Source organism: Pelophylax lessonae, assembly GCF_965119305.1.
Source record: "Pelophylax lessonae genome assembly, chromosome: 5".
Lineage (NCBI taxonomy): Eukaryota > Metazoa > Chordata > Amphibia > Anura > Ranidae > Pelophylax > Pelophylax lessonae.
Window position 1 is genome coordinate 58,486,107 of NC_138772.1, and position 72,089 is coordinate 58,558,195.

The following is a 72,089-nucleotide window of genomic DNA, read 5'->3' on the forward strand; positions in this document are numbered from 1 at the left end:
GAGACAGTCAGAGACTGGAGATGCAGTAAACTAACATTAGTACATGTCCATGCTTCCATGGTTGTGCTCCCTATAGTCCCCTTTAAAAAAAGCCTACTGTCTAAAAGGGCTTAGAGGGCCCTACAACAAGTGTCAAAGGGCTGCATGTAAGCCCTGGGCTGCAGATTGGGCACCAGGGTATCAGGGCTATGTGGTCAACCTTTGATCTTACAACAAAAAAACAATAGCGAACTATTACTAATGTCACATCTCCATGTGCTATTTCTGCCAGTTTTGATCATGCAATCTTTCACTTTTAAAAACTGGAGTGTTCACTAGATAATATTTTGTACAGAAAATCACAGAAATTAGTAACTAATTGCACTAATTGCATTCTCTACAGGATCCTGGCATGCCAGAAGTTTAATAATCCCTTTCGCTTGTTCACATAATTCCCTGATTAAAGCTGAACTCCTTGCAAACACTTAAATATACAACTACAATACTGTACATATAAAGGAGCTGTTTTACCTACCAAAGTATTTGTATTTCTATCCATCCAGGTATGAAATTTACACAGCTCTACCACACAGCACAGCCGTATCTTGCAGGGTAGGAGACCTCATTTTATTTCTGCTGCAGTTTTCTAAGATTTATGGGTCTTGTCCCTCCCCCAGCCTGTGACTGGACAGTAAAAGGAAAAGTAGCACATCAATGAGCTCATTTCTTAGTCTGTCTGCTCTCTCTCTCCTATAATTATCATGTTTTTTGTTAGTACATGAACACTGCAGCAAAACTGATTGCTCTGTACAGGGACTGCAAGAGCCTGATACCAGGTCAAATTAATGTACTTTCACTGTTCGCATTTAAAAATACATTTACAAATGTGTTAATGAATATAGAGCTGCATAAATTTGCATTTTTTTATATGAACCTAGAGTTCAGCTTTAAAAATGACCCATTGCCTTTTAAAAAAAAAACCTAAAAGACTAAAAAACGATGTGTTCCAAAGAAGGCAATTAAACGCATGCAATTTTAGTACTATGACCCCATGATCAAAATCAGCGTCTGTAGCTCTAGCCTTTAGGAACTGAGATAAACTGTATATTTTTCCTATGTTGGTACTGAAGCCATTCTAGCAAGAAAAGGATCAGCTAAGCTAGGTTTATATGTATGGAAAAATAAATCTGACAAAGCCAAGGTAAGTGGCTTTTCCTGGAGTCCTGCTTGACTGCTGAAAAGAGTCAGAAGAAAATTTTCTAGTGCCTTTCATTTCATTTTATGTTCCGTTCTTTTTCACCTTTTTCTCTGGTACTTATTCTTATTAGCGATGAGAGGAATAATTTTAGCTTTCGTAGTAAAATTACTGGTATTGCCAAAGCAGAAACTCTCAATTGCACTCATTGAGCTGCTTCGGGGAAATTTGCTTGGAAAGAAAAAACAACTCTTTTTCTTTCTTTTTTTTCACATTAAAATTGTTTTTTTTCTCGTTATTTACAGATTTCTTTTTCTTTTCTTTTTATTTTATGAGGGGGTGGAGGGTTATTTATTTATTTAATGTATTGTTCATTTCCTTTTTTATTTTTTCTTTATTTGTTTTTGTACAAAAAAATTGTACATTATTTGTATACTATTGCTTACATTTTTAATTTCCTTTTTTTTATTAGGAGGTGTTGGTGTGTGTGTGGGAGGGGGTGGCGGGGGTTCAGGAAAGGCAAAGCAGCTTCTGTAATCCTCAGATGCCATTTAAAGCTATTCAAAACCTATTGCACCCTTAGGGTTCTGCTTTTGCAAAGCAGATGACAAAAATGAATAAATAGTGAGCAAAAAAATCAGGATCACACCAATGCATTTTAAATATACAATTTATTTCTTAGAGTTTATTTACACAATAAATGTACAAATATTTTATTCCTTTATAAATTGTAAATTTCAATATGAATTGCAATGAGTGCTTGTTTTAGAATTTAAAATTTCTACAGTGTGAAAATATGAACCAAAATAAAGTTTGCTATATTTCAGAGTATGTTTCAGAGATAATTTTTCATCTTCGTCTTGATGAAGTCCTGTGGTTTGCACTGTATATTTTATAGAAACAACCAGGTTGGGTCCCTTAAGCCAGACTCCAGACAAGAATGTAGGAGCACCGCACCAAAAGTAATGCAAAAGTGGGCATAACTTTTTGATTATCTTATATAGTGTGACGGGAGTCACTTTGGTTGGGGGGCCCATGGAACACAATTTACCTTAGAGAGGTTGGGAAAACCCTGGCCCAGCTCCCTAGGCCCCTCTTATGTTTAAACCACCCTGTGTCTATTAGGGGCACAGTGTGACCAAGAAAATTATGGACAGCTACTTAATGGACACTGAGAATGTGGTTTGAATTACTTCAAACAGGACAGTAATATTTATCCACAATATCCCTCAAGAAATCTATGATACATTAATTCCACCGTATCCGAATGATAGAACATTGTATGAGCTTTGCCATATAGCCTGTTGTAGACCATTACCATGAAGTCTGTGACTCCTGGATAATCAAAACATTGCTTAGATGTGGATTCCATGGTTAATTGTTAATTAGAACACCTATTGTCTCCTGCTGTTGTCTGTTTAACTACTTCTGGACCGGAAAGATTTGACCCCCTTAATGACCAGGCCATTTTTAGGATGATGTGTAATGTACTTTGTTTTAGCCTTGTTGCTGGCCATTCTGGTCACCCAGGCTGGTTTAAGTGCTGAGTTAATTAGCATGTTAATTAAATCACATTAAGCTATTAGTTGCTAGAGGGGAAATTAGAATACTGTTTGTGTTGAGTGTTCCTTAGTTATGTTAATTCTATTTATGTATACAATTTCATCTGCATACGATAATGTAATCAGGCTCGCCTGACCTGGTGGGATATATTTTCTGTGTGAGTTTGTTCAATAAAGAGTTCCAGATCTTATACAAGCTATTCTGGGCTAGTCTTGTATATTGCGGCAATAATAACTGATATCTATGTTCAAGGCTGGGGGAAGCATTATACAGACGGAAGCACACAAGCACACTGTGGGTCTGTTTTGTCACAGGTTGGTAGAGTAACTCTTCCTCTATACCGAAGGGCGGCAACCCATCGATCGTGATCTACCTGTTTATCGTAGCCATCTGACTGGCAGATCTCGACCCGACATGCCACCAGCTCCTGATTGCCCCTGGCAACTCTCAGATCTACAGCATGTAAAGCTGAACAGAGAGAAGTGCTAACAAAGGATCGGGGCTGGACTGGAATGAGAAAGAAATTGTCTGTGCTAAGAAAGCCACATGAGAGTCTGGTGGGGAACATGCTGCAATACAGGTAACTGAAGGCTGGATATGGGTGAAAAGGCAGCAGAGGTTGGTGCCAGTAGGTGGCAGTCTGTAGTGGCAGGTCCTCAAAATGCTGACCCCTGTACTGTTCCCTACAAACTACTGATCTATGTACGCTTTCCTACATACTCCAGTATCAGACTGGGGGGGGGGGGGGGGGTTGCTCTCCAAACAGGAAAAAAAAAAGAAGGAGCTGCACCCCGGTGATCTTTGATCTCTTCCATGATGCTCAAGTAGAGCTCCACTTCTCAAAGGTTGCATATCCCTGCTCTATAGTAATTGTTCTTCTTCTTTTTCATTGCAGGTAAACAATGCATTCTGAGCTGAAGAAACGTGCCATCAATGAGTTCTTGATGAAGGAGGGATGCAGGCTGTCTGATATCCATAAAAATATACAGACTGTTTATAGAGATGACACTTTGACAAAAGTCACCAATGAAAAGACATTGTGCTTCACAACAGCATAATCTCCAGAACCTTTCTGTAGCCTTATGTGGATGTCGGACAGCCTGCACCCCCTCCTTGACCTCAATGACAGCATGCTGCTTCTGCTTGGAATCCATTTTTTACCTGCAATGAAAAAGAACAAGATACTATAGTTACTGTAGAGGAAGTTAAAGGAGTTGTAAAGTTAGAAGGTTTTTTTATCCTAATGAATTCTTTGCATTAAGATAAAAAGCCTTCTGTGTGTAGCAGCCACCCCAGCCCCCCCTAATACATATCTGAGCCCCATCTCTGTCCAATGATGTCCACGAGTCCCTCGGCCTTCCGGGACTCTCCCTCCTCATTGGCTGGGACACAGCTGCCACACCATTTGCTCCAGCAGCTGTCAATCAAAGTCAGTTAGCCAATCAGGAGAGAGAGGGGGTGGGGCTGAACCGAAGCTCCGTGTCTGGATGGGCACACGGAGCTGCAGCTCAGCTCGGGTGTCCCCATAGCAAGCTGCTTGCTGTGGGGGCACTCAACAGGAGGGAGGGGCTAGGAGCAGTGAAGAGGGATCCGAGGAGAAGGGAATCCAGGCTCTGTGCAAAACCAACTGCACAGAGGAGGTAAGTATAACATGTTTGGTATTTAAAAAAAAAAAAAGACTTTACAATCACTTTTAATTGGCCATAAATGGATCAAAATGTGGTAGTTTCACCAGGAACCAGATTAATTTTGATCCGTCTATGGGCAGGCTGGGTTTGCTGAAGTCGATCTATCAATCATCTCCAGTACAATCAGCCTGTTGCTTTTTTCATTCGATCACTGCTGCCTGAATACAATGTGCAGCGGGAGGGATTTCCCCATCAATGCTGACCTTGTTGAAGGGGGAATCAAGCAATGATTGAAGCAAAGAAAATTGCATAATGTATGGCCTACCTTACTCTAACAACATGTGAAATTTGAATGACCTAAGTTAATAAAAAAGTTATTCCCACATCTGCATTACTTTTGGTACAGCTCTTGTATTATTTAAAATAGATTGAATAGCTGGATAGATCAGAAAAGGGTTAAAACTTTGGTTTCAGAACACAAAAAAGTACACTTTTTCTACTCAAAGAAAAAGTAAAATATAAATAACACATATAAATCCTGCATAGTGCTGATGCCAAGTAACTAAGTAAATTGCCAAATTAAGAAATAGTACATACGTAACTCTTTGGGACATTGCAGAGAGAGTGTATTTAGGAGCCAAATACATAGAAAGCGAGGATTTTTTTTTTTTTTTTTATAAAAAGAATATAAAACAGCTACAAGAACAAGGTAAGATAAGAAGGATTACTGCTTTTTGTAACCAGGCAGATGATATTAGAAGAATAAGGTTCATAAAGATCCAGGGGTACACTTAGATGCCAGAAATGTGATTATTACAAATATATCAAGAAAGGTTTTGAAAGAGTTACAGAGCATTTACACCATAAAGCAGACTGCTCAACAGAATGTGTCATCTATTGCCAAGTTGCAAGTGATGCAATGCGTTTTTTTTTTTATAGAAAAAACAATAAAACCCTAAGGCACAGGTGTCAAACACAAGGCCTGCGGGCCGTATGCGGCCCTCCAGGCCATTTCATGTGGCCCTCGCACCTCTCCTGCAGCTGCGGCATCCTCCTTGTCTCTGCCCCAGCCTTGTCTCAGTAGTCGGCAGCAGAGAGGACAGAACTCCTTTGCCAGATCCTGTGCATCTCTGTGCTGCTGCAGAAAGGCTCGTCTTTGCCCGCCTCCCCCCCCCCTATTCTCAGCAGTCTGCAGCAGAGAGGGGAGCAGAACTCCTCCTACAGATCTTGCACCTCTCTGTGCAGCCACAACACCTCCTTGTCTCTGCCTCCCCTGGTCTCAGCATTCAGCAGAATCTGTAAGCTGACTCCAGCCCTCCTCTGGTTCTCCTCCAGACCTTGCACTTTCTTCTTTACAGATCCACCTGCATCTTCTTCCTGGCAGTAGCACAAGGTAAGGGGGTGCATTGTGATGTAGGGAAGGGTGGGTGACTCTTGACTTATGATGGTGGGAGGCTCTTGACATCTCATGTAAGGGTGTAAGGGGGCGTGGGGTGCTCTGGACATCTAATCTTACACATATGGTTGAGGGCAACCATAATGCTGATGCGGCCCCCGATGAAATTGAGTTTGACACCCCTGCCCTAAGGAAAACAAAAAAAATAAATTGAACACCAATATGGCATTATCACGGGTAATATGTGATCTGTGATTGGTCGCCACTTTATTTTGGAACACAGTGGTAAGGCAGAAGATTCTTTCACATAGTTGGTAGATCAATTACATTTAGGCCCTGGGGATGAGGGGTCAAAATAAAATCCTCTTAAGGTTGGAAAGTAAATAGATTTATAAACGAAAAGGGAAAGTATCAGCAGGATTTAATGAAAAAATTAGATTTTGACCTTTTTTTGTGATCAGAGGGTATAACATTCTCCCATGGTGCACACCTAACGTAGGCCAGGGATAAGAAGCTGAATTTTTGAATCACAAAAGTAAGTAATATAGTGTTGTAAAATATTCTAGGCTCCTCTGGGACCAGCTGGTGCCCTATGTGTTCAATGAGAATTATTTAAAAGATGTTAATGTAATTAATGTCATGTATTCAGTTAAACGAGTAAATGTGTTTATATAATAATAGGATAAAAAAAGGTTTGATTGTGAATACTCAAATAGTATATAATATGTCATGGAAAATTGTTTTTGTTTTACATGTCAGTTGCCCTAAAGTGTAGAGTATGTTACCCCAAATATTTTTTTGTATTCTATGTCTGTATTCGTATAATTGTATTTAATAAATCACAGTCTCTATAATTTCCATGTACTTCTTCCACCTGAAGTACCTGGTTGATCTTACCAGTCACCTTTCTTCCTTGTTTAAAACTGACCACACAAAGTACAGAAGCTGATCTGTGTTACGTGGTCAGTTTTCATCTTTTGGTTGGCCATTCAGAGGTACAGGACACTGTGCAGATACATGGCATGACTGTATTGGGAAGTTTGCTCAGCCAACCCAGTCCCCTGGCCAATCACAGCTGTCCTCTGATACACGTCCCCTCCCAATTGCAGCCTGCTTCTTGAAAATACCCCCTGATTAGGCACAGCCTGCCTATTCCTCAGACTGAACAGACTATGGAATACAGGCACACCGTGTGTCTGCACAGTGTCATTTATGGTGCCTGCATAGTTATAACTGCATTAGAAAGTGTCTATAACATTGTATGCTCATAACTACCACATATTGAAGCTCATCTGTTTGATCTGTAGATTAATGATACAGAGTAAATGCAAAAGAAACTATGTTATACCTATGTTATATACAGTATATAAGCAGGATCCTTAGCAGGTATACTGAATGGATAAATATGGCGCAAATTTTCGGCAAAATATTCTCAGCCAGAAAAACTGTTTTTTGTACCTTTGTATTTGAACAATGGATAGATCCTATTAGACACTCAATAGGGGTTCTTTTGAGATGGCGGAGTTGTGATCTCTTTCATCTACCCGTTATGCTTGCCGAAAATTTGTGCCATATTTATCCATTCAGTATACCTGCTAAGGATCCTGCTTATATACTGTATATACAGTTTTTCTGGCTGAGAATATTTAATGATCTATACCAGCCAGACATCCCATGGAATAAGCTGTTTTCATGATTCATAATAAATACCTGGTGGGGCTACCCTTTGGGGGATCCCCTTGAATTGGCGGTCTTCTTATGATAGATCTGTCTCCATACACTCCCTATTGGACGGGCCATAAAGGGTTTGAAATGCTAGATCAGCTGTCTTCTAATTTATAGAATAAGGATTACCATATTACCCAATAACCACCTCCTTTGGTGTCAGTGTCCACTACTAGACCACTGCCATTATTTGCAACCTAAAAGCAATGTCTAGGCCAGTGATGGCGAACCTTGGCACCCCAGATGTTTTGGAACTACATTTCCCATGATGCTCACCTACACTCAGAGTGCATGAGAATCATGGGAAATGTAGTTCCTAAACATCTGGGGTGCCAAGGTTCGCCATTACTGGTCTAGGCTATTCTTCTTTACCTCAAGAACAAGAGGTCCTGAAGAAGCAAATGATTTGAAACTCATCGACCTCTTCAACTATGTTGGGCAAAAACATTATTTGAATAGCATATGTGGTTCACAGGGGTCCGATATTTATGGGACCAATATAATCTGTGATTTTTAAATTTGTAATAAACTTTTTTTAAACTTTTTTATTTATTTATGTGCTTGTCCTCTTTGTACCAGTAAAGACCAATTACAATTTTGGTTTGGTTTTGCACATGGATGTGGTAAGTCAATAGCAGCCTAAAAAGCCTGTCCGAAACACTTTCATTAAGTTTTCTGGGTGTGAGTAGATTTTGAAATTCAAGGAAAGCCTAGTAACTCCTATACAGAGGTCACCTGCCTACAGTCCTCAATGTACCTGACAAAAATAGGAAGCTTATGGGAGATTCAACAGATCAATGTTCACCTAAAACATACCCCTAGACACTATTTATAGTGCAGTGCTGTTTAAAAACATACTAACATGTAGTCAGTGCTGTTCTTTATGGATAAATAGCTTGTGGATTATGCCCTATGTATATTTAATAGTAAGAAAAAAGTTTTAAGATATAATGTATTTACATATTTTGATATCATAGGTATAACAGAAACTTGGCTTGACAAAAGTTATTACTGGAGAATAATTTTGAAAGACTATTGTGTATTTAGAAAGGATCGAAAAGTTAAAGGAAAAAATGATTGTTTATTGTAAAATCATGCCCAAGATACTAGCTAAATACAAAATATCTATAAAAACTGTGACAGATTGGATGTGGAATAGCCAGTAAAGCGTAACTCCACTTTTGTTGAGAAAAAACATTCCCCTCTGGGTGATCTCTGTACATTACAAGGATTAGAACAAACTTTGTTGCAGATTCCTACCTTTTGTTATTCTGAAGAAATCATTGTTTGTTCCTCTGTGCCTCTGTGCTGAGTGGGTCTAATGGGAGTGGTTTTATAATTATCTATCAGCTGTGCACCTGCAGGACACTAATGAGGAAAGTTGCTGGGCCTGCTTCCTTTTAGACGTGTTCCTATTGCTAGTATTTCACCAAAAATAAAATTTTCGTTGCAGAGGATGCCAGAAATCTGACTTGTATCTTAGTGCAGACTTCTGGGAAAATCAGGGAGCCAATCACACAAGCTGGGGGACATTCTGTACAGCATCTGTGTACAGAACACCTCCAGGTAGCCATATTGCATTGCATTTTTAGAAAATGACAGAGCTGCAGATTGAAACGGAAAGGTCATTTTTTAATAACATTCAATTACAATATGATTTGTGTTGCAATTGTATACACTATATTATTTTTTTTTATTTGCTATTTATTTCCCCATGAAATTGGAGTTACCCTTTAATACATACACTGAAAATAACACTTTTTCAGGAGCTTGTTACAAGCCACATTATATACATGCTTTAAATGGTAACTCCATGTTCGTGGGGAAAAAAATAGCAAATAAAAAAAAAACATAATAGCATATACAATTGCAACACAAGTCATATTGTAATTAATTTTATTAAAAATCACCTTTACTTTTCAATCTGCAGCTGTTGTAATTTTCTAAAAATGCAATACAATATGGCCGCCTGGAGGTGTTCTGTACACAGATGCTGTACAGAACGTCCCCCAGAAACATAATTTCCTGCTTGTGTGATTGGCTCCCTGATTTTGCCAGAAGTCTGCATAAGATACAAGTCAGATTTCTGGCATCCCCTGCAACAAAAATGTAATTTTTGGTGATATACTTCCAATAGGAACACATCTAAAGGGATGCAGGCCCAGCAGCTTTCCTCATTAGTGTCACGCAGGTGCACAGCTGATAGATAATTATGAAACCACTCCCATTAGACCCACTCAGCAAAGAGGAACAAACAATGATTTCTTCAGATTAACAAAAGGTAGGAATCTGCAACAAAGTTTGTTATAATCCTTGTAATGTACAGAGATCACCCAGAGGGGAATGTTTTTTTCTCAACAAAAGTGGAGTTACGCTTTAAGCTAAACTCTATGCAAGTGTTAATATACACTGATTAAATGTGTATCTGAGAGTGGATTCATCTGACAAAGGATTTGTATTTCTGTCCATCCAGTTCTGAGATTTAAACAGATTTGCCTCACAGCCCAGCCCTGTCTGGAAAGGATAGGAGACTTGCTTTTTTTTTCTTTCTCTCTACTGTAGTTGACCAATAATTACAGTTCTTGTAATTGCCCTAGCCTGTGACTGGAGGTTAAAGGAGAAGTAACACGTTTACCAGCTCATCACTCTTTTCTCCTCTTATTAGCATATTCCTTGTTAGAATATGAGCTGACTGGCTTTTTGTGCTGCTTCTCCCATTCCCAGTCTGAGTTCTGTTGTACAAAGGGTGGTAGGAGGCTGATACCAAAATAAATCCAGGAATTAACTTTAATGTGTTTTATATCTGCCTAAAGTTCAGTTTTTGAAATAGAGACCTTATTATAGACAATTCACATTATCCAGCAATTATTAAGCACAGGGATGATAGTGGTTGTAGTAAAACATGTTGATTTGAGTTCTACATTACAACTAGAGGTGAAACTCAGCTCTATATGACCATTTCTTATAACAGGAGAATTTATGAAATGTGCAAAATTGGAAATACTAGGCCAATAGTAACCACAATGTGATAAAAACAAAAAAACAAAAGGGTCTGTTATATATAAGCTATTGAGTTAAAAAAGTAGAAAATAAAAGACTATTTAAGAAAAGCAAATGTATCGCGTTCTGCATGTAAACCCAAAAATGCACCTTGTAGTCTTTAAAGGAGTTGTAAAGTCAGAGGGTCTTTTATCTTAATGCATTTTATGCATTAGGACAAAAAAACCTTCTGGGTGCAGCAGCCTCCCCAGCACCCCTAATACTTACCTGAGCCCCATCTCTATCCAGCGATGTCCACAAGTCCCTCGGCTGTCCAGGACTCTCCCTCCTGATTGGCTGAGACACAGCCACTGCACCATTGGCTCCTGTGGCTGTCAATCAAAGTCAGTTAGCCAATCAGGAGTGAGAGAGAGGGACGGGTCCAAACCACAGCTCCGTGTCTGAAAAGACACACAGAGTTCCAGCTTGGCTCGGGTGCCCCCATAGCAACCTGCTTGCTGTGGGGGCACTCGACTGGAGGGTGGGGCTAGAAGCTGCGAAGAGGGACCCGAGAAGTGGAGGATCGGGGCTGCTCTATGCAAAACCGACTGCACAGAGGAGGTAAGTATAACATGTTTATTATTATTATTATTTTTTGTTAAACAAGACTTTACAATCACTTTAAGAGTCGGTTCACACTGGAGCGGCACGACTCTGTACTACTTCGGGGGCGACTTGTGCATTCCCATGCACCATGACTTTGGAGCGACTTGCAGGGACTTCACATAATGGAAGTCTATGCAAGTCGCTCCGAGGTCGCCCCGAAGTAGTACAGGACCCTTTTTCTAAGTCAGAGCGACTTGTGTCGCTCCTATTAGAACGGGTCCTGTAGCAGTCAAAGTCGCTCTAGTGTGAATCGAGACTAAAGAATATGTTGCCCAACATTTCATATTCCTGATATGTGCCTCTGTACCATGTACTTGTATGAGAAAGTATCCCGTTCTCATTGTATTGCTTCCTTTGTGTGAAATCCCTGGTGTTCCTGTGTTCCGTGAGAAAAACCTACCCCTCGTCACTTCCGGTACTCGGCACTGTATGTAATGCAGCGGGTACATTAAAACAGCTGTGCTGAAATACGAGTGATCTCCGCTCCTGTCCCGGTCACTTCCCTGCTCTCGGATAGTAAATATAAAAGCGGCGGCGGCTGTATGAAAACATACATCACGGAGCCGAAAGCAGCTTATATTTACTTGCCGAGAGCAGGGAAGTGACCGGGACAGGAGCGGAGATGACTCGTATTTCAGCACAGCTGTTTTATGTAAGCGCCGCGTCGGTAGGTTTTTTTCACGGTACACCGTGATCGTTTCATACTAGTGCGCATGCGCACTAGTAAGCTCCTCTGTTCTTCCATTAGGTATCCGGGGCTCTGAGCATGCGCACTGCTGCGCTGCTCAGCTGTTTCTGGCCGGAAGTGACGAGGGTAGGTAATTCTCACGGGGTAGGTAATTCTCACGTTACACCTGCAATCCCTCTGCTTTCCTATCAAACACTGACCACACTAGGCATGAGAGCACAGCGTGGTCAGTTCTCTAGCTGTGCTGGGAACTCAGCCTGCTGTCCTCCAATGATCAGACTTGTGCTGACACCCCCCCCCCCCGCACAGTCATTCACTGAGAAGATCAGTGTGCCCGTTCTTCTCCTCCCCCGCCTCTCTAAGATCCTCATGCATCTGAGAACCAAAGGTATGTGATCATTTATAGAAAAGGGGGGGAAAAGATATTTATAATGTTTTTTATATCTATACACAAATGTTTTGCCTTTCATTTCTATATTAAACTAAATGGGTTGGTTTTACAAGATTATCATTTACATATACTTTAAAGCCATGTGATTTTTATTATTATTATTTTTTTTAATCTATAAAAATGTACCTTATTAGCCAAGCGATTCCTGGCCCTTCCTGTAACAGGGTGACAATGCTCATCCGCTGCCTTGCAATGCAGCAGTGGTTTTGTCACACTCTCGCTGTGTGATCACAACTCAACTTATAGGAAAAACAAGGTGGTAAAATCTGGGGCTAATGAGCGTGCCATTAAAGGCTTATCACCCACTGCCTCCGCCGCCACAGACAGAGGCATTCAGCAAGTGGTCATGTGACCGATAAAAAATAAAAGATAACAAATAAAGAGGTATTTTTGATGCACCTCCATAATATACTGACATAGTCCACCAGCCAGACACACAGTACATCATATACATAATTATATAGCGACATGACCATTTTTAAACTTCTTATCTGCTTGAGCTGTGGAGCGTCTTTCCCAGCCCTGCCGTATTTTGGTAATCCGCTTATCAATACACGGGATTATGAGAATGAATTTGAGGATCAGCACGACACACGGGATGACCAGAGAGAGCGTATAGGCAGGGGGCATATACCATCTGAAACTCGGCACATTCAGGAACCTGTTCCAGCCATACACAAATGCATGTCCTGTGCACAGCACCAGGGTGAGGTAGCCCAGCTTAGACTGAAAAGAGAAGTAATCACATTGTTAGGAATCATTATGAAGACCAAAGGGAATGAAAATCTATATTTAAAGAATAAGTAAACCAAAAAAACGAAGAACAAAAATGCAATATATTGCTGCTTACAGTCCTTAGATATGGTGGCTGCATGTGTTTTCTTTGTTTCAGCCTAAAAACATTTTCAGAAAGTACAGTAAATAAATATTGATCTTGCTAGAAATGCAGTGGGCTTTGCACTTCCCGTGAGCTGCACCGAAAAATATCGTAATTCCTGGCGATCTTCTGTAAGCTAACAACTGCCATGCCTCCCAACCCCCATATAATGCAGATGAAGAGATACGAACATGTTTGCATTCCATAGAGGGTTTGTCCTTTGAAACGCGTTAGCTAGCAAGTCTTAGTGACACCAGGGTTGTGTTGATACTAGGGATAGACCGATATGGTTTTTCCAGGGCCGATACCGATACTGATATTTTGGTCACAACGTATCGGTATCAGCCGATATGGGGCGATATTCTGCATATTCAATCACACATCCAATGCAGAGTGACCAGTGCCCCCATCAATGCAGAGTGACCAGTGCCCCAAACAATGCAGAGTGACCAGTGCATGGGGATTAGAGTGCCGCCTGATTACACAAAGAGCAGGGTTCTTCTGCTTAACCGGCACGGGCGCTTTCATACGAAGTCCCGCCTCCTGGACCGGCTCCTATGATAGACGTCACCAGTGGGCTGTCTATCATAGGTAGGAGCCGGTCCAGGAGGCGGGACTCCGTATGACAGCGCCCGCGCAGGGTAAGCAGAAGAACCCTGCTCTTTGTTTAATCAGGCGGCGCTCTAATCCCCATCCTCCCTTCCCCTCCGGAGGCCGCTCTACCCTAAGAAAATATTGGTCATATCGGCAAAGTTTGTGGCCGATACCAATACTTTCAAAAAAGTGAATATCGGCTGCTGATTATCGGCCAAACCGATAATCGGTCGATCCCTAGTTGATATTCCACCATATGAAGGTTACCCTGCTACTCGGGTCTGGTCTACAATGCTGTATTAGCCTTTGACTATTGTTGTGAATATGCACTCATTACTTTGTCCTTTTCTAATAAAGTTGTATCTGGTAATGCACTAAGCCTTTGTGCTTTTTCTTTTCTTGTATGCTTATTTTCAAGATTTCCTGGTCTCAAGAGGGCAGCACTGGAGTAGCACACAAAGATGTGACTAGAAGTAATATTTGGATGCTCTATACCAGCCTTTTTCAACCAGGGTGCCCAGGCACCCTGGGGTGCCTTGAGGCTTCTTCAGGAGTGCCTTGAGGCTTCTTCAGGAATGCCTTGAGGCTTCTTCAGGGGTGCCTTGAGGCTTCTTCAGGAATGCCTTGAGGCTTCTTCAGATGTGCCTTGAGGCTTCTTCAGGGGTTTGTTTACAAGCCAGCAGGTGGATGAAGCCTGGTTTTTAGTCACACAAAGCCGAAGGTTTTCATTATGACCCAGTACGACTCTCTAGACACTGGCATCCTAACAATCAATGGCATCATCAGTTAAAAAAAGAAGGATGTCTGTTGCCTCCACAGCATCCTTGTTTGACCCTCCTGTACCTCTCTCCCTCAGCACTGGGGTGACATTAGCTGACTGATGAAGAGAAATTGAGGGAGAAGAGAAACATTGGAATACTAGTCAGTACAAGTAAGCAAAAATGTATGAATAAATCACCTCTAACGTTGGTTGCCCTAGGTGTGGATGTTGCTGCATTCTGTAAAACTATTAGAATCATTTTTTACATTTTAGAATGGGGTGCCTAGAGACTGTACATAATTTTAAAGGGTGCTTTGAGATTGTCCATATTTGTAAAGGGTGCCTTGACTGAAAAAAGGTTGAGAAACACCTGTTTATATCACAGCTCTTATAGTGCTTAGGAAGCCCTTAGCGTTATGGTGTCATTTGGAGAATATATTTATGTTTGTAGTCTATATCAGGACAGCAGCCTAGGGTGACAACTATGGCTCCCTTTATAGATACTGTTGCCATTTTTTACTTAAGAGATAGGATAACCGGATTATAGCAGATCTTTGATGGAGGACAGACTCACACAGGCACCATGCTTTAGTTTTCTCAGGAACACACACTGCAGTCTCTGCTGCCTCTTTTGTCTGTCTTTTTTTTTTTTTTAGTGAGTGCAACTTTATTTAAACACTTCCTGGTTAACAAACAGACAACATATTCATATGACTGTAGATCAATGGATAAGCTGTATAAGGGCATATAAACAAAATGTCATATATCTTAACACCCCCACTTGCTCTTATACTGCTTATAAAAAAATAGTTTAGTACAGTTACATCATTTTACTCTCTATACTCCAAAAATATAACTCACAAATCTATCAAGCTTAAACTTTGTTATTGGTTTAGTCATAACATCAGCTACCATTTTATCCGTAGAACAATACTCAAGATCTATCTTGCCTTCACTCAGAATAGACCTAAGGAAATGGAATTTAATGTCAATATGTTTGCATCTTTGATGGTAAACTGGGTTCTTTGCGAGAGCTATCGCACTCTGATTGTCTTCAAAAATCTTCACTGGCTCAAACTGACATTCACTGTCCAATTCTCTCAGCAGTTGTGCAAGATATAGACTCTCCTGTGTGGTTGCAGCTAATGCTATATATTCAGCTTCACATGAAGATAGTGCAATTGTTGGTTGTTTCTTTGATTTCCAAGAAATCAGAGGTCCATTTTCAGTCAGGCTAAAACAATATCCTGTTGTGCTTCTCCTATCAATCTGGTCTGAGGCCCAACTGGCATCACTATACGCCTCTAGTTTTAACTTCTCTTTACATTTTCTGTAGCATAGTTCAAAATTGACAGTTCCTTTCAAATATCTCAGTACGTGTTTGGCCGTGATCATGTGTTGTACACTTGGTTGTGAAAAGTGTTGTGACAGTTTGCTTATAGTCCAACTCAAATCCGGTCTTGTACACGTAGCCACATAAATCAAACTGCCTACTATCTCCCGATAGCTTTTTACATCTGCAAGTTCACTTTTGTCGTCGAAATCTAATTTTTGTTCACAAGGAGTAGATCTCGGTTTACAATCTGACATACCAAATCTTTCTATCATTTTCAAAATGTATCTCTTCTGATTCATCTTCACCGTTTCACTAGTCTGTCTAAAATCAATGCCCAAAAAATAGTTCAGTTTTCCAAGATCCTTCATTTTGAATTTTGTCGCAAGTGTTGACTTCACATCATTGAGTAGTTTTTCATTGCTTGCAGCAATGATGAGATCATCCACCCATATTAGTAATATTGCTTGTTCATCTCTGTTCTGTTTGACATAAACACAATGGTCTACAGAATTTTGTATAAATGCATTTGAACATAGATAATCATGTAGCATCTTGTTCCAGTTTCTTCCCGATTGCTTAAGACCATACAGTGACTTTTTTAGTTTGAGAACTAGCTTTTTATTTGTGTCATCTTTGATCTCAAAACCTTCTGGTTGGTCTATATATATATCACAATCAATTGGGGCATGTAAGTAAGCTGTCTTCACATCCATTTGATGCAAGATTAAATCATATTGTGCTGCCATTTGCATCAAAATGCGTAATGAAGTAAAATTCGCAGTTGGAGAAAAAGTTTCCATGTAGTCGGTTCCCTTTACTTGATTATAGCCTTTTGCCACAAATCTGGCTTTGTACGTTTCAGTTCCATCTGCATTGCTTTTTATTGCATACACCCATCTACCCCCCACTGAATGTTTGCCTTCTGGTAGTGTGGTCAATTTGAAGGTATCATTCTCCTTTAGTGACTCCATCTCATCTTTCATTGCATTTAACCAACTTTGTGACTGGGGTGTTTCCATAGCTTCTCTGAAGGTCTGAGGTACATCATGTGCTCTATAGCAGTAATCTATGTTCATTAGTACCTGATCATCACCAACAGATTCTAGTACATAGTCATTTAAATACTGAGGAGTTTTTCTATTTCTTGTAGGGTATCTTGTACCATGGTCTTCATCTTTGTCCTCTACAATCTTCTCTAAAGAATCTGGGGTCTCATTAGTCATTGGACCTGATACAGGAATTACACTCCTTTCCTCATAGAAATCATCATTATTGTCCAACAGCTCAGTCTGAGTTTGTTTCTCGATTACATCCTTTTCAATGAATTTTACTAGTCTGTGCTTGAAGACTTTGCCAGTTTCAGGGTAATACACTAGGTAAGAAGGACTATTTTTGTCATATCCTACAAAAATTCCTTTTGTGCATTTTGGATCCAGCTTTTTCTTATCGTGTTTGTATGCAAAACATTCTGACCCAAAAATCTTCATTCTTGATAAGTCTGGTTTCTTCCCTGTCAGTATGTTGTATGGCGTTTGCTTCAAACGATTGTTAAAACATCTATTTCGAATCATAGCTGCTGTCATCACTGCATATGTCCATAACTCTTTTGGTACTTTGCTCTCTATTAGCATACATCTTGCCATCTCTATCAGTGTTCTCCAGTTTCTTTCAGCTGTTCCATTTTGATGTGGTGAATAAGGTGCTGAAGTCTCATGTCTTATGCTCTTCTTTATGAGTAGTGACTGGAAGTCATTCGATGTGAATTCGGTACCATTGTCTGACCTCATTCTCTTGATGATCCCATAGGGGGCAGTATCAGCGATAAACTTCTCTGTGGCTAGAACTGTGTCACTCTTGTTTTTCAGAAAGTATACAAACACTGCACCAGAATAATCATCAGTGAATCCTATGACGTATTTGAATCCGTCCTTTGCAACTGGCTCTATAGGACCTGTTAAATCTGTGTGTACTAGTTCAAGTGGGTATTTTGCACGGGTGTCAGGCTCCCTGTTTCTACTCTGAGCAAATTTCCCTTGGATACAAATCTCACAATTCAGGTTGGACTTATCAACCTTACCTTGGATCTTCATTCCATCTACTAGATTCTGTAGTTTCAAGATATCATCGTAATTACAATGACCTAGGATTTCATGCCATGTCTGAATATCATAACAACCGTAACAACTGTCATCGCATTCCTTATAGGTGTTCAAATAGTAAAGCCTGTTGTATTTCTTTATAACAAATTTTGTACCATTCTTATGGATCAGAATACTGTCATCTTGTCTGAATTCAACAGACGCCCCATTTCTTGTTGCTGCTTCAACAGAGAAAATGTCTTGTGGATATGTGGGGATAAACAATGCGTTTTGTAGCAATGTCCTCCTTTGTCTTCCCTTACTGTCCATTAGGTACACCTCAGCGTCGCCTCTCTTGAGTGCTACACCGGAAGTTCTTTTCCCATCTGCCAACTCCATGTAGTGTTTCTCTTCCCTAAACGAGGTGTCAAATCTTTTAAATTTCTTGATGTCTGTGATAATATGCGATGTTGCTCCTGTATCTACCATCAGGCTTTTTGTTTTGGGATTGTTTAACTGGTCTTCGCTTATTTTAAAAGCAAATGTTTGTTCTGTATCATCCACTACCTGCTTTACATTGTCTCGTGCCTTTCGTCTGCACAATGTCTCACTGTGAGTGGAGCTCTTGCAATAATTACACCACTTTGTCTTCCTCTTATTCATTTTGTATGGACATGCATTAGCTTTGTGACCTTTCTGATGACAACTGTAGCAGACAATGATGTCTTTCTCCCTTGTTGGTACAACAGGGGTGCTGATTTTCATTACATTATCAGTGCTTGTGCTGCTGTGATATTTTTCAGTGTCCTCAAAAATCCTTAACTGAGTTTTAAAGTCAGTAAACGTCATATCTTCTTTACCTTGTGTTATGTGGATTGCAAATGGTTTGAATGATTCAGGCAGGCCTTTAAGAATCATAGCCACTAATAGTCCATCACTGAGGGTCTCTCCTGCATTTCTAAGTGCTGTAATCGCTGTTTCTGTGCGTATGATATAGTCTGTGACACTTTCACATTCAGACTTCTGAAGAGATGTTAGTTCTGTGTATAAATTTATGATACGTGGCTTACCTTGGCCAGCATAATGATCTCTCAGGATTTTCAGCGCTTTTCTTCCATTATCAGTTGCTTCTCTCATTATAAGAGATAGACTTTTATCATCCAGGAATTGTATTAACTCAGCATAAGCTTCCTCATTCTTATTCCTGTCTTGTACAGGGTCTGTTCCGTCTGGTGGATCCTGCAGGATCGTTTCTTTAAGATTCATCAAGCGCAGATGGCCTAGGAATTTTGTCTCCCACAGCTCATAATTTTTCTCATCTCCATCGAAAAGCAGCCTGTTCCATCGGCTTGTTCCCTCTCTCCTGGGCCCATAACCTGTTGCCATTTTTTACTTAAGAGATAGGATAACCGGATTATAGCAGATCTTTGATGGAGGACAGACTCACACAGGCACCATGCTTTAGTTTTCTCAGGAACACACACTGCAGTCTCTGCTGCCTCTTTTTTCTGTCTTTTTTTTTTTTAGTGAGTGCAACTTTATTTAAACACTTCCTGGTTAACAAACAGACAACATATTCATATGACTGTAGATCAATGGATAAGCTGTATAAGGGCATATAAACAAAATGTCATATATCTTAACAGATACAGTGGGGGTATAAGGTTCCGGACCCAGGGACAGGAAATGTGTTATTTGCAGGATTACAAAGTGAAAATATAGCAAAATAAACTTGAAAAAGAAAACAAATGCAGCCACCACGCCAAATACTAGTAAACTGCAATGTATTACATTTTTGGTTTTGAGTTTAGGTACACTTTAATTAAAGTACATTAAAAAATAAGTTCACCTTTTGTAACATATTGCATGTTACACCTGTATTCAGGGTAAAGGGCCCATAAGGAGTAAAGTTGATCCATAATCACTATAAACCATTATGGATAACCCCCCCCCCCCCCCCAAAAAAAAAAAAAAAATCTGACAACTGAAAAATAGGAGTGGGGAAACCAGATTTGTGCATATTATAAAATCAGGGTAAGTACAATTTGCATTTACTGTAGTAAGGTAGATACACAATTTAATTATTGTTGGTAGCCAGAGGCCTAACTAGAGGCTTCAGGGCCCTGGGGCAAGAAACCAACAAGGGTCCCCGGCTGGGGCCTTTCCTCTGAGCCCGGGGCCCTTCCCACTCATCCTGGGGCTCATTACCCTTGCCGCTGGGCCCTTTATTATCGTCCCACAGCGGGACCCTTTGACATGTTCTGAAGCAGGCCTCCTTCCTGATTTCTTGGCGCCCCCCCTCCCCCATACACACACACACAGTGGTGAAACCCTGAGGTATGGTAACAACTGCAACCTTTTTGACCCTGGTAGTTCCGCCGCTGGTGTCAGTAGTTTTTTATTTTTGTTATTTTATATTTTTATTATTTTTTTAATTTATTAAAAAAAAATTATTTAAAAATATAAAAAAATTCATTTATTTCATTTTTTTTACAATTTTATTTATTTTTTACTATTTTTTTTTAGGAGCCCATTGGCGTGCATTGGTGAAATATTAAGGATCTAAACAGACCTTTGACGTTTTACCTTTGAAACAGAGAAAGCCCTCAATCTCCATCCCTGCAGCCTCAGCTGCACAGAATGAGAGGACAGCCCATTCATTCACAAACGGAAGTAAAGTAAACACAGTTTACTATGCTTCAGTTATTATTGGACAAAGGAGCGATCGGTATCACTCACTATGTTCACCCAGAAAAGGAAGGGGCTAGTAAATGATATATTTACTGGCCCCTTCCCCACTCTCCATCCTGCCCACATCCCCCGCAGCAGCCGGCAGGAGAGGGGAGGGCGGCAGATCTGTGGGGGTGGAGGGAACTAGAAGAGCACACAGGGGCTCAGGGGCAGCAGGAGACAAAGAACCTGGATAGGAGGGGTGGCGGGGGCGGCTAATAGAGATAAAAATGACCTAAATTTTCCTCCTGCAGCCGCTAAATGCCTGCAGAAAAATAGAGGGCATTGGTTATATGCTGCCCCCCCTATCCTCTTATCCAGGTATAGAGCCGAGTGTGATAAGTGAGTTGCATGGGCCCTCTGAAGCATAGGGTTGGGTTGCAATTGCGACCCCTGTAGATACGCCCCAGTTAGTAGCAAATAAATTAAGGTGTGGGGATATAGGGGGTTGGGTTTAAGATGCTGTATATGTTATATAGTTCTCATTGGTTGTTGCCTCGTTTCCACTGAGTGGTACGGTACGGTTCGGTTCAGTACGGTACGGTACACCTTGCGTTTCCACTGCCGATAGTACCCTTTCATGATAGGCGTGGTGTAACAGGAAAGTTGTGATAGACAATTCTCTGTCAACCAATCAAAGTTCTGCAGAGTGTAGCTCCACCCAGTTGGTACGGTACTAATAAGCTTGGTACCCCAACGAAAGGGTCCCAAAAAAGTGGTACGGTACGGTTCGGAATTAGGGTACCATTCACAATGGAAACGGCAAAAATAGCAAACCGTACCGAACCGAACCATACCGTACCGCTCAGTGGAAACGAGAGTTTGTGTCTTGTCCTTGACCTGGTTATTGAATATGGCCAAGTTTAAGAATGAGATTGGCCAATAAATGAGCAGAATTTGCACTTTGTATGATCGATGTGACAGGCCACTGTGCAAGAAGACAGAATGATCTTTATCATACCTGGACAAAGCGGAATTCTCTCCAGTTGACAGAGTTACTAACAGACGGCAATGACGTTATTCCAAGGAGAACGTAGAAGAAAAATCCCAGAATTCCCAGGGCTATGTATAAGTCTGACCTCCAGGCACTGACTGTGGAGAAGGGGCTGGTTTCATTATTCTTCACCTGTTGAAGATGGTTCAAAGTTTAATCTAACTTGAATCAATACAGTACATCATTGAGATTTTGTCTTTTCATTCCTTTTTCCTATAGATTGCATAGATAATAAAATCATTTTTCAAGACAATATAGCCAAGAGTAATCCTTGTGTGTGCCAAAATAAATGATACATATATTACTTTGTTATCTTAAAGTCATTTTTGTGTTTATTAAAGCGGAGTTTTGGGCACAAAATCGACCTAATTGATTTTGTGCCCATCCGCTTGCTCTTCTTCACTTGAAAAGGAATTGGATAGTTAGGGTTATTTTTTTTTTTTTTTTTACTCACCTTGTATTTGTAGAAAGAAATACTCACCTATTTTCCACTTCCTCCCTCTGCGGCCTCGGCCCGCGCCGTCACTTACGGTTTGCAATGAATCCTGGGAGCTGAACATCATCGCTCCCAGGAATCAATGCGACGGCACCGGCTCCGCTCGTCACTTCCGGTGTGGCTCCGCATTCCCTGCTAAACAGCTTCTGGGCATGCCCAGAAGCTGTGTAGGAATGCGGCGCCGCACCGGAAGTGACGAGAGGGGCCGGTGCAGGCGCATTCTGGGAGAAGAGGGCACAGAAGAGGAAGCAGAAGAGGATCAGGTGCTTCAGGTGCCAACAACAGAGATGGCAACGCTGTAGAAGAAATGTTATAAGTGAGTATTTCTTCTTGCAGGTAAGTGTGAACCGGGACAGATCAGAGGCTAGCCATTGTGGAATGTACTAGCCCTGACTGTCCCGGGGGTATGTTCATTGAAAAAATGTTTTTGTGCCCAGAACTCCGCTTTAACCTGTTGCCGACCAGCCCACGTATATATTTACTGCGGCTCCTCTGTGCAGAATCAGGTACCTGTACGTGATTCTGCACTTCTGGGTCTGGGATGCCCACACCTGCCACTGGCGATTGGACACAGAGGGAGCCAATCAGCTGGTCCACCCGGTGATCCTTCACGGAAAGAAGCAGAACGGTGGTCTGCCTATGTAAACAAGGCAGATCGCCGTTCTGTCAGTCGAGAAGGTAGTGCTAAGCAGAAACACAGATCTCTGCCATCCAACTGTACAAGCACCTCCGCCACAGTTAGTAAACACTTCCTAGGCACATATCTAACCCTTTGATTGCCCCTGATGTTAACCCCCTTCTCTGCCAGTGTCATAGCACTGCACTGTACTCTATTAGTGTCACTGGTCCTCAAAAAGTGTCAGTTAGTTTCCGATTTGTCCGCTGCAATGTCGCAGTCCTGCTATAAGTCACTAATCGCCGCCATTACTAATAAAAAAAACAAATAAATGAAAATTCCATAAATATATTTCATTGTTTGAAGACGCTATAACTTTTGCGCAAACCAATCAATCAATATACGCTTAATGGGATTTTTTTTTACCAAAAATATGTATCAGAATACATATTGGGCTAAATTGATGAAGAAATTTCGATTTTTTTTTACATCTTTTTATTGGATGTGTTTTATAGCAGAAAGTAAAAAATTGTTTGTTTTTTTTCAAAATTGTCAGTCTTTAAAAAAAATTTAAAAAACGCAGAGGTGATCAAATACCACCAGAAGAAAGCTCTATTTGTGAAGAAAAAGGACATCAATTCTATTTGGGTACAGCATCGCATGACCGCACAATTGTCAGTTAGATTAACGCAGTGCTGTATCACAAAAAATGGGGGTAAATCTTCTGGAGCTGAGGTGGTTAAAAGTCAGCAGCTACAAAAACTGTAGCTGCTGATTTTTAATAAACAGTCACTCACCTGTCCCAGGATCCAGCAATGTGCTCACCCGAGAGGCTCCTTCCCTCTATCTTCTGTCCCCATCACCTGCATTTCAACTGTGGGCTCCCGGCTGCTCATTGTGAATGGTCCCGCAGTCCTCTGGGACATGTGATGTGTCCCAGATGATTGCAGGGAGGGAGGGGGAGAGGAGCACTTGCTCTTGGATCGCCTAGGTGAACCGAGCAGAAGTAGGAGCGGGTACCTGGCAAAAGTAGGTACCCTATCCCCCGATCCCGATCCCCCCCCCCAAAAAAAAAGTGCCATTTGGGGAAGAGGAGGGGGAAGGAAGCCTTAAAGCGGAACTTTCCCTTTTGGGTGGAACCCCACTTTAAGTGTTGACAAAGTTATTGCTGAAGCAATAGGCCCATAACTAAGAAATAAAATTTGCTCTGAACCATTAGGTAGAAATTAGGATATTTAAGAAGTGCACTAAGCCCTATAAACTTTGAACTGGAAGATCTGGTGTTCTGGTAATGCCCTCTCTATGGTGGTGGATATCACAAAGTGTTTGATACATTGTCCAACAAAGTTTATATATTTGTTTCATTTGAGAATTTATTTAAAGTGGTTGTAAACATCAGATACAACATATGAACAAAGCATATCCCTCTATAATGTGTATTTGTCTCAATCCAGAGCACTTAAGCCCCGTACACACATACCGATTGTTGGCCGTAAATTTTCGGCCAACGTCCGATCGGCCAATTGTCGGCTTGTTAGTATGATGCTTCCGACAACCGACTGCGACTTTTCGGCCGAACAAAATCTGGTGTGCATGCTATAAAATTTTTGTTGGCCGTCAACAGAACGGCCGATTGTTCGTCAGTCAGTACAGATTTCGGCCGACAAAAATAAGATGAGCAAGACTGGGCATGCTCAGAGAAGAAAAAACACACGGAAAGTAAACCAGCACATGACATCACTTCTGAAGTTGGTTGTTGTTGGCCGAAAAAATGTGTGTGCAATCTAGAGCACATTTCAACCAACACAACAACACTGGACAAAAGTCGGCCGATCGGTCGGCCAACAATCGGTGCGTGTGTACGAGGCTTAAGTGTCATTTCTGTCTGCTGCTTCCTTCTTCTGCTATCAGCATGAATCACCTGTGACAAGTTTTCCTGATACTGTCTCGGTTCACATTAGTGCAGCTTCAAAGTTGCCTGACTTTGAAGCCGCGTCGCACATCGCAAATTCATCACGGCTTGAAAACCACTTCTTTATCAGAAGTCAATGCAAGTCACTCTGAAGTCACCTCCAAGTGGTGCAGGAACCTTTTTCCAAGTCGTTCGGTTCCATTGCACTGAATGGGGCGCAGCTTGGAAACCAAGCCTAAAGGTGGATGCACGCTGCTTTTGCAGGCATTTGAGCTTTTATTTCTCTGCCTAAAAGCTTGAAGACACTTTATCTTTTTTTGTGCTCTTTTGCAAATTTTTTTGAGCTAGTTTGAGCTTTTTTGAGCATAAGGGTTTTGTTTTTCACAAAACCCTCCTCAACTAATTTATCCTATTTTTATTGTAAGTTTTCTAGCTTTTTCAAGCTTTTTTGGGCACTTAGGCGTCTTTTCTGCTCGAAAGCTCCTCTCAAAAACACGAGTTTGGTGGGGTTTTTTTTTTTTTTTTTTGCCTGTAAGATCTCATTCACACTGGAGCTAAAAAAAAAAAATAAAATCAGCTTTTACAGGAATTTGAGCCTGTATTTCTCTGCCTAAAAGCTTGAAGAAGCTTGTGCTTTTTTGTGCTCTTTTCCCCCCCTTTTTGTTTGAGCTTCTTCGAGCTTCTTTGAGCTTTTTTGAGCATAAGCTGTTTTTTCACAAACACTCCCCTCAGCTCATTTTATCTTTTTTTTTTTTTGTTAATTTTTGAGCTTCTTTGAGCTTTTTCATGCCTTTTCGCATGTTTTTGGGCACTAAGACATCTTTTCTGCTTAAAAGCTCCCCTCCAAAACTTGAGTTTGGTGGGGTTTTTTTTTCTGCCTGTAAGAGTATATGCCTATAAAATCGTGAAAAAGGGATTGTGTGCATAGACACATTGGTTAACATGGAGGGGAGTTTCCTGGCAGAAGAAATGAGAGTTTAAAAAAAAAATGGTGATGGGGGAGGGAGCTTTCCCCCAATCAGCTCTCATCACACTCCTCACTAATCTAACTTCAGCTGTCCATCCCCTGCTTTTCAGAGCTCAGAGATCCTAAATAAGTATTGTTCATATTCCTATCACACACCTTCCTGGTTTGTAGGCTCGTGTATATTGGGTGCTGAAGCGATCACCAGTTGGCAACTGGATTAGTTACAAGAAAATACATATTCGCCAGCACACCAAGGCTCTTGCAAAAGCAGTCCAAAAACTTTATTGAAGTTACGATCACATCAAAAAATAGTGCAACGTTTCGGAGCCGCACAGGACCCCTTCATCAGGCATGTGATGGCATGCCTGACGAAGGGGTCCTGTGCGGCTCCGAAACGTTGCACTATTTTTTGATGTGATCGTAACTTCAATGAAGTTTTTGGACTGCTTTTGCAAGAGCCTTGGTGTGCTGGCTAATATGTATTTTCTTTTTCAGATCCTAAATAAGTTCTGCACTTTGAACGGAAGTAGGGGAAAGATGGCTGTAGATAAACAGGTACAACTTATGTGGGACGATTTGTTTCATCTCTGTGTATCACCTGAGGCCAGTCACTTCACTGGGTATATGTAAGGGTTTACAAACACTTTATTGTACTTTAATGGTAAATACCATTAAACAGTACTTTAATGGTCCAATAGGCTTTATGGTTTGCAACACATCAGTGACTGAGAAATTACCTAAACCCGAGACATTCAGGCAACTAGTATACTTTGAAGGTCAGCAATTGTAGCCTCCACACTTCTCTTAGTATACATTTCCTTTAACCACTTGCCGACCGGTCACGTTGACCGTACTGCGGCAAAGTGGCTCGTTCCAGTCCAGCGACGTAGACCTACGTCGCTGGACTCCTCCCCTTGTGGGCGGCGCGCGCGCCGCCAGAGGCTTGCTCCCGCTGTATTCAGTCACAGCGGGAGTCGGGCCAGGGGAGGAGTGGCGGTAATCACCGCCGCTCTTCCCCGATTGTCGGGAATCGAGTCTGGAGATCCGCCCGCTTGTGTAAACAGAGCGGGCGGATCTCCTAAGTGACAGACAGGGTCAGATTGCAGGGTTCAGCATAGCTGAACCTGCGATCTGTCCCTGTGTCACTCAGTCACCTCCCCCCACACACGTTAGTAAGCACCAGGCATACATTAACCCCTCCCTCTCCAATAAAATTAACCTCTTCCCTGCCAGTGTAATTTTTACAGTAACGGTGCATATGTATAGCACTGATTACTGTAGTAATATCACTGGTACCCCCAAAAGTGTAAAAAATGTCAGTCAAGGGTCCGATCTGTCCACCGCAATGTCGCAGTCCCGCAAAAAAAAAATCGCAGATCGCCGCCATTACTCGTTAAAAAAAAAAAAAAAATGACAGAAATCTTTCCCTTAGTTAGTAAACGCAATAACTTTTGCGCAAACCAATCAAAATACACTTATTGCGATTTTTTTTTACCAAAAATATGTAGCAGAAAACAAATTGGCCAAAAATTTAAAAAAATGTTCATTTTTACATTTTTTTGGGGGCGAATTTCATATAAAAAAAATGTGAAAAATATTGTTATTTTTTCAAAATTTATGCTTTTTTTTTTTTTTATAGCGCAAAAAGTAAAAATTGCACAGGTGATCAAATACCACCAAAAGAAAGCTCTGTTTGTGGGAAAAAAAGGACGCAAATTTTGTTTGGGTACAGCGTTGCACGACCGCGCAATTGTCAGTTAAAGTCGCACAGTGCCGAATCGCAAAAAGTGGCCTGGACGTAAGACAGCAAAATCCTCCGGTGGTAAAGTGGTTAAACTTCAATCAACCTACCTGTTCTATAGTGTGGGTGGCTATCCTGTTCCTTACGTAATATCGTATTGGAATCACCAGCGTGTAGATGGCATGGAGAAAGGCATAGGACAGGGCAACCAATCCCAGCTGCTTCCTACACAACATCCATTGGTCCAGCCAGTTGGGGAAGCGGCTGTATTTTGTGCCACGATACAGCTGAATGATGGCGGCAAACACTCCTGGAAGGTAGACCAAGGCCAGCAGCATGAGAGAGACAATGGGGAACACCTTGTTCGGAATTGAGATGGCCAATCGGAAGGTGATATCTTTTTCAAGGACAACCTTAGAGTAGACAACGTCATTGACCACGCAGTAAAGAAAAACAAGAACAGTTAGTCCAGCGCATAGGTAGAAGGGTCGTCTCCACATAGGGAAAAGCTGGAGGGGGTAATTCTCTATTTCTGTAGCTGCCACTAATGATCCATTATCTTGTGGTGTCAACCCAATGGCACGGGCAATGTCCATTACCTCCTGTTTGGCTGCGCTGTCATCTGAGCACACAAAGACCTGCAGTCGAAAATTCACATATTAGTATGCAAAGAAGTACTCTGGTATAAATATATTAATTTCTATAGTTTTCAATTGCAGAGTTGTTAATCTCAACATAACCTATAAATGGTGCTTTGGGACCCCTTCTACCTTCTCTGCAAGATGAATTTTTCGGAGAATACAGTCTGGAGAGGCGAACCAGGAAATTGTAATCTGGCTGTCCCTTCAGGATTAGAAGTGTGAAGGATCTCCTTATCAGGATAATAGCATTCATTAGGGAAAAATTCATGAGACTAGACCCCAACTTCCCAACTTTATATGAAAATAAAAAAAGTGTTTTTGTGGAATTCTAATTTAAAGTCCTATTGAAGTTTTTTATTTTTTCTTTATAGTCGATCTCTGATTTTCAACTAATTTTCACCTAAAAATGGCATATGATACATATTTTTCTTAATGGAAATGCGCATTCTGGTCTTTAACTCCAGTGTTCTTTACCAGACATACCCACTGCATTTGTTAAAAGGTAACTCCACTTTAATTGGGAAAAAATTCAGCAAATAAAGGAAGAACAATAAAGCGTATACAACTGCGACACAAATCATATTGTAATTGAATGTTATTAAAAATGACCTTTCCTTTTCAATCTGCAGCTGTTGTCATTTTCTGAAAATGCAATGCAAAATGGCCGTCTGGAGGTGTCCTGTACACAGAATGTATACTGACCACACCCCAGAAACATAATTTCCTGCTTGTGTGATTGGCTCACCAATTTTCCCAGAAGTCTGCACTAAGATACAAGTCCGATTTTTTGGCATCCCCTGCAACAAAAAATTCATTTTTGGTGCGATACTCCCAATAGGAACTCATCTATAGGGATGCAGGCCCAGCAGCTTTCCTCATTAGAGCTCTGCAGCTTCCGCAGCTGATAGATGATTATGAAGCCACTCCCATTAGACCCACTCAGCACAGAGGAACAAACAATGATTTCTTCAGAATAACAAAAGGTAGGAATCTGCAACAAAGTTTGTTAAAATCCCTGCAATGTACAGAGATCACCCAGAGGGGCATGTTTTTTTTTCTCAACAAAAGTGGAGTTGCGCTTTAATTTTCTTTTAATTGAAAGTGGAATTTTCCTTTAATGGCTCTACCTTTAGAGTACAATGCAGCACAGTGATCTTGCAGTGCTGGCGTTCAATTAACAGTAATGCAAGCCTGCCAGAGACACATAGGGGTTGATTTACTAAAGGCCAATAGACTGTGCACTTTACAAGTGCAGTTTAACTCCCCAAAGGCATTTGATCTAGAGTGGGATCCTCAAACTACGGCCCTCCAGCTGTTGCAGAACTACACATCCCATGATGCAATGTAAAACTCTGACATTCACAGACATGACTAGGCATGATGGGAATTGTAGTTCCTGAACAACTGGAGGCCCATAGTTTGAAGACCCCTGCAAGACCTTAGTAAAGCAGGGAAAGACCTGCTGACTTCTGTCATCCAATCATGTGCAAGCCAAAATTTTTTTTTTTTTTTTTTTAATTTCCCCTGCATGTGATTGGGTGTTCATTGCAAAGTGGAACTTTACCTTATTTACTATGATCTGGGGCAAATACCCTTACACTCTGGGGCAAATACCCTTACACTCTGGGGCAAATACCCTTACACTCTGGCTCAAATACCCTTACACTCTGGGGCAATACCCTTACACTCTGGGGCAAATACCCTTACACTCTGGGGCAATACCCTTACACTCTGGGGCAAATACCCTTACACTCTGGGGCAATACCCTTGCAGAGTGGAACTGCATAGTCTATTTGACTTTAGTAAATTAACCCCATGGTGTTCATATGGTGTCCTCATGTTTGCATGGGTCTCCTCTGGGTGTGCTGGTTTACTCTCATGCTCCAAAATTATAGTGGTAGAGTGATTGGCTTATGCCTATACTGGCCCCTATGTGTATTTCTTTACATGACTGTGGTCAGAACATAATAGTAGTGATTGATAAAACTATTTCAACATGCTCTAAGTGTTGCAAATATCTAAATATAAGTGTCAGCTTTCCTGTGATAGTCAATAGTTACCTGTCTGCTGGCATCCAGGGTTCCAGACTGTAGAGACCATGCTGACACCGTGTTAAATGCTTTGACCACTTTAGCCCCTGGTAACATCTGGGCAAGGTATTCGGCATTGGATTGTGGGTACTGGTTTATCTTCAGGTTGTTACTGACATCCACTAAGACTTTTCCATCTAAAACATCTTCAAGCTCCTTGAGAAAGGGACTATAATGATCCCTCTGTATAGCCAAAATGATCAGTGGGCATTTTTCTGCCGCTTCAGCATGACCAAGCACTTCCACCCCCTTGGGGAGCAATTTAGCCCCTGCAGGGTTTCTGCTCCCAAATATCACATTAAAGCCACTCTGTAGCAATTTAAATCCAAGTGATCGGCCAAAGTCCCCAGTTCCAAAAATACAAATGCTCTTCTTTTCAGTTGAATTGAAGTTTAGGGGGGTCAGGTCGGTCATTTTGGTTTTCATTGTCTGAAAAAGAAACACAAATTCAATGTTACAAGTTATCTTTTCTGCTCTGCAAGCATGCAACATGGGGATAAGAACTCCATTCTTGACCAGAGGTTTTTAAGTTTTTGGGTATAGAGCAATTCTGTTTCAAGGGCTTGTTCACACCATAGTGCGGCATGGGAAACCCGTGTTCTGTGCGTTTCCCATACCACATTCAAAATGCACTGGGTGCGGGATCTGCTCCTAATGACACCCCAAATGCAGATTGCAAATGCAGAGAGTTTTTGAAACAGAAATCGCACAGAAGATTTAGGTGTGAACTGGCCCTTAGGCCCAATTTAGTGCTGGTTCACACTATAGCGATGTCAGACATCGTATGTGATTCGCACCGCACTGCTCTCTAAATCACATGTGATGTCTGTGCAAAGCAAATTTAGCCATACAGGTTGTATGGCTGATTTTACATTGCATTCAGACCAAAGTCACGCAGGACCCTTTTTTTGGTCTGCACCAGAATTGTATCGCATGGGTGTTCACACCTATGCGATCTGATTCCTATCCGAATTGACAGTTTGCACTGCGATATGCAAACTAATCTGGGGGTGTCATGAAATTTGTATTGACACTCCCAGCAGTTCGCATATGGCAGTGTGAACTGTATGCGAGTTGGGTGCGATGAGGGAACCCGCAGTGGATTTGCAAGGGCTCCCGCATCGCATCAGTGTGTTGTTTTTGTTGCCCCCTAGCTGCAGGCGCACGACCGACGTATACCTACGTCGGTTTGTGCAGAAGGGGCTGCCTGCCGCAGTATAACTTAACCACTTACCGCATACTGACGTACCCGTACGTCGGCAGACTTTGCGGGATTATACCGGGATGATGCCTCTAGCTAGAGGCACCATCCCTGTACCGTGGTTTAGAGCCGACGGTTGGCTTTCCGTCGGTAACGACAGATGCGGCTCGGGAGCCGCTCGATCGTTACCTGGGTGAGCGGGAGGGGACGTCCCCCCCCCCTCCCGCCGCCTTCCGTGGCTTTGCCGGCTGGATGGAGTCCCGATCAATGCCGGAAATGTCATAGATCGGGTCTCCGATGACGTAACCCGGAGGCGACGTCCATGACGTCACTTCCGGGTTACTGTGCTGCAAAAGGCGGCAAATTTAAAAAACGGCTGTATGCAAAAACGCAGTTTTTGGCATTTTGCATACATGGAAGTGCAGTGGAGGGGTCGAGGGTCTTTTAGACCCTCGATCCCTCCATAAAGTGTACCTGTCACTGCATATTGGTGTCACAAGGGATGTTTACATTGCTTGTGACAGCAATAAAAGTGATCAGATTTTTTTTTAAAAAAAAACCTGTAATAAAGTTAAAAAAAAAGAAAAAATAAATAGGAAAAAAAATAAATAAAAATTTAGCAGCCCCCGTCACCGTTAGCTCGCGCACAAAAAAAACGTATACGCAAGTCGAACCGCGAATGAAATCGCTGTTCAAACCACACATGTGAGGTATTGCCGTAATCGCCAGAGCGTGGGCAATAATTTTAAAAAAAGAGCTACACTCTAACCCTAAACTGGTAACCGTTAAATAAATTTAAAACGTCGCCGATTGAGATCTCTATTGACCGTAGTTTGTCGCCATCCCACGGGGGGGGGGGGGGGGGGGGAGCACAATTTTAAACCGTAACATGTTGGGTATCTGTTTACTCGGTGTAACATCATCTTTCACAGTATACAAAAAAATGGGCTAACTTTACTGTTTAGTATTTTTTAAATGCAGTGAAATGTGATTATGTGATTTTTCAAAAAAACTGCGTTTTAAAGACCGCTGCGCGAATACCGCGTGACAAAAAAATTTGCAATGACCGACATTTTATTCTCAAGAGTCTTTGCTAAAAAAATATATATAATGTTTGGGGGTTCTAAGTAGTTTTCTAGGAAAAAATACTGGTTTTAACTCGTCCGAAATAGGGCTGGGGCTTAAGTGGTTAATAAATAATACTGTAAGAGGAGCTCAGTGAAGTGCGGTTGATATTCCTTCATATGATGATTTCAAACATTAAAAGCAATTGAAGAAGAGTAGAAGACGGTTTTACGTGACACTGGAATGCAGTAATCCAGTTTTCCACCCTACTATGCTCAGCCTAATGCTGGCCATACACAATACGAAAAATCGTTGAGTGCCGGTTCACATTTGTGCAGTGTGGGAACGCTGTGAATATGCAGCGTGATCCCGCATCGCATCCGCACCCCTGGCAGTTCACACTGCCATATGCGATACGCAGGGGGTGTCAATTAAAAGTTACGACACCCCCAGATCAGATCACATATCGCAGTGCGATCTGCAAGTTCGCACAGAATCGGATCGCACTAGTGTAAACCACCATGAGATTAGATTCTGCTGCGGATAAAAAAAAAGGGTCATGTGCGTGTTTATTGCGGATGCGGTGCAAATTCAGCCATACAAAGTGTATGGCTGAAATTTGCACCGCACATGAGATCGCAGGTAATTTAGGAGCAGTGCGCTCTGAATTACATGCGATCTCTGCGATCGCACTAATGTGAACCGGGGCTCAAACTAATTTTTGAAAAGCGAACACTCGGCCGTGAGAGCAAACGATCGTGCCATCATGTAATGACCGATACATTGTTCAATGGAGATAAATGAATCAATTTTTTGTTAGTTTTTCCACATATACCGAAACAGCCTGGACTAAAAACACAATAACCTTTCAATTTATCGCTCGTTCGGCTGAACATTTCCAAACTCGTCCTTTGTTTTTTGGCTCACCAATTACAGATTTGTGCCCATTAACTGGCCAAAAAACAAACGAACTCTCCAAATGACCGAAGTTCAGACGATTTTTCATAAAGTGTATGGTCAACATAAGTCAGTGGCATCAATCATCACATTAAGGCTCCATGTACACGGGACGCTGGAAATGGCCGTTTAGGAGCAGTTGGGCGTTTTTTTCAGAAGCCCCTGAACGCAGCTCCATGTTATCTTATCTGTCCATGTACACATGGTCGTTTACAGTCATTTGCAGGCAGTTGCATTCAGGGACTGTTTTTAGAACGCAATTATTTGCGTTCGAACGTGTGTTTCCTGGCGTTTCAAATGCACAAACGCGTCCGAACGCGTCTGAACGCGTCCGAACGCGTCTGAATGCGATGACCCGCGTTTAGCGTTCGCGTTTTTCCATTTTAAAGGGGAATAATTTTTTTGACCTCTAGGAACGCTTCTAAACGCAAACGCCCGCAAACGCTGCTAAACGCCCGCTAAACGTGGGTACAAACACGACCGAAAGGACGTTTCAAACGTCCTAAAAATTCCAGCATTCAAAGGGACTTTTAACAACGTCCCGTGTACATGGAGCCTAAGGGACCACTTTAAAATCTCAGAAGGTAGAAGAGTGGGGCCAAGATCAATTTAAAAGGAAAAGTTACGATTTATTTAGAACTTCATCTGCCAATATATATTTCTGCTAAAGATTTTGACAAGTGGGTTTTCATCCAAGGTAACCTCTGCTTATGTTTTTGTTGTCATCAACTCATTTTTAATTGCCCATTTTTGTGTCAGGTTTACTTTATCACTATAATTACCTTGTAGGTTAAATGATTGTTTATACTGATAAAATGTCAGAAAAACAATCATGTCTAGAGAATGATTTGTCAACAAGTTGGAAAATCGTTTTGACAGGTATCTCTTTTTATCTGTCATCAGTAATCATCTTTGCACTTAGAACACTATGAAGTTGTTTATGTAGTTAAAAAAAAACCTTAGACAAATTTTCACAGAATCTTCCCGAAATTGCTCTAAGCATCTCCAGTCTGTAAATACCTTCATAACAGCCAGTTCAAACACGGTTCAAGCCAGTGCCCACAACAGTAAATTCAGTCTGTATATGCAGTAAAGCACGCTTGTTATACTCACTGTGGAACCTAAGGGGTTAATCCTGCGAATTGTGTAAAAAAAGGCTATTTGATCCCGTCTTCTCTGATCCTTCCCTTCTTCCACTGTCCCCAAACCATCTCCTGATAATAAAGAGCCTTGGGGGTACTCTGCACATGCTCAGTTTATGGCACTTTTCCACTGCAAGTACCGGCTCGGCTCTACTCGGCCCTGCTTGGCCCTGCTATGCCCGGTTTGCTTTTCCACTGCTGGTACCGCATGGTACGGTGTTGGAACGGTTCGGTACGGTATGGTTTGCTTTTCCACTAAAGTAGTACTAAAGTTAAGTGGGTGGGATAACAACGATTCTCTGACCAATCAGTGGCTAGTAGTGACTGCATGCAAAGGATTGTGGGATATGGTACCGGGTATGGTACCTGTTGGAACCACAATCGAGGTGGTACTGTTTTTGAGAGCCGTACCGTTCGGTTCCATGCAGTGGAAAAGCGCCGCCGTACCGTACCGTACCAAACCGCTCCTACACCATACCATGCGGTACCAGCAGTGGAAAAGCACAAAAGCGAGCCGAACCGTTCGGTTCCATGCAGTGGAAAAGCGCCATAAGTGTGTACTGAAAAAACATTTTTTTTTATTTCTTAGGATGGTGTATGTGATCAGCACAGGGCCAATCAGCACTGTCCAGACAGAGGATCAGGGTCCTGCAGCCTCATAGGACAGTCAGAAGATAATGAAAACTCCTCCTACAAGCTTTACCAGACACTCACAGAAGTCACAAAACTGCTATATTCTGCTGATGAGAAAAGGTATTTAGCAGTTTATATTTACTAAAATAATTGCATTTCTACGTTCTGTATACTGTGGGAGACCAGATATAGAGAATGCAGGCTCTTGGATTTAGTAACAGTAAAAAGAAAGTGAGTTTTTATTGCAGCCTGTGGAAAGGTTTACAGAGTGAGGTTAAACCTTTCCACAGGTTGCTATAAAAATTCACTTTCTTTTTTTAATGTGTTTGAACTGGCTGTATTACTGTAAAGAGAAAAGCAAACTGGAGAATGTCACATACAACACAGTGTACAGAGAGGAGCACACTACTCTATATCACATACAGCATAGTGTATGGAGTGGGGCAGTCCAATGGATGTCATGTAAAGCAGTGGTCCTCAACCCTGGCCTACAGGGCCCACTAACAGGCCAGATTTGCAAGATAACTGAAATACATCCCAGGTGATATCATATGCTGCTCAGTGATTGCAGTACTCTAGTCTGCATCTCCCCAAGGTAATACTTAAAATCTGACCCGTTAGTGGGCCCTGTAGGCCAGGGTTGAGAACCACTGATGTACAGCACTATGAAAGGAGTGGGGCGGATTATGTCATATATAGTACTGTGTAAGAAAACCCCCCGGCTAAAAGGGATAATATAGCGCTTGCTGGTAAATGCAAATAAGAATAAAATACCAATCTAAAAGCATAAAAGCTAAAATATATGCCCTTAAAATGCACAGTAAGACAGTATATATATATATATAAATAAATAACAAAGTATATGGATAAGTGTATTAATAGTGCCAAGTGAAGTCCAAAGTAGTTCAAAAGTGACTGTGTGGTAAAAAGTCCAAAGAAAGTGCCAGGAAAAAGTGCCAGTGCTTGGTGCTGAATCCTCCAATGATCCAGGAGATCCAATCACAAAGGTGACTTTCAAAGGAGAAATAGGATGTAAACTCACCAGATGTGGTGGGTCTCAAATGTCATATGACAAAGAGACCAGTAGTGCTTTATGACCATCCAGGTCAGGGAAAAGGTGACTGCTGGGCTCAGGTTCCCCTAGACCGGGATTCTCCAAGATAAATGGATCGAGTTCCTGAGGTCCTCCAATTTGGATATGGGAGAAGAAAAAAGAGGCTCCGGATGGTGCAGTACCGTTAAAAAGTATTATTTATTAAGGTAAGTAGCAAAACATGGATAAAAATTGCATAAAAAGCTGCTAGCTGTCCACCGGTATCTGCCTGTAGCGTGGAGAGCGGTTTGCTAACAGGCTCCACTTCCGGGTTGACGTCGTGTGTTCCACCTGACGCGCGTTTCGTCAGAGCGTATGACGTCTTCAGAGGTCATATATAGTACTGTGTAAAGGTGGGGAAGCCCTGAGTATGTCACATACATCAGAGTATACTGAGAGGGGCATCTTAGAGTAGATTATATATAGCACAATGTATAGAGTGAGGCAGTCAAGAATATGTTACATAGCATAGGGAACAAACTTTTCAGAGAAAGGGAATACAATAAGAAATGTGGCCACTCACTAAAACTAGAAGAAAATCGTTTTAACCTTAAACTGCGTAAGGGGTTCTTTACTGTCAGAGCGATAAGGATGTGGAATTCTCTTCCACAAGCAGTGGTATCAGCAGGGAGCATCGATAGTTTCCAAAAACTATTAGACGGGCACCTTAAAGACCACAACATACAGGGGTATACAATGAACAGAAAACACACACACACATCATAGGTTGAACTGGATGGACTGGTGTTTTTTTTTCAACTTCACTAACTATGTAACTATGTTACATACAGTAGTGTGTATGGGTGAGGCAGCCACGAGTACGTCACATACAGCACAGCATACAGAGTAGGTACGTCTAGAGTATGCCATGTACGGCATAGTGTAGAGGTGGGATAGCACAGAGTATGTCACATGCAATCAGGGTGGTGAATAACGGGGGAACCACCGGTCCTCCTGTATCGGCCCAGGCAGCAGGGCGAATCATATGCGGGCAGGGAGGGTGATCGGCAGCTGAAAGCTGGTTTCTTCTCCCCTCCCTTCCTTGGGTTTCAGCTGCTGCAGAGAGAGCCATACATTGGAGTGGTAATAGCCCCCCCCAAAATCTGACCTGGGTTCTAGCCACCCCCTAATTTACTAAAAAAAAAAAAAACAATTTATTGTTTTACTTGACCCAGTTGGGAATTTGGAAATTTTCCTAATCTGGCTACACAGTAGAGAACACATGTCCATCCATGTTTGCATTTAACTTTCAAAAGAGAGTTTATTCATGAAGCCAATCATTTTTGAAACGTCTCATCCCAAAATTATTACACAAGTTTGGAATTAGGAATAGGACCTGTTAGGCACCAAAGTTAAAGCACAATATGAATTGTTCTAAAAGCATACTGATTTCATCACTACATAATATATTCTAGAAACAAATACAAAGTAAATCTGGTCAGCATATTACAGGATGGCACTGGCAGTGGCAGATATATCATATGGTATTCAAAAGGCGAAACCACCACAAAATACAAATCTTCAGCACATGACAAGTGCGTATCCTGTAAGAATGAGCCCCAACGCGTTTTCAACTCTCAAGGAGTATGAGTCTTCTTCAGGGACTTCATACAGTGGTGGATTAATGATGACAACGTAGGAGTTAGGATGAGTGCGATCACCAATAGCAACGCAAAGGGAATAGCTCTGGAACAGCACAAGGGACGCCTAAAGGTCTGCATTCAACCCAAAAATCCTAAAAACCTAATCAAGTTGTCCAAAAGAAAGATCAAACTTGAAAGACTGGTTGGTGATGTCGCATTTGAAGTGGAAAAAAGCGCTATTAAAAATGAAGTGTAATAGTGAAATCAATTAAAGATTTACAACGTGGTCCATAAGGCACCCTATGATGATATACACAAGGAAAGGAAAAGCAGAGTCACTTGAACAGGCCAATATTTCTTTCCTTGTGTATAACATCATAGGGTGCCTTCTGGACCACATTATGCATCTTTTATTGATTTCACTATCAAACTTAATTTTTAACTGAGGTTTTTCCACTTTAAAGCCCTTGAGAAAATTTCGGACGAAAAATGTGTACTAACAATCAGATTATCGCATGATCGCTTTGAAAGCAGTATTTTTTGTACGATTTTCTGATCGTGTGTAAATGTAACCTTAATGTGGATGTAAACCCCGTTCATGAAATCTGACCTGGGTACATATATCTGTAGTGTTTACTTATCTCTCTCCAAAGCCCTAAGTCTCGTGTCTTTCTGCTGCTCCGTTCCTCTGTTATCAGCATGATAATTTATGACAAGTTCTCCAACACAGGAGATAGAAGCAGCTGAAAATTTGTGTCGGGAGGGGGAACTTAGAGACAGATAAGTAGAGAGCTTGTCTATTCACAGCTCTGCCAGTTTTTTTGTTCATCTGCCTATGTGGAGGGGGCTGTGTGCGCCTTTCCACCAATCAGCTCACACACAGTGTATGCCCAGACTCCACACCCACTGCTGAAACAGGAAGAAACATTTGTAACAGGATTTGCACTTCCTAAAGAATATAGAAAGTTGAAGACTGCAGATATAAATGTAAAACTTATGTAGGGAGATTTGTCTCATCTCTGTGTATCATCTGAGACTGTTCACTTCACTGGGTATATTTGAGGGTTTACTTCCACTTTAAGTGTAACATCACTGATCAGTCTTGCAAGTTTGATCTTTCTTTTTGCCATAATATTCACGTTTTTAGGATTTTTGGGTTGAATGTAGACCTTTAGACATTCCTTATACTATTCCGGATCTCCCTTGTGCTGTTCCGGCCCTATTCCCATGGGGTTGCTATTGGTGAAAATGCTCATCCTAACTCATATGTTGTCATCATTATTTCACCAATGTATTAATCCCCTGAAGAAGAGTCCTACTCCTTGAGAGGTAAAATGCGTTGGGGCTCATTCTTACAAGATACGCATTTGTGATATGCTAAAGATTTGTACTTTGTGGTGGTTTCACCTGTAGCACCGCTTTTTTGAGGACTGCTGGCTAATACACTCTCGGGCCCCCCTGGGTTACCGTTAGCAACACTGGCATTCACAGATTAACACTTTACTTCTTGGCTCAGTCAACGATCAGTCCAGGGGTATGTAGTTGTTTTGGTGTTTTATTTTAAATAGGGATGGGAGAAGGGGAGAGTGGGATACTCCAAATTGAACTATTCACAGTTGATGCGGACTTCTATCTGAAGATGCAGCCTGGCTGCAGATTCATCTTGCTGCTAGATGAATTTAGGTTAAGTCTCTGTACAGACGACTCAATCGGATAGATTATCTTTGTGATACCTGTCTAGTATCCCCTTTCACTCCACAGACTGACACCGTCCTCTGACTATCCTACACCGGGGTGGCCCCCCTCAGGTCAGGCCCCGAGACATGATCCCCTGTAATCACGATACTGTTTTTTGAGGGTCTCCAGTGTCTCTACCCCTCCAGTCAGTTCTCCTGGACCTCTGGGTTCAGTTCTTTTTCTCTGGTCCCCAGGCCGACTGCCTGTGACCATGTGCCACTGCTACAGAGGAGGAGGCAGCCACCACCCTCCTTCCGGGGCTCTCCAGCCAAAGACCCCGCAGCACATGTGCTCCTGGCTTTTATACAGTATCCCATAATGCACTGAGGCAGCTGGTCTCTACCAATCACTGGGACTTTATCAAAACCTGTGTACCCATTGGTCAGGTTTCCTCCCACTGTCCAACATGTCCTATTGGACCAGTGTGAAACACTATCTAGACCCAGTGAATCACACACTGAGCACACAGAACAGACCTATCTCACAGATCCTGCTCTCTGGTAAACAGAAAGCAATATGGATTACCCTGCTGCTCCTCTGATAGGCAGACAGAGCCAAAAACTATGCTCTCTCTCTAGCACCTACCTAGGAGGGTGCTACACACCTTTTGATTACCATGTCATATATTTGTCATGCTATAATATGATGGACAGATTTTCTTTGCATCTGTTTTTAGAATATATTATGTATTAATAAAGTCTGTATGCTTTTAGAACAATTCTAATTGTGCTTTAACTTCAATGCCTAAAAAGTCCTATCCCTGATTACAAACTTGTGTTGCATTTAACTTTAAAGCCCAAATGAACTTTCAGAGAGGAACTGTAGAGATGGACCTTTGCTTTATGCATGAAGACAGCAGCGTTTCTGCAGAGGTCTGGGTCTGATGTGCAAACTGCTGAGCCAGATCTGTAGCACTGTAATAAATGTGCAATGCTCATCTTTACTGCTGATTGGAGACTTCTACCAATGACTTAGCAGGGAACATGTCAGATCTCTGCAGAGGGACCACTGCTTTAATGCAGAGGGAGCTAGGGTCATTCTCTGCAGCATGCTGGCGGAGGACTGGCTTTTCTTTTTTTTTTTTTTATATAATCTCTTTTTACTGAAGTAAGAATTTTCAATACAAAGAAAGAAAAAAAGTTTACAGTAACAAAGACAGAACATTTGTGCCCATAAATCCATTTGCCAATTCACTAGAAATCCACAGCAACAAATAGTAGAAAGAGGCGTATCAATTACCATCTGGGGAACCAATAGTCCTCCAAGAACAATGTCCCTGCACAAGACCAGTAGGTACCGATAGGGCAATTTGTGTACATCATAATACAGTATATATAACAGGGTACAAAGTTTGTAATGCCCGGTAGCAAAGCATAAAAAGGGAGTTTTGGGCATGAAAGAACAGGGAAATATAGATTATGACAGTAATTATAATGGGGAAAGAAAAAAAAAGGAGACAACTGTGATCACGGGATTGAAATCTCTCAATTGACAAATGAGACCATAGAAGGACTGGCTTTTCTACTCAAGCTGTGGCTGCTTTATAAAAACAAAAAACGGTAACACTTTGCCACCTTTTGTTTTATCTTGGAAAGTATTTAGCCGATTTAAACTGAGGATTACCCTTATCGTCTTTGTACAGGTCAGCACAGGCCCAACGCGCACAGAGAGAGAAGCAGAGCAGTAGCTGTGCTGTGCAGGAGTACACAGCAGGAAAGTAAAGCCAGAATACAAAATGGGGAAAATATTTACAAACTATACACAGAAACTATTTTTTTAGAGATTAACACCCAATGATAAAATCCCCTTATTTATCTAAAAAATACTGTAAAAGATCCTTGTTTCCCATTAATTTTTAACTTCATGCGATAAATCATTTTTTTTTTAGAAGTAAACTATTTTCATTTGATGATACAACAGATACTAGTAACTGCAGAGCCCGATGTGAACTTTTTCCATTACAGTGAAATCCCAGCATGCCTTGTGAAAGTCATACATCCTTATCTCCTGTCTAACCTCATGCCAGCCATAAATTCCATTTCCATTTAGAAGTGTGAGCGGACTACACCTGTGAGCCGAGGGACCAGCTGCTGCGTTATCTTTTATTTTTTAGAACCTGTAAACAGTTTTGAAACGCATTTGTCTTGCTAATCATTTTTATTCTGAAAGTGTGAGAGTTCCTGATTTTATTGTTCAATTTTGTTAGTTACATAAAATGCCTCCTGTGCGATCCTCGTCCATCTGCCCACCTAAACTGAAAGTACAATGCCAAACTATAGAATACCCAACTGGAAGAGGAAGATTAGGTGGTTTATTTTAGCCAATGCTACGGACGCCATACTACAGTATGCTTGAGGCTCCATTCACACTTGACTCCAAAGTTGCACAACTTTGAAGTGCAACTTTGAAGCAACTTTGGATGGGTGGAACTTGGATACGAATTTGGTTTTGATCAATGATAATGGACAACTGTTGCACAACTATTACACTATATAATATTCAGGTACGACTTTTCACTTTTAAAGATTACCATTGAAGTCTATAGCCCTCAAGTTGCATGAAAACTGGACCAAAGCAGTGCATGAACTACTTTGAAGTCGCTGCAACTTTAAGTCGTACAAATATGCATGGTTATCATTGGAAAATATGGGGAACAAATTGATGTCAAAAGTAGCATTACATTTCGCACAAGCATGAAGAATTCCATACAAATTTGAAATTGCATGTGCTATACAAGTGCCAAAAATTGGGCCTTTGCCGTTGGTGGGGCCTGAACACGGTAACCAAGCACTCGCAGTTACTCTTGCTGGGAGCAGGAACGGGACCTGCTGGTAAGAATTCCATATAAATTTGAAATTGCATGTGCTATACAAGTGCTAAAAATTGGGCCTTTGCTGTAGGTGGTGCCTGAACACCGTAACCAAGGCCTCGCAGTTACTCTTGCTGGGAGCAGGAATGGGACCTGCTGGTAAGAATTCCATACAAATTTGAAATTGCATGTGCTATACAAGTGCCAAAAATTGGGCCTTTGCCGTATGTGGTGCCTGAACACCGTAACCAAGGCCTCGCAGTTACTCTTACTGGGAGCAGGAACGGGACTTGCTGGTAAGAATTCCATACAATTTTGAAATTGCATGTGCTATACAAGTGCCAAAATTGGGCCTTTGCCGTTGGTGGGGCCTGAACATCGTAACCAAGGCCTCACAGTTACTCTTGCTGGGAGCAGGAACGGGACCTGCTGGTAAGAATTCCATAAAAATTTGAAATGGCATGTGCTATACAAGTGCCAAAAATTGGGCCTTTGCTGTAGTAGGTGCCTGAACACCGTAACCAAGGCCTCGCAGTTACTCTTGCTGGGAGCAGGAACGGGACCTGCTGGTAATAATTCCATACAAATTTGAAATTGCATGTGCTATACAAGTGCCAAAAATCGTGCCTTTGCCGTATGTGGTGCCTGAACACCATAACCAAGGCCTTGCGGTTACTCTTGCTGGGAGCAGGAACGAGACCTGCTGATAAGAATTCCATACAAATTTGAAATTGCATGTGCTATACAAGTGCCAAAAATTGGGCCTTTGCCGTATATAGTGCCTGAACACCTTAACCAAGCCTGCGCAGTCACTCTTGCTGGAAGCAGGAATGGGACCTGCTGGTAAGAATTCCATACAAATTTGAAAATGCATGTGCTATACAAGTGCCAAAAATTGGACCTTTGCCGTATGTGGTTACTGAACACCGTAACCAAGCCCTCGCAGATACTCTTGCTGGGAGCAGGAACAGGACCTGTTGGTAAGAATTCCATACAAATTTAAAATTGCATGTGCTGTACAGGTGCGAAAAATTGGGTCTTTGCCGTAGGTAGTGCCTGAACACCGTAACCAAGGCCTCACAGTTACTCTTGCTGGGAGCAGGAACAGGACCTGCTGGTAAGAATTCCATACAAATTTGAAATTGCATGTGCTATAGAAGTGCCAAAAATTGGGCCTTTGGTGTTGGTGGTGCCTGAACACCGTAACCAAGGCCTCGCAGTTACTCTTGCTGGGAGCAGGAACGGGACCTGCTGGTAAGAATTCCATACACATTTGAAATTGCATGTGCTATACAAGTGTCAAAAATTGGGCCTTTACCATAGGTGGTGCCTGAACACCGTAACCAACGCCTCACAGTTACTCTTGCTGGGAGCAGGAACAGGACCTGCTGGTAAGAATTCCATACAAATTTGAAATTGCATGTGCTATAGAAGTGCCAAGAATTGGGCCTTTGCCATAGGTGGTGCCTGAACACCGTAACCAAGGTCTCGCAGTTACTCTTGCTGGGAGCAGGAACAGGACCTGCTGGTAAGAATTCCATACAAATTTGAAATTGCATGTACTACATAGGTGCCACAAATTGGGCCTTTGGTGTTGGTGGTGCCTGAACACCGTAACCAAGGCCTCGCAGTTACTCTTGCTGGGAGCAGGAACGGGACCTGCTGGTGAGAATTCCATACAAATTTGAAATTGCATGTGCTATACAAGTGTCAAAAATTGGGCCTTTACCGTAGGTGGTGCCTGAACACTGTAACCAACGCCTCACAGTTACTCTTGCTGGGAGCAGGAATGGGACCTGCTGGTAAGAATTCCATACAAATTTGAAATTGCATGTATTACATAGGTGCCACAAATTGGGCCTTTGGTGTTGGTGGTGCCTGAACACCATAAACCCTCACAGCTAGCAGGGCACAGGGACAGGGCCTGCTGTTAAAAATGACATACTACATTTAAATTGTATGCACCTGTCATACAAGTGCAGAAAAATTAGGCCATGGGGGTTGGTAGTAACCTAAACCAAAAACATTGTTAGAAGCTAGCAGAATCAAGGTAGAGGAATATGATAGGCAGCATATGCAGTCTTCAAGGGATGGCAGACCCCTAGCAAATTATATCTGTTACATCAGCATTAGGGGTCTGATAGCTCTTGTTGATCCAGGACTGGTTCATTTTGATGAAAGTCAGCTGGTCAACAGAGTCTGTAGACAGACACACTCCTTTGTTTGTCACAAAACATCCAGCAGCACTGAATGTCCGTTTGGAAAGCATGCTGGAAGCAGGACAGGCCAGTAGCTCCATTGCATATTGAGCAAGTTCTGGACAGTGGTCCATCCTCAAGCAAAGTGTAGGGGGTGGGGGGGGGGTGCGGGATGGTTGAGGAGAAAAGAAAAGGTAGTGACATAGAGGGTTAGTGTGCAGGTTAGTGTTAGGACTGCAGAGAGGATTAGTAGGAGAGCCACAATGGGGGTTAGAAGATGGGTTAGTGGAAACGCTAGTATGAGGACTACAGGGAGGGTTAGGGTTATAAGCTGGGTTAGTGTGAAAGTTAGGACTACAGGTAGGGCTAGTGTGAGGACCACTGGGGGGGGGATGTAAGTATTAGGGTTAGTATATATAATTTAGGGTTAGTGTTCCAGAGGTGGTTGGTGTTAGGGATACATGAAGGGTAAGTGTAAGGAGAACAGGGCGTTAGTTATAGGGTTTTGGGGGGGGGGGGGTACAGGGAGGGTGAATAGTAAGGTAAAGCTAGATTTAGTGTTAAGCTACCAGGGAGGGGTAGTGTGAGGCTTACAAGGCAGGTTAGTGTTAGGGTTGCAGAGAGGGCTAATGTTAAGACTGAAGAGAGGGTGAGTGTTAGGAGAACAGGCAGGGCGTCAGGAATAGCGAATGCAGGCATTTAAAAGTGGAGGTACAGGGAACTGTCAGAAAGCCAACCATGAAACCAAGACTGGAATCAGGAACATGGGGTGCAGATATGAGGTAGCAGGGTACTAGATACAGGTACAGGGCAGAGGAGGAACATAAGCAGGATCAAGATCTAGGCTCAGGATAAATCAGCAAGTGGTATCTGGCTATCAGGCAAAACACTGAAGTAAGAAGGAAATGTAGAGGAGGGACTAAATAGTCTACCAGCATCAGGTGGAGATTATTTGCTGGAATCTGCTGGTTGCTGGGAGACACCTGCTGGTGGACACTTAAGCTACAAACTTCTGGTTCAGAAACCACAGAACCACCAGCAGGTGATCTCGTTCCCACCAGAGGGTTAGTGTAAAGGTTAAAATGAGGGTTAGTGTTAGGGTTACAGGTGGGGTGAGTGTTAGGGTTACAGGAAGAGTTAGTGTTAGGGTTACAGGTGGGGTGAGTGTTAGGGTTACAGGAAGAGTTAGTGTCAGGATTGCAGAGAGGGTTAGTGTTAGGGCTACAGGGAGGTTTGGTGTGGTAGTTAAATGGAGGGTTAGTGTTAGAGTTACAGGGAGGGTTAGTGTTAGGGTTGCACAGAGGGTTATTGTTAGAATTACAGGGAGGGTTGGTGTTAGGTTGCACAGAGGGTTAGTGTTAGGGTTTTAGGGAGGGTGAGTGTTAGAAGAACAGAGATGGTTAGTGTGAAGGTTAAAGGGAAGGGTATTAATAGGGTTACATGGAGATCCAGTGTTAGGGATACAACTGCAAAGATGGTAATGTGAGAATGAAAAAAATGTTTTACAGTTTGTGTTGACTGGCTTTAAGCTTCTGTCGATGGCAGGAATTTCACACACTTCTGAGATCATTCAGAATTCAAAGTCAGGTGCATTTGACTTGCAGTTAACCTCTTTTTGTCCTGCTTTAAGCCAGTGTTGGTTTCTTATTGAATTATATGAGAATGACACAGGCCCTTAGAGTTACAGGGGGGTTACAGAGAGGGTTAATTTGTGGGGGACCATGAGATAGAGGAACCTTTGTTTAACCACTTGCCGACCAGTCACGTTGACTGTACTGCGGCAAAGTGGTTAGTTATCGTCCAGCGACGTAGACTTACGTCGCTGGACTCCTCCCCTTGTGGGCGGCGCGCGCGCGCCGCTGGAGGCTCGCTCCCACTGTATTCAGTCACAGCGGGAGTCGGGCCAGGGGAGGAGCGGCGGTGATCACCGCCGCTCTTCCCTGATCGTCGGGGAATCGAGTGTGGAGATCCGCCCGCTTGTGTAAACAAAGCGGGCGGATCTCCTAAGTGACAGACAGGGGCAGATTACAGGGTTCAGCATAGCTGAACCTGCGATCTGTCCCTGTGTCACTCAGTCACCTCCCCCCACACACGTTGGTAAGCACCAGGCATACATTAACCCCTTGATCACCAATAAAAATGAACCCCTTCCCTGCCAGTGTCATTTTTACAGTATATGTATATGTATAGCACTGATTACTGTAGTAATGTCACTGGTACCCCCGAAAGTGTCAAAAATGTCAGTCAAGGGTCCGATCTGTCCACCGCAATGTCGCAGTCCCGCAAAAAAAAATCGCAGATCGCCGCCATTACTCGTTAAAAAAAACCCACCAAAAATGACAGAAATCTTTCCCTTAGTTAGTAAACGCAATAACTTTTGCGCAAACCAATCAAAATACGCTTATTGTGATTTTTTTTACCAAACATAGGTAGCAGAAAACAAATTGGCCAAAAATGTAAAAAAATTTAGATTTTTACATTTTGGGGGGGGGGGGGGGGGGATTTCATATAAAAAAATTTGAAAAATATTGTTTATTTTTTTCCTTTTTTAGAGGAACCTTTGTGCCCGAGTTTCTGAGCTGGAAATGACCAATTACAGTGGAATCCCAGCATGCTGGGTTTGATTCTTAGTAGTGCTGCACAATGGTTGAGCTTTTATTCTCATTGTCTTAAATGCACATGTACTGGTTCTGCTACTTAAAGCTATGATCGCTCAGTGTAGCTGAGAATCTATCTCTGTCAGCAGTTAATATTTGAAGATTCTAAATGATTCCAGTAAAACCCAAATAACCACTAGAGATAAAAAATGACCATTCTATATATATAAAACAATTCCCCAATAATAGTACAGCAAGCATGTCAAAATTGGAAATCCACATGATAAATAACTCTTAACATCTCAATATTAGCTCAAAGTATACTTATTGAAAATACACAGCAGGGTCCTTTTGAAGAACAATACAAAGTAAACTGACTTTACTTACCAAGAAGTGACAGATGTGTTTCATAAAAGATACAAAGCCCAGGAGGATATCTTCGGAGAGGTCCCTCCGCTGTGCACGCCGTCTCTATGTCTCTGCTGAACCCTGATCGGATTGTATTGTATTTTGGCAGATGATTTCACAACTTTACGGAAATTACATTCTGTTGAAAGATTTGGCAAAAGTTTAGAAAGCATGAAAAGAAAAAAAAAAAAGAGTAAAATAATAAATTAACTTTTTTCACTTTCTGCTCCTGGCTGAGAACTTTGTGTTTTTAAGTCATTGGAAAAGATTGTGAGTAGATGATATTTACCTGCATCTGAAAGATGCTCTTTAATAAGATCTGAAGACGCCTCAGGGAAATGTATTCAAAGACAAGCTGCTGCTGAGTGTGTTTTAATACCAGCCTTGGCTGATCCTTGATCCTGTCTATTTATTTTGGTTGAAGATTTCACAACGTCCCTGCTACCCGGAAACCACAGCCTAATGAAGCATCTGCCAAAATCTAACTAGGCAAAAAAAAGTTGTAATAAAAATTGTGTGCAAGTGTTCTTGGAAAAAGGTTTCCTTTAAAGTAATTAAAGGAAAAAAAAATCAGTTTCCAAATACAAAAGCTTTAAAATAAAAACAATTAGCCTATTAACTCCTAGCTTCACGTTTAACGTCCCTTTGAAGAGTTTATTCGGGTCAGGTTGACCAAAACTATTGACTCAACTGATAGGTGCGCTTGCTGTTTGTGCTGTATTAATTGTTTGTAGCCTCAGCTCTATACAGTATACACTAGGGATAGACCGATATGTTTTTTTCAGGGCTAATACCGATACCGATATTTTGGTCACAATGTATCGGTATTGGCTGATATGGGCCAATATTTTGAACATTTAAAGTTTGGAAAAATAAAGACAATTTTTGACACAAATCTGGTACTGAACATGTTAATTTTTGTTAATGCTTAATGGCTGGCTTGCTGGCACCCTGTGGTGGGTGGCTGGCTTGCACCCTGTGGTGGATGGCTGGCTGGCACCCTGTGGTGGGTGGCTGGCTGTCTGGCACCCGGTGGTGGGTGGGGCTGTGGGTGGCTGGCTGGTACAGGGCTTGTGGGTGGCTGGCTGGTACAGTGCCTGTGGCTGGCAGGTACAGGACTTGTGGGTGGCTGGCTGGCTGGTACAGGGCCTGTGGATGTGGGTGGCTGTCTGGCACCGGGCTGCTGTTGGTGGGTATATGGCTATGATACACTCCCGCGAGACTAGTCCTGACTCCAGACGAGGCTGTCCAAGGCGAGGGAGGCGGCCTAAGAAGACAGAATGATGTCACAAAAATATCGGCAATATCTGCCAGTTCCGGGGCCGATACCGATTTTTCAGGGAAAGTGCATATCGGTCTTGCCGATAATCGGTCTATCCCTAGTATACAGCTCAGTGTTCCAGCAGGACAACAGGAACTTAATGCAGAAGTATAGTGGTCAGCCAGGTCAGCCTAATGATGCACTCCTAGAGGATGTGTCCATGACAGCCTTGGCTCACAGGAAGTGGTTTGAAGGAGGCTAGAAGCCTGAACACATCTAAAAGTGAAAAAGACTTACTGCAGGGGACAGCTCCACATTAAAGGTAATTAATAAAGCAAATGCTGATTTTATTTTTCTTTTAAAGCTTAACGCCACTTTTAATGTCCCTTTAAGTCGTGGTGGTCAACTTTCTTGATATGGGGGCCACCCCATGCAGCCCCCAAAATCACCAAAGGGCCGCATACAATTAAAGTGGTTGTAACGGCAGAGCAGGAATACTGCCAGTCCCTCTGTTATACCAGGTATACTACACAATGTATATGTTTGTTTAAAAATATGCTGATAATTACCTTATTTCAGATTGCCTCTTTGCGGTCACGTGACCTCCCACAGCTCTTCTACCCCAATCTAAGAGCTACAGCGGGAGGGGCTGAGATCCCCTTCTGACGTCAGCCGGGAGGTCACGTGCTCAGTTCCTCCCCTCTGTAGCCTTTAGATCGGGGGAGGAAAGCAGTGGGAGGTCACATGTCTGCACAGAGGCGATCTGAAAGAAGGTATTCAGCGGCATCATTTAAAACAAGCATTTATACTGTGTAGTATACCTTGGTATAACACAGGGGCTTGCAGTAACCCTACTCTGACTTTACTGTCAGCTACCAATAGCGGCAGGAGGGGAGGGGCAGGAAGGAGAGACCGCGGGAAGACGGAGGCATGTAAACTGACTATGGTTATTGGATCAGCAGCCATGATTACCGTGGTCAGTTTACATAGGGGGACACAGGAACAGGCAGGATCAACCAGGTTTTTTACAGCATAGAATGGGACAGATTAGACAGCACAAGCACTGTGCTGTTTAACCTGCTTTAAAGGATCTCTTTTTTTTTTTTTTTTAGGGTTACAACCTCTTTTAGTGAATATTCATTATCAGAGACAGCGGACACACAACAGGATATAGTCCAAGACTATGGTTATGGTACAGAAAAAGCTCAGAGGGTGCTGCGTTCCAGCCCTCAGTTTCGTTCGTCTCCGCCTTTCCTCCTCGGATGCCTGCAGAATACAAACAGAGGGGACAGACAGAGGGGATACGGTTTGCTGCACCAGCTGGAGGCTTTCTAATCCCATCACCCAGGACACTATAGAGGGATCATCTATCCCTATCTTAAAGGCCTTTTATACACATGGAAAATGTGAGTTTTAAGGGTCCATGTACACTGCAACTTGTAAACGGCCGTTTAGGAGCAGTTGGGCATTTTTTTTCAGAAGCCCCTGAACCCACCTCTATGTTATCTTATCTGTCCATGTACACAGGGTCGTTTACAGTCATTTGCAGGCAATTGAGTTCAGGGACGTTTTTTGGAAAGCAATTATTTGCGTTCGAACAAGTGTTTCCCGGCGTTTCATACGCAAAAACGCGACTGAACATGACCGAACATGGCCGAACGCGACCGAACGCGATGACCCGCGTTTAGCGCTCACGTTTTTACATTTTAAAGGGGAATGATTTTTTTGACCTCTAGGAACGGTTTTAAACGCAAATATTAAACGCAAACGCCCACTAAACGCGGGTGCAAACGCGACACAGCGGACGTTTTAAACGTCCTAAAAATCCAGTGTACATGGAGCCTTAACCAGCTTGTTATTTACCAATAAAATGTAATTTACAGTCTGCATTTAGAGGCGCCTCTGTATTTGTTTCTTTTTCATGTTTGGGAAAATCACTTCTGTTATTCCCCCCTTGCTGATGGCTGCCTAAGAACTCGTGGACTTATTCATTAATGGTGGCCCAAAATTTCTGGACACTGAACCAGCGCCGATTTACCTGTATCTGTGTTGCTATCATTTAACTCCTTTCCCCACAATCCTATGGGTTCCCGCAATACTTTGGGTGGGAGAAAGCCCCTGAACACACTCGGGGAACATACATTTCTGGTCTTCTGTAGCTTAGTCACTGCATGCAGGCAGCTAGGCAGAAACATAAAAGCATGCAACTTCTATGAAAGACCCAACCACTGCCGGGGAGCACCTCCCTAATTCCTACCTGAGTACTGCTCTTTAGGTTGGGTGGCCCTGCATTTTCAGCCACCCTCCTTTAGTACCATCCATGGGACTCTTGCAGCCGCTCACCTGTATTGCTTGCTCCCTCCAGCTATTCACCTGTGTACCCACACCTACCCTGGATTCACTGTGAAAAACTCTGTTGCAGAGGGTTACTGTATATATAAGTCATGTAGAAGGTTAGAAATTGATTGACGCCTCTCTTCCTCATTGTATCACCATTGTTTTAAATAGGATGAATGCGATAATGATTGGTTCAGTGGATTAATACCTAATAAATAGGGATGATCGAACGGTTCGGGTCGACCATCGGTTCGGCCCGAACATTGGGTGTTCGAGGTTCGGCCGAATTTAGAACTTTTTGCCCAAAAAGTTCGGAATTCGGCAACCAGAACCGACCAAAATGCAATGGTTCAGGAAATGGGCTTTAAAAGCCAGTGATTGGACCAGAACCATTAGCAAAAGCCAATTGAGGGGGCAGAAGAATGCTAGGAATGTGATTGGAGTGACTAGGGGGTCCCTAGGCCAATCATTAGTGAATACGCCCCCCAGTATATAAGATAGCCCCCGCCAAATTCCTAGCATTGTTATACAGGACATGGAAGAGAGTGGAAGCAGTTCTGCTAATTTTACTTTAAAAGTGTCATTTAGCATTTATTAGTGTGAGGAAAGGGATATCTAGTGTAGTTAGAGTGCTCCTTTACACTTTAGTTAGATGCAAAAATTTAGTTTCTGTAGGGAAAGTGTGAAGTGTCAGGGTGACCGTAGTGTAGTGTAGGGTGAACTGACAGTGACTGCTATGGCAGGGTGACCAACCCTTCCATATCAGGGTGACCGTAATGTAGTGTAGGGTGAACTGACAGTGACTGCTATGGCAGGGTGACCAAACCCTTCCATAGCAGGGTGACCGCTATATAGAAAAGCTAGTTTCTCTTGTGTCACTTTCGTTGCAGGGATATGGCTTTGCCGCCGACAGCATTTTTGGCTGCAGGCGTTGCTAGTGATTTTTTAAGCACATGTTTGGAGTCAGACATGACATCTGAACATGTGTATAGGGGGTATATATACACACCCATGTCTGTACATATACACCTGCACATATATAGGTATGAAAGGAGCAGAAAAAAACTACTTGCGCTAATGAAATAATTAACACCAATATATTTCTGCTCCTATCACACCTATATATGTCTAGGTGTGTGTATATACATATAAGTATGTGTGTATATACACCACTATACACAAGTTCAGATGTTTTGCCTGCCTCCAAAGAACCCAAAAAAATGCCCAAAAAAACGCTAGCGTAAAAAAAAAAAAAACGCCCAGGTGTGTTGTTGCAGGCACTTTTTTGGATTCTTTGGAGGCAGGCAAAACATCTGAACTTGTGTATACGGGTATATATACACACATACTTATATGTATATACACACATAGACATATATAGGTGTGATAGTAGCAGAAATATATGCTTGCGCTAATGAAATAATTTACACTAATATGGTTATGCTCCTATAACACCTATATATGTCTAAATGTAAAATACATATAAGTATGTGTGTGTACACAAGTTCAGATGTTTTGCCTGCCTCCAAAAACTCCCAAAAAATGCCTGCAACAACACACCTGGGCGTTTTTTTTTTTGATGCTAGCGTTTTTTGGGAATTTTTTTGTATTCTTTGGAGGCAGGCAAAACATCTGAACTTGTGTATAGTGGTGTTTATACCACTATACACAAGTTCAGATGTTTTTCCTGCCTCAAAAGAACCCAAAAAATGCCCAAAAAAACGCCTGCTATTAAACCGGCAAGGTGTGAAAAGCGAGAAGCCAACATCCTGTGCTGAAAGTGTTCTAATACAAACAATCTTTTTTTTTATGGTTCTGGACATGCTACAGAGCTGAAACTTCACAGGTACACTTTTTAGACCCCCCAGATACTAAATCCAAAGAATTTTTTTTTTTTTTTTAATTTTTTTTTTCAATAATTGGCTCTCTATCAAAAATTACAATTTTTGAGAACTTTTTTTTGTGTGATTTTGTGTCTGGGGGGTCTAAAAGGTGTACCTGTGAAGTTTCAGCTCTGTAGCATGTCCAGAACCCCCCAAAAAAAGATCATATAGGTGTAAAAGGAGGGTCCCACCATCCCTGCTCTACTGAAAAATTATCTTTTTTTCTGGTTCTGGACATGCTACAGAGCTGAAACTTCACAGGTACACTTTTTAGACCCCCCAGATACTAAATCCAAAGAATTTTTTTTTTTTTTTTTTTTTTTTTAATTTTTTCAATAATTGGCTCTCTATCAAAAATGACAATTTTTAAGAACTTTTTTTTGTGTGATTAATAGTCCCTGGGGCATGACCCAGAACCCTAGGCACTTTTTAGGGGCATTTATTGGGTTTTAGGGCTTCAAAATGGTGTCATTGATTTCAATGGGGTGTTGAAATCCGGGCCAAACTTTCGGGTAGTTCGGATGTTCTGGCCGAACCGAACTTTTGAAAAGTTCGATCATCCCTACTAATAAACACATCATTTTTTTAAAATCAAACATAGTTAAGGGTAAATATGGGTAATATATACAAATACATGCATAATATTCTTCTCACTATCTGAGGTCAAGTGGATAACAAATGAGCGAATATTATACAAAGGATAGACTGGATTGGTCCTTAGTGGACATATTGTACAATTTCCTCTTAACCAAACACTGCTGCTTTCTGCAGTTTAGTGGATTAAAAGTAATTACATGTATAATATTCTTGCAACAATCTGATGTCTAGTGGATTACAGATAAAAGATTTCATACTATGGATGGGCTGAATTGGTCCTCAGTGGATATTTTCATGCTATGAAAAGGTCATGTAGACCAAGAAATTGTATCTTAGTGTGGTCCCACGTGATAAATGTTTAGAGCAATATACATACATAGATGATACTACTCTTTCAGTATACACTATATTGCCAAAAGTATTGGGACACCTGCCTTTACATGCACAAGAGCTTTAATGGCATCCCAGTCATAGTCTGTAGGGTTCAATATTGAGTTGGCCCTCCCTTTGCAGCTATAACAGCTTCAACTCTTCTGGGAAGGGTTTAGGAATGCGTCTATGGGAATGTTTGACCATTCTTCCAGAAGCGCATTTTTGAGGTCAGACACTGATTTTGGACAAGAAGGCCTGGCTCGCAGTCTCCACTCTTATTCATCCTAAAGGTGTTCTATGCAAGGTGGACCTTTGTTTGTGCCCTGGTCCAAATCATTTGGTGGAGGAAGGATTATGGTGTGGGGTTGTTTTTCCGGGGTTGGGCTTTACCTCTTAGTTCCAGTAAAGGGAACTCTTAGGGTGTCAGATTACCAAGACATTTTGGACAATTTCATGCTCCCAACTTTGTGGGAACAGTTTGGGGATGACCCCTTCCTATTCCAACATGGTAAAGACATGGATGAGCAAGTTTGGGGTGGAGGAACACAGAGTCCTGACCTCAACCTGATAGAACACCTTTAGAATGAATTAGAGCGGAGACTGCGAGCCAGGCCTTCTCACCCAATATTAGTGCCTTACCTCACATACAGTATCTCACAAAAGTGAGTACACCGCTCACATTTTTGTAAATATTTTATTATATCTTTTCATGTGACAACACTGAAGAAATGACACTTTGCTACAATGTAAAGAAGTGAGTGTACAGCTTATATAAGAGTGTAAATTCGCTGTCCCCTCAAAATAACTCAACACACAGCCATTATTGTCTAAACCACTGGCAACAAAAGTGAGTACACCCCTAAATGAAAATGTCCAAATTGGGCCCATAGTGTCACTATTTTGTGTGGCCACCATTATTTTCCAGCACTGCCTTAACCCTCTTCGGCATGAAGTTCACCAGAGCTTCACAGGTTGCCACTGGAGCCCTCCTTCACTCCTCCATGACGACATCACAGAGCTGGTGGATGTTAGAAACCTTGTGCTCCTCCACCTTCTATTTAAGGATGCCCCACAGATAATCAATAGGGTTTAGGTCTGGAGACATGCTTGGCAAGTCCATCACCTTTACCCTTAGCTTCTTTAGCAAGGCAGTGGTTGTCTTGGAGATGTGTTTGGGATGGTTATTATGTTGGAATACTGCCCTGCGGCCCAGTCTCCGAAGGGAGGGGGATCATGCTTTGCTTCAGTATGTCAGAGTACATATTTGCATTCAAGGTTCCCTGAATGAACTGTAGCTCCCCAGTGCCAGCTGCACTCATGCAGCCCCAGACCATGACACTCCCACCACTTGTACACTTGCACATACTCAAAACCAAATAAGTTTATCTTGGTCTCATCAGACCACAGGGCATGGTTTCAGTAATCCATGTCCTTAGTCTGCTTGACTTCAGCAAACTGTTTGCGGGCTTTCTTGTGGATCATCTTTAGAAGAGGCTTCCTTCTGGGACAACAGACATGTAGACCAATTTGATGCAGTGTGCGGCATATGGTCTGAGCACTAACAGTCTGACCCCCCAACCCTTCAACCTCTGTAGTAATGCTGGCAGCACTCATACATCTATTTCCCAAAGAAAACCTCTGGATATGACGCTGAGCACGTGCACTCAACTCCTTTTGTCGACCACAGCAAGGCCTGTTCTGAGTGGAACCTGTTCTGTTAAACCACTGTATGGTCTTGACCACCATGCTGCCGCTCAGGGTCTTGGCAATCTTTTTATAGCCTAGGCCATCTTTTTTCAGATCCTCAAAGAGTTCTTTGCCATGAGTTGCCATGTTGAACTTCCAGTGACCAGTATAAGGGAGTGAGAGTGATAACACCAAATTTAACACACCTGCCCCCCATTCACACCTGAGACCTTGTAACACTAACAAGTCACATGACACCGGGGAGGGAAAATGGCTACTTGGGCCCAATTTGGACATTTTCATTTAGGAGTGTACTCACTTTTGTTGCCAGCGGTTTAGACATTAATGGCTGCGTTTTGAAGTAATTTGAGGGTACAGTAAATTTACACTGTTATACAAGCTGCACCCTCACTACTTTACATTGTAGCAAAGTGTAATGTCTTCAGTGTGGTCACATGAAAAGATATAATAAAATATTTACAAAAATATGAGGGGTGTACTCACTTTTGTGAGATACTGTATGCGCTTCTGAAAGAATGGTCAAACATTTCCATGGACACATTTAAAGCTTGTGGACAGAAGAGTTGAAGCTGTTATAGCTGCAGAGGGTGAGCCAACTCAATATTAAACCCTATGGACTAAAACTGGGATGCCATTAAAGTTCATGTGCGTGTAAAGGCAGGAGTCCCAAAACTTTTGGCAATATAGTGTATGTCCTTCATGACTAAGAAAATGGGAATTTACATCCACTATAATAACTGTAATTTGACTTATTAAAACATTTTTAATATTTGATATGGGGGAACCTCGACATTGTGTTTTCTGAAGTTTTTAAGTAATTTTATTAACAATAAAGGTGTTTTGTGTGGATACACACAGTTGTACAATGGTTCTTTTTTTAAGTTTAACCACTTACCGCCCGCCCGCCGTCATATGACGGCGGGACGGTGCGGCTATTATCCTGGGCGGACGTCATATGACGTGACCCAGTAAATGCATGGCAGGCGCGCGATCGCGGGCGCGCCGCCGTGCACTGCCGGTGTCGGCGTGTCCACGGGACACAGCCGGTCACCGGCAGGGGGGAAACAGCCAATAGGCATGGCTGTTTCCCACGTGATCGGCTATGTTGCGATGACATAGCCGATCACAACAGTAGAAGCGGCAGAAGACCGCGCATGCGCGATCGGGAGCGCGCAGCGCGGTCATGTCGGTGGCTATGTGTTCCCTAGGAACACAGCTAGTCACCGACAGTAAAAAACAGCCAATGACAGTGGCTGATTACGATGTGATGAGCTGTGAAGCCATTCACAGCCCATCACAAATGTAAACAAAGAGCAGTAACTCACTGTTACTAGCTCATCTTCCCTCACACACCGTTTCCAGTGTGAGGAGAGCTGAGCCAGAAACAGTGAGTTACTGATCTGTGTCTGTCAGTGTAAAAAAAAGTGTCACCAGCCCCCCCCAATTTCACCTGTCACCCAACAGTCACCTGTCATCAGTGCACAAAATCACTACCTATAAAGTGCACCTGTCACCAGAGACTGCCAACAGTATCGCCAGCGGTGCACCTGTCACCCATCGGTGACCAGCGCCCGTCACCTGTCACCCCATCAATCACCGTCACCTGTCACCCCATCAGTCATCGTCACTTGTCACCCCATCAGTGATCGTCACCTGTCACCCCATCAATCAGCGTCACCTGTCACCCCATCAGTGTTCGTCATCTGTCACCCCATCAATCAGCGTCACCTGTCACCCCATCAGTGTTCGTCATCTGTCACCCCATCAGTGACCGTCACCTGCCACCTATCCGTCACCTGCCTGCCACCTATCCGTCACCTGCCTGCCACCTATCCGTCACCTGCCACTCATCAGTGATCATCCGCAGTCACCCGTCGCACAGCCAAAATGTCCAAAAGGTTTTACAGCAGCGAGGAGGCGTTTGAGATGATCTCTATGGATGATGAGGGCACCAGGGAGCTCTCATCAGTATCCGAATCCAATTCTGAATCCGATTCGGAATTTGAAGTTGCTAACAGTAGCGGATCGGAGATGGACTCGGAGGAAGAATGGGTCCCTCCCAAAAGGGCACGGCGCTCTGGAAACCGGGCAGCCACAAGGGATACACCCCAGGATCCTATGCCCAGCACCAGCACTGCCACCACCAGTACACCCCAGGATCCTATGCCCAGGCCCAGTACCCGCTCTGCCCCCAGCGAAACACCCCAGGAGCGAATGCCCAGGCCCAGCACCAGCGCTGCGGCATCACTCCCAATTTCAAATCCCCCTTCTACCAGCACTGGAGTGTCACATCCCCCAAGAGCCAGGGCCACTATCCACCTCCCAGATGCTCTTGCCAACCCAAGATGGCTGCCCTCCAACTCGGGATCAGCAAATATTCCCCCTTTTACCGCACAGCCAGGTGTGCAGGCCAATACAGAAAATTTTTCTTTTATTGATTTTCTCCATTTATTTTTGCCCAATGATTTTCTGCAATACGTCGTGGACCAAACAAATCTGTATGCCCAGCAGTTTATTGCTAACAACCCCCAATCTTCCTATTCCCGTCCGTTTGAGTGGAGAGATTTAACTTTGGAGGAATTTAAAATGTTTTTGGGCCTCACCATAAACATGGGGGTTACAAAAAAAAATGAAGGACATGCCTATTGGTCCACCCACCCCATACACATTATGCCCATATAGTCTGCCCTAATGTCCAGGTCCAGGTATGAAATCATCATGCGCTTCCTTCATTTTAGTGACAACAGCCAGTGCCCCCCCAAAATCATCCAAATTTTGACAAGCTGTATAAAATTCGCCCCCTCATAAATTTTCTTTCCCAAAGTTTTGCAGAACTTTACGTCCCAGATCAAAACATTTGTGTAGATGAGTCCCTGCTACACTTCACAGGCCGGCTTGGAATAAAGCAGTATATTCCAAGCAAAAGATCCAAATATGGGGTCAAACTATACAAATTGTGCGACAGAGCTACGGGATATCTGTATGCGTTCCGCATATACGAAGGAAGAGATTCCCAGCTCAATCCCCCTGACTGCCTGGCCTACATGGGCACAAATGGAAAAGTTGTATGGGACCTGGCATACCCACTGCTGAGGAAAGGCTACCACCTTTACCTAGATAATTTTTATACCAGCCTGCCCCTCTTCAGACATCTCTACCTTGAAGGAACCCTGGCCTGCGGAACCACCAGGAAGAACAGGAAGGGCTTCCCACAGTCCTTAGTAAATAAAAGACTGAGGAAGGGGGAAATAGCAGCCCTGAGAAACAACGAGGTGCTGGCCTTGAGATGGAAGGATAGCCGAAATGTTTACATGATGTCCACCATCCATGACGACACCACAGTGGAGGTTCGGAGAAGAAGAGGTCCCATCCAAAAACCATCATGTGTGCAGGATTACAATCTTTACATGGGGGGGGGGGTGGATTTTAACGACCAGATGATTCAGCCCTACTTGGCCACAAGGAAGTCCCGATTCTGGTATAAGAAGGTTGCAATTTATTTATTTCAATTGGCCTTTTATAACTCTTATGTTATCTACTCCAAATCCACTGAAAGCCCCATCCCCTTCCTAAAATACATTGAAGAAATTATCACGACCCTCGTCTACCCACAAGGACTCCCCCAAGAAAACCTTCGCTCTGAGGCTGTTAGCCGACTTAGTGAGCGCCACTTCCCAGACTACCTTCCACCATCTGAAGGAGGCCGAAGACGCCAAAAAAGATGCCGTGTGTGCAGCAGAAGGGGGTTTCGTAAAGACACCAGCTTCTATTGTCGGTACTGTCCCTCCCAACCTGGCCTGTGCGTTGGAGAATGCTTCACACGGTACCATACATTCATAAATTACTAGCCCATTTCCCCGATTTCATCTGTGCTGACCAATTTTTCTCATGCCACTGCCTTCCACATAAACTGACCCTGGCCTGTTTTTCCACTATGCCTCTGCCTACTGTTTGGACTGCTTTCACGTGAACTGACCCTGGCTTGTTTTACCGATTACGCTTCTTCTTACTGTTTGGATTGCTTCCCTGTGAACTGACCCTGGACTGTTTTTCAACTACTCTTCTGCCTGCCGATTGGATTGCTTGCACGTGAACTGACCCTGGCTTGTTTTACCGACTATTCTTCTGCCTACCGCTTGAACTGATCTGTCGCCCCCCTGCTACTGTAGTACACAGGGGTCTCACATATGTGAGGGGCTCCAGAGTTGTTTTTCCGGATAGAGAAAACCAATTTTTTTGGTTCTCTCTGGGTTCCGTAAATTCCGGATTAGGGTCTGGAGTCCGGAGGCTTCAAAGAGATTTGGGTGGGAGAAGCCTCTACCCCTGTCCCCAGGTCTCACCTGACCAAGGCCCTCAGCTTACTACCATCATGCCTCTGCCTGCTGCATGATATTAGCTGGAGAGTGGTACAATGATTGTCTGCAGTGTACCGGGACCAATATTATGGCTGTGCTGACCATGTCTCTGCCTGGAAAATTCATTTGGACAAATGCTGCGGCTGTGCTGACAATATCCCAGACTATAGACTATATTCCTGCCTGCTGCCTGGAAAATTGCTATTGTCGTCGCTAAGCATGTCCCTTGCCTGCTGCCTGGACTAATGCTCTCCTCTGTGGACAACTGCACTACTACAACCACAGGTAATAATTTTTTTTTACACTTTCCTTTATAGAATGTATTTTGTAATGTATTTATTGCTATGTGTTAAAAATGTGAGGGGCCTTCAAAAATGATAGGTTGTCAGGAAATTAGATGTGCATCTTATGTAAAAGTCTCACACGTGTGGTATTGCCATAATTAGGAGGAGTAGCAGAATGTATTTTGGGGTACAATTTTTGCTATATACATGCAACCACTTACCGACCGCCTAACGACTATATACATCGGCCATTTAAAGCTAAATACTGGGGTTATGGCAGCAGATAGCTGCCATAACCCTGGTATTTTTTTAAACGTCGGGCGATCGGCTTTCAGATAAGGGTGGTCCCAGTGGCAGATTCGCCGCCGAATCCGCCGCAACGGTGCATGGGAAGAGGTGCCCCCCCCCCCCTACCGCCGCGTCCTAGACGTTTTCTCAGCTTACCGGACCCGCCGGCAGCGGGGAAAACTATCCGGTCCCGGATCCTCAGAGACAGGAAGTAGAGTGAGGGCAAGATGGCCCTCACTCGACTCTATGGTCTTGGAGGACCGGAGCTACGTCAAAAGTCGTTGCCTAGCAACCGGTTTAAAGGGCCGTTTTTTTTTGGGGGGTTTTTTTTTTTTCTTTTTCAACAATTTTTTTTTTTTTTTTTTTTTTTTAGTGTAGTTGTGAGGTGTGAGGTCTTTTTGGCCCCAGATCTCACAATAAAGAGGACCTGTCATGCCTATTTCTATTACAAGGGATGTTTACATTCCTTGTAATTGGAATAAAAATGATCAAAACATTTTTTTTAAAAAAACTTTTTAAAAATAAAAAAATATTAAATAAAATAAATAGGAAAAAAAAAAAAAAAAAAAAATTAAAGCGCCCTGTCCCCGTTAGCTCGCGCGCAGAAGCGAACGCATACGCAAGTCCCGCCCACATATGTAAACGGTGTTCAAACCACACATGTGAGGTATCACCGCGATCGTTAGAGCAAGAGCAATAATTTGAGCCATAGACCTCCTCTGTAACTCTAAGCTAGTAACCTGTAGAATTTTTTAAAATGTTGCCTATGGGGATTTTTACGAGCGTTTTCAATTTTGAAGCATGACATGTTGGGTATCTAATTACTCGGCGTAACATTATCTTTCACATTATGGAAAAAAATTGGGCTAAATTTACTGGTTTCTTATTTTTTTATTCAAAAAAGTGAATTTTTTTCAAAAAAATTGCATTTGGAAGACTGCTGCGCAAATATGGTGTGATAAAAAATATTGCATTGATCTCCATTTTATTCTCTAGGGTCTCTGCTAAAAAAAAATATATAATGTTTGGGGGTTCTAAGTAGTTTTCTAGCAAAAAAATGATTTTAGCTTATAAACACCAAGTGTCAAAAATAGGCCCAGTCTTAAAGTGGATAAATGGACAACTTTGTGTAAAGAGCTACTTGGATGTTAGGCCTATGTATGTGGTCAGGCTGTGTAAAAGTATTACACATGTGGTATCGCCATACTCAGGAGGAATAGCAGAATGTATTTTGGGGTGCAATTTTTGCTATGTAGATGCTATGTGTTAGAAATATTGCATAAATTGACAACTTTGTGTAAAAAAAAATGCATTTTCATTTTCTTTCCACAGTTTCGAAAAGCTTGTGGAAAAAAATGACAGGTTCAAAAGACTCAATATGCCTCACAAATTATACGTTGGGGTGTTTGCTTTCCAAAATGGGGTCATTTTATGGGAGTTTCCATTGTCCTGGTGCTCCAGGGCCTTCAAAAGTGCGATAGGTTGTCAGGAAATTATATGTGTAATTTCTGCTTCTAGAATGCCGGACGGGGCTACTTGAATGTTGGGCCTCTGTATGTGGCCAGGCTGTGAAAAAGTCTCACACATGTGGTATCAGCATACTCAGGAGGAGTAGCAGAATGTATTTTGGGGTGCAATTTTTGCTATGTAGATGCTATGTGTTAGAAATATTGCATAAATTGACAACTTTGTGTAAAAAAAAATGCATTTTCATTTTCTTTCCACAGTTTCCAAAAGCTTGTGGAAAAAAATGACATGTTCAAAAGACTCATTATGCCTCACAAATTATACGTTGGGGTGTTTGCTTTCCAAAATGGGGTCATTTTATGGCAGTTTCCATTGTCCTGGTGCTCCAGGGCCTTCAAAAGTGCGATAGGTTGTCAGGAAATTATATGTGTAATTTCTGCTTCTAGAATGCCGGACGGGGCTACTTGAATGTTGGGCCGCTGTATGTGGCCAGGCTGTGAAAAGGTCCCACACATGTGGTATCAGCATACTCAGGAGAAGTAGCAGAATGTATTTTGGGGTGCAATTTTTGCTATGTACATGCTATGTGTTAGAAATATTGCATAAATTGACAACTTTGTGTAAAAAAAAAGCATTTTCATTTTCTTTCCACATTTTCCAAAAACTTGTGGAAAAAAATGACATGTTCAAAAGACTCATTATGCCTCAAAGATTATACATTGGGGTGTTTGCTTTCCAAAATGGAGTCATTTTATGGCAGTTTCCATTGTCCTGGTGCTCCAGGGCCTTCAAAAGTGCGATAGGTTGTCAGGAAATTATATGTGTAATTTCTGCTTCTAGAATGCCGGACGGTCTACTTGAATGTTGGGCCTCTGTATGTGGCCAGGCTGTGAAAAAGTCTCACACATGTGGTATCAGCATACTCAGGAGGAGTAGCAGAATGTATTTTGGGGTGCAGTTTTTGCTATGTACATGCTATGTGTTAGAAATATTGCATAAATTGACAACTTTGTGTAAAAAAAAATGCATTTTCATTTTCTTTCCACAGTTTCCAAAAGCTTGTGGAAAAAAATGACACGTTCAAAAGACTCATTATGCCTCACAAATTATACGTTGGGGTGTTTGCTTTTCAAAATGGGGTCATTTTATGGCAGTTTCCATTGTCCTGGTGCTCCAGGGCCTTCAAAAGTGCGATAGGTTGTCAGGAAATTATATGTGTAATTTCTGCTTCTAGAATGCCAGACGGGGCTACTTGAATGTTGGGCCGCTGTATGTGGCCAGGCTGTGAAAAAGTCTCACACATGTGGTATCAGCATACTCAGGAGAAGTAGCAGAATGTATTATGGGGTGCAATTTTTGCTATGTACATGCTATGTGTTATAAATATTGCATAAATTGACAACTTTGTGTAAAAAAAAAAGCATTTTCATTTTCTTTCCACATTTTCCAAAAACTTGTGGAAAAAAATGACATGTTCAAAAGACTCATTATGCCTCAAAGATTATACATTGGGGTGTTTGCTTTCCAAAATGGGGTCATTTTATGGGGGTTTCCATTGTCCTGGTGCTCCAGGGCCTTCAAAAGTGCAATAGGTTGTCAGGAAATTATATGTGTAATTTATGCTCCTAGAATGCCGGACGCTGCTACTTGGATGTTAGGCCTCTGTATGTGGCCAGGCTGTGAAAAAGTCTCACACATGTGGTATCGCCATACTCAGGAGGAATAGTAGAATGTGTTTTGGGGTGTAGTTGCAAGTATACATGTGCTGTGTGAGAGAAATAACCTGTTAATACGGCAATTTGTAAAAAAAAAAAACAAAAAAAAAAAATCTTCATTTTGCAAAGCATTGTGGGAAAAAAATACAACTTCAAAAAACTCACCATGCCCCTTATTAAATACCTTGGAATGTCTACTTTCCAAAAAGGGGTCATTTGGGGGGTATTTGTACTTTCCTGACTTTTTAGTGTCTCAAGAAATGAGATAGGCCTTCAGTACATCAGGTGTGATCAAGTGTGATCAATTTTCAATGATTCGCACCATAGCTTGTGGACTCTATAACTTTCACAAAGACCAAATAATATACACTTACTTGGGTTATTTTTACCAAAGATAAGTAGCAGTATAAATTTTGGCCAAAATTTGTGAAGAAAAATTACTAATTTGCAAAATTTTATGACAGAAACAAAGAAAAATGTGTTTTTTCACGATATTTTCAGTCTTTTTTTATTTATAGCACAAAAAATAAAAAACCCAGCATTGATCAAATACCATCAAAAGAAAGCTCTATTTGTGGGAAAAAAAGGACGCAATTTTTGTATGGGTACAGTGTTGCATGACTGAGTAATTCTCAGTCAAAGTGTGAGAGCGCTGAAAGCTGAAAATCCGTCTGGGCAGGAAGGGGGTGAAAGTGCACTGTAGGCAAGTGGTTAAATAAAGCATGTACCACATTTGCATAAAAAAGTAAGTGACTGGTAGTCCCATCAACAAGGAACATGTAGAAGAGGATTATGCAAGTCTAAGGGATTAATTCAATTTTTGATGAGAAGGGCAAGGGCGATGGTTAAAGCAGTGTTTCTAAAAGTACACGTAATCTTCCAATAATAAAACAATATTGCATCATATTTGCATTTACATTAATCACATAATACATTGTTACTGCCAATTTGGATGTTTTGCTGTTACAAAGAGTACCCACTTCATGATGGGTATTGTTTTACCACTGTCCGTATTCTGACTTTGTACACTTAAATAGGCGCCAAACCATTTATTTCAACGAAAATCTTCCCCTAAGAATATAAGTGCATTTAATGTATGTTATGCACATTAATTACTCATAAAAGCTTCCCCTGTGTGGACTTCCAAAAACCCTGAGAGTGCTGCTGGGTGGCACCATCTTGGATGTGAAGTCGGCAGTCCCAGCAGGCTCAGAGCTTTCCTTTAGGTAACATTCAATAGCAGCCATTTTTTTCACCAGGGTTCCATCAGAAGTTGTTAGGGGTTCCTCAAGCTCTGACTTATGGCGCTTTTCCACTGCATGGAACCGAACGGTTCGGCACGCTTTTGTGCTTTTCCACTGCTGGTACCGCATGGTATAGTGTCGGAACGGTTCGGTACGGTACGGCGGCGCTTTTCCACAGCATGGAACCGAACGGTACGGTACGGCTCTGAAAAAACAGTACCTACTCGATTGTGGTTCCAACAGGTACCAAACTGGTACCATATCCCACAATCCTTTGCATGCAGTCACTACTAGCCACTGATTGGTCAGAGAATCCCACCCACCCCGTTGTTATCCCACCCACTTAACTTTAGTACTACTTTAGTGGAAAAGCAAACCTATACCGTACCGTACCGAACCGTTCCAACACCGTACCATGCGGTACTAGCAGTGGAAAAGCAAACAGGGCCAAGCAGGGCCAAGCAGGGCCGAGTAGAGCCCAGCCGTTACCTGCAGTGGAAAAGTGCCATAATTGACCTCCCATCTCATGGTGCCTTCATCTTCCAGGTCCAGTGCCACTTGGCAGAGCCAGTAGCAGGGCACCAATGAAATTGTCAGCCGATTGTAAGGGTGGCATTCTAACCAACATTGTAAGGGCTCATTCTTGCCACTAATCACCAATGTAAGGGGTGTTTTCCTCTGACCACTGATGGACTAGACATAGCGGTTCTCTGACACTTGTCAATTATTTCAAGGGATATTTCAGTTCCTCTGGGGTAAAACATTTGAGAAAGACTGTTCTATTATGTACTCCTTCACTCCTCCCTTGGTAATTACACAAAAGGTTATGTAGGGAGGTGAGAAGAGGGGCAGAGGAGCTGTGCCAGCACAGACAGTAATTGGATAATTTCAGAAGATACGAGGGCTGCGACATGCAAGAAGGGAGGAAGCTTTGCTAGGGAATTGATTCTCTTGGAACTTTCATGTTTTGAGTTCAAAAACACCTTGCAAGTAAATGAACAATTGTTTATGGAAAGGAGAAATACTGCAAAAAAGCATTTAAAATACAAATTTTTCTGTGTTTTTTTACCTGTAATTTTTTTATATTGGTAACAGGGTTTCTTTAGGCCCCATTTGCATGGGGAGATTAGCTGCATTCCTCATGCAGGTCCATCTTTTACTGACACGGGGATGCATGCATCTTTGTGCAGGCAGTCCTATAGATGTCTATGAAGACATACGGCTTCATGGACACAGCTGCTATGTCCCTCTGCAACATCCATGCAGGTGAGTGCCCATGAACTCACTATGGGGGCATCTGCTCCCATATGGATGTCACAGCGGCTCTGTCCGTGTAGCCATTTGTCCCAATACACATCTATGGGACTGTTGGAATGGGGATACAACACTTGTGCATCCTCGTGGCAGCAATACATGGCCTTGCAAGGGGCACACAACTAATCGCCCCATGTTAACAGGTCTTTAGAGCACAGTTGTTTTTCTTTTTTTTAATTCTTCCGCCTCATTAGGCATTCAACCTGGAAAAGGCCTGCTGGATGATGGTGGAGAACTCGGAAAGTAACATAAAGAGGTGGCTGGCAATTTGAGAACTTTTTCTTTCTACAGAATGGTTAATGAGTTGGGTGGTTGAGTTAGAATTTAGCAATAAATGTACATGGAGTGCTGGTTTACAGTACTTCACACCATTTTTGTTTTGGATAATGGGGGGGATTAGAGCCCATTTCAGGTTATCACTCTCTGTGTCCCTTCCGTGGAGATTCACCCTCTCTGTTTGTCCTGGTTACCATTGTCTCTCTGGTATAAAAAATGATGGCAAACCCTAAATTGTTTAGTTATTATTGGATCTCCAAATATAGACACCTGTGTCAGTAAAACTGTTCTAAGACAGGAGTGATTTCTTCTCACTTCCTGTTGAGTCTCCAATGAAGGAAGTAAAATTACTCCAGGGCAACCTAAACATCCCTCACAACTCTCTGATATAGCATAGAGGTACTCATTTATAACAAAGTATGTAGGCAAGGGACACCACCCCCTGCTGCACCCCCAGAGACATGGGGACTCTGGGTGACATGTATTTTGATAAAGCACTGTGAATCATAAATTATCTTTGAAAAAAAAAATACTCTTTTTAAAAATTTTTGTTTATCATTTTTTTGCAATTTTAAATTGAGCTTTCATTTGGTGGTAAATAGTTATGGATATCTCCTTATTATTATTATTTTTTTTTCTAAGGAAAACTGGCCCAAGATAATAAAAAAAAAACAATTGAACTGTATATTTTTTTGCTACTACCTACCACAAAAGAACAACCCAAAATAAATTCTCCAGCTCAGGCACCTCCTGTTAAAGAGTGGCAATGTTCTTTGTGACACTGTTATGTAACGGTATCAGCCAAATGATCAGACCAGTGGTGATGTGCAATTTCTACTTTACTTAACAATGTAGAACATAGATTACACAGGAGATCATGTGGATAGGGGTTTGCAGAACAAAACAGCAATATGAGGAAGGGAGAAACAGGCATAAAACATATGAAAACAATTCTATTGCAGTTCTACTAATGGCCACTAGATGGCGGCAGTGTGCTCTGAGTTCAGTTTACTGATAGGATAAAGAGCTGAAGATTCTCACGTGTTCCAAGAGATTCATCGTTCATTCAGCAGACTGTGAGCTGAGGCGATTTCCTGCTAGCACAGACTTCACACTGGCACTGCTGATGCTGACTTCGGTCAGGAGGCTCTGGGGGCCGTAGATAGGACCAACCCACTGCTTTGACAGCTTCTCCACATGGACTGTAACAGAGTCCTTTCCAGTGACTGGGGCTTGGATAGATGCTGCGTGCTCTTGTGCTCACTGCTGGTGGCCCACACACCAGACTGATCAGATGAGGACCCAGCACCTGGGGACAGCTCACTTGCCCAGTCACTGCTGTCCCATCGGGCAGGATCTCTCTGAACACAGGAAGCTGGGCGGAGCTGGCATTTATACTCCCTGGGCGTGTCCTGGAACTCAAGGGCTTCTGGGAGCCCAGAGGATTTTGGGGAATTGAGTTAAAGACCTTGCACCTGCATCTGGATAAAGGGGCACACCACTACAACACTCCCTGCCCTAGGACTGTCTTTGATGAGTTTTACCCATGCAGGGCTTATTTGATTAAGCTCTGATAGGCTGAATTGCATCAGAGGGTGGGGTGCCAGGGTGCGGACAGTCATTGCCTTGTTTGTGGATGGTTCAAACATTAAACGATGACTTTTGCAATGCATTCAGTGTAAAGCGGCTTTCCTTTTTGTTTCTGCGTAATGAGTGTGGAGGAGTACCTGTGTTCGAGTGGCAGCAGGAAAGAGCTGCTTAGAGTGGAGAGTTTTTTCTAGTTGAAGCTATCTAAAAGTAGTCCACTGTTCCACATCAGGAAACCCGTCCTGGCAAATGCCATAAAAAACATGTACCAATGGATCGAATGTGAGACCAAATGATAAAGTCCAAATTAATTTTTTGGTTTGCAGTAAACACATCCAACACAGAAAACACTCCCCATTCATCGGGGCTTCAGATAAATAATAAACTTGAATGGAATCAAAAAAGGCCTCTCCTGTTTAATCTCCACTTCTGTTCATGCAGATGCTGATGGATAGTAACTCTCCTGGTCCAGCAACCAACTTTCTTACATAAATTTCCACAGGGAGGGAAGCCCTGCTTTGAGCCTAAACGCATTAAAAGTATTTTAGTGCAACCCGATAAATCAATTTGAACTCTTCTATCATTTGGTCTGGTGTGCCTTTTACTGGTAAAGTGCTGGGTACCCACTGCAAGGTAACCATGTCTGTAACAAGCAGCCTAAACTTAGCCAGTGAGCTCTCTAAATCAATTTTTCCCCTCACTATCTTGTAGGAATTAAGATTCATATCCAAGTGCATTTTGGATGCTTTTTTATTCGCCTGTTATGTGTACAGGAAGTGGTTGCAAAGAGGCAGCAGAAGATCAGCTGCACTATAATGCAAAAAAGGATTAAAAAAGGTAAAAACAAGTTTAAAAAAATACATTCTAGGATACATAGTGCTTTATCAAAAAATATGTCATCCAGTGTGGGGTTTACATCTGCTTGGAATTCAGTTTTAATAAAGAGGGTTCTTGTATTTTCCTTTATCTGTCTTATTATAGATCCTGATAGATAGGTAACTAAGATATCATTATCTGCCAGCCTGACATACCTGTCAATGGTATTATCTGTTTGGCAGGTCAGTACAAAGAAACAAAGAAGCATTGGAGGGCACAGCAGTTACTTGGGAGCACTGCCAATCTGATCCGTGCATGGATTATGTCTGTATTAACAGCCTCTGTCTTCATTGGTTATGCAATATGGCACTTGAGATAAAACAAGTTTCTCTTTCAGGGCTGTTTGTTAAATCCATCAACGCCCATTAATTCTGCTCTCATGTGAAAGGTATCCTATACAGCCGGAGTATTACAGGTGTCTGATTATATAGTTCTTCATTTGTAAGCTTTCTCTTCTAACACTTTACACTTGTAATGTAACTTATTTGCTCAACATCCTTTATTTCCCTATTTACACTTAATTACGCCCTTCCCTATCCATCCTTCTTTGGTCCTTTCTACTTTTACTAATTGCCAGTTGTGTATAGTGCAATACAGTGCAGCCTACAAGAACCTTGAGACAGTAGCAGTACATGCAGGTAGGTCTAGCATGGTGTTTTGCATGGTTGTTCATCTACAGGACAAATAACTACAAGAAAACCTAAACACACATATTTTTAAAGCAAAACTCCATTTTTTTTTAATGATTTGAGTGCTGGGGCTGTTTTCAAAAGGCACTCCTTGCAACAGTAGATCACTACTATAGTGATCTAATGCTGGCAGATTGCTAATTAGCTTGTCTAACTGGTTCATGAAGGCTAGTTAAACATAAAGTAATGTTGGCAGGAAATGGCGGGAAGCAAGAAATGAGATAACAGAGCAATGTGCTGAACACAAGGGGGGGGGGGGGGAGACTGCATAACAAAAATAAAACCTGGGTAGAAGTAAGGGGGCTCCATAACACATAAGGAAGGTCTGACCAGAGGGGACTTTACAAGACCAAAGAAGGAACTTCACTTGGATAGGACAGTAAATCTACACACAGTTTCCTGCAATCACTAGTGTAGAGCCTGCAGTCCTGTTTGTTATGGACTATTGTCAATGCTCTAGGAAGGTTAGGTAGCGTGTGCATGTGTGTTGTATGCAAATTTGTTATACTCTGTATGTTGTACAATGTTTACCTACAATTGTAAGTAGTTGGTATGTATGGTGTTCTTGTTTATTAAAAGAACATTAATATACTACAAGGATTTCCTTGCTTTACTGCAGAGTAACTTAATAGATACAAACAAAACAGACTGTCTCTCTTGGGTCCGGAAATATGCCTTCAATTTACGCTGGATGCCTCAAACAGCCCATGTGTATGAGGCCTTAGATGTGACCTCACAACTGCATGTGAGGTCTGGATTAGGTCTTATATGTTTCGGAATTTGCTACCAAATTGAAGCGCTGCTGTGCAGCTACAAAAATGAAGTGCACTTATGTACACTTCAAATAAAGTTTGCACAAAAAGAAAAAACAAAAAAGAGAGCTAGCCCTCTGGCTCCGCTACTGAGGGGAGGGTGGGGTACTCTGGAGATCTAGACTTAAAGATACAACTGAGAGCAACCATAATGCTGATGTGGCCCACAATTAAATTGAGTTTGACACCCCTGGCCTAGAGTGTGCCACCTGTTGGCTGTAATTGTAGATATCAAATATCAATATGCAATATTTTATATGTACTTGATAGGGATAATGCATATTTCATATTTCTTCATATCTATAAAAGCCTCTAATATCCTGGTTATTCTGGTTACCTTGAATGACTCATCCTATTGAAATCTGAACTGTTTATATGGACAAGCCAGTTTTCTCTCCTTCAGGAATTTTCCATTTTCCTTAGGCGGTCATTTTGCTCTGAAGATGGGCTTGACCATTTCCTACATACAAGACCTACAGTATATACCCTAGCTAGAACTTGTAGGGTTATGCCTCGTACACACACAATGATTATCGGCCGACCGATCGTCCGACTTTTGTCCAGAGTGGGGTTTTGTTGGTTGGAATGTGCCTAGACTGCACACGAATTTTCTCGGCCAACAAAAATCTACTTCAGAAGTGATGTCATGTGCTGGTTTACTTTCCGTGTGTTTTTTCTTCTCTGAGCATGGCCAGTCTTGCTCATCAGATTTTTGTCTGCCGAAATCTGTACTGACTGACGGAAAATCGGCCGTTGTGTTGACGGCCAACAAAAATTTTATAGCCTGCACACCAGATTTTTTTCGGCCGAAAAGTCGGAGTCGGTTGTTGGAAGCATCATACTAACAAGCCGAAAATCGGCCGATTGGACATTGGCCGAAAATTCACGGACAATTATCGACACATGTGTACAAGGCATTAGTCTCACCCAGAACAGTCATGAGGCAAGTGTCTGGTCCTCCTGATTACCTGTGCCATGTTGCATAACAGCAAACCGGACTCCATGGCAGGAAGCAGCATCTTTAGTTAAGTATTCTTGTCATATTTTCTTTATCTTTATCTGTGTCTGTCATTACTTTTAATAAATGTTATACTTTTATGTTTTTGTATGATCTCTCTTTGCACATATCGAACACAGCTCCAAAAACGTGACAAAACAGCACTGCACTGAGAAAATGGAAAATATATATTTTTAAGTTTTGTGCAATCATGAAAAAAAAAATTCCAATACATAATTGGAGTGAATGTTCTAAAGTCAGCACAGCTGCACTTTTTGATGAAATGCAACACTAGTTTTCTTACTGGTTGGAATTGCTGTTTTAAACCTCTTAAACCTCTAGCGTTGTCTTCATGAGGTCAAAAACATGTAAATCTTAAGGTCAAATAAAAATAACCAGTTGGGGTTATGTAAATATTCTTCTTTAATACCATAGAATGATTGTGTACATCAGGATTAATATTCATTACAGAGTGCAGAATACATTCCTTAGTGCTTTAATGA

General features: G+C 42.2%; 1 protein-coding gene across 1 annotated transcript; it reads right to left on the reverse strand.

Annotated features, from left to right (window-relative positions):
• Positions 1-12,683: 12,683 nt before the first annotated feature.
• On the reverse strand, positions 12,684-47,974 carry LOC309556050 (metalloreductase STEAP4-like). The gene is made up of 6 exons (XM_082258342.1): positions 47,815-47,974; positions 47,505-47,664; positions 30,073-30,531; positions 27,482-28,009; positions 21,607-21,771; positions 12,684-12,996 (listed from the first exon to the last, which is right to left on the reverse strand). The coding sequence occupies exons 2-6, from the start codon at positions 47,526-47,528 to the stop codon at positions 12,727-12,729; spliced, it is 1,446 nt and encodes a 481-aa protein (XP_082114468.1). The 5' UTR covers positions 47,529-47,664; positions 47,815-47,974; the 3' UTR covers positions 12,684-12,726.
• Between the last annotated feature and the right edge of the window lie 24,115 nt (positions 47,975-72,089).

Coding starts and splice junctions, on each gene's coding strand:
- LOC309556050 (XM_082258342.1), bottom strand. CDS start 47,528: ATGAAACACATCTGTCACTTCTTG. Junction 30,532..47,504: donor AACACATCTGTCACTTCTTG/GTAAGTAAAGTC, acceptor TTTCTTTTTCAG/ACAATGAAAACCAAAATGAC. Junction 28,010..30,072: donor CCCTGGATGCCAGCAGACAG/GTAACTATTGAC, acceptor TTTCGACTGCAG/GTCTTTGTGTGCTCAGATGA.